The 66,122-nt window shown below is 58.7% G+C and overlaps 1 protein-coding gene and 2 long non-coding RNA genes across 5 annotated transcripts; 1 reads left to right on the forward strand and 2 right to left on the reverse strand.

Annotated features, from left to right (window-relative positions):
* Positions 1 to 8,586: 8,586 nt before the first annotated feature.
* On the reverse strand, positions 8,587 to 9,878 carry LOC129623696 (uncharacterized). The gene is made up of 3 exons (XR_008700626.1): positions 9,665 to 9,878; positions 8,886 to 9,098; positions 8,587 to 8,743 (listed from the first exon to the last, which is right to left on the reverse strand). It is a non-coding gene; the product is annotated as an uncharacterized LOC129623696 (long non-coding RNA).
* A 2,955-nt stretch (positions 9,879 to 12,833) lies between these two features.
* Positions 12,834 to 56,734, forward strand: KCNT1 (potassium sodium-activated channel subfamily T member 1). 3 transcript variants are annotated; one of them, XM_055541512.1, is made up of 32 exons: positions 12,834 to 13,148; positions 17,480 to 17,559; positions 18,120 to 18,219; positions 23,448 to 23,504; positions 24,846 to 24,894; positions 24,983 to 25,042; positions 25,257 to 25,331; positions 25,399 to 25,482; positions 26,060 to 26,154; positions 27,153 to 27,327; positions 36,841 to 37,011; positions 37,356 to 37,492; positions 38,417 to 38,480; positions 38,591 to 38,699; positions 39,107 to 39,215; positions 39,979 to 40,128; positions 40,404 to 40,642; positions 40,887 to 41,121; positions 42,339 to 42,444; positions 44,407 to 44,579; positions 44,950 to 45,021; positions 45,128 to 45,262; positions 45,367 to 45,478; positions 48,841 to 48,942; positions 49,309 to 49,392; positions 49,662 to 49,787; positions 50,024 to 50,044; positions 50,732 to 51,080; positions 52,443 to 52,505; positions 55,575 to 55,659; positions 55,793 to 55,944; positions 56,540 to 56,734. In XM_055541512.1, coding segments are annotated over exons 1-31 (3,540 nt in total). In that variant the 5' UTR covers positions 12,834 to 13,146; the 3' UTR covers positions 55,914 to 55,944; positions 56,540 to 56,734. The 3 variants fall into 3 exon arrangements, with proteins under 3 accessions (XP_055397487.1, XP_055397488.1, XP_055397489.1); XM_055541513.1 differs by having other exon boundaries at positions 50,756 to 51,080; positions 55,793 to 56,734; XM_055541514.1 differs by lacking the exon at positions 52,443 to 52,505 and having other exon boundaries at positions 50,756 to 51,080; positions 55,793 to 56,734.
* LOC129623695 (uncharacterized) lies at positions 33,364 to 35,212 on the reverse strand. Its single transcript, XR_008700625.1, has 2 exons — positions 35,000 to 35,212; positions 33,364 to 33,980 (listed from the first exon to the last, which is right to left on the reverse strand). It is a non-coding gene; the product is annotated as an uncharacterized LOC129623695 (long non-coding RNA).
* Positions 56,735 to 66,122: the final 9,388 nt, after the last annotated feature.

A 66,122-nucleotide genomic window follows, 5' to 3' on the forward strand; every position in this document is an offset into this window, starting at 1 on the left:
GGGAGGACACTGCCCTGGTGGCCCCAACCTGACCTTCACAGCTGGTTTGCTCCATCCAGGAATATTGTGTTGCATCTGGTTATTAGGGTTCGCTAACTCCTTTTAATCCAGAATGGCTCCTACCAGGTATGCCCGCCTAGGTCCCCACCGTAATCCCCAAGCCCATGAGGATGATGAGATGTCTCCTTATTTGGAAGTAGGATCTTTACAGATAATTAATGAGCAGGTCGTTAGGGTGGGCCCTAATCCAACCTGATCAGTGTCTATTTTAGTGTTTACTTTTGTTTATTTGGCTGTGCTGGGTCTTGGTTGTGGCACACAGGATCTTCTGTCTTCTTGCAGCATGTGGGGTATTTAGTTGCAGCATGTGGGGTCCAGTTCCCCGACCAGGGATTGAACTCAGGGCCCCTGCATTGGGAGTTCAGAGTCTTAGCCACTGGACCACCAGAGAAGGTCCAACTGATGTCCTTTTTAAAAAGGGAAATTTGGAGACAGACATGGAAAGATCCTGCCTCATGGCCTCGGAAGCAGGCCCTGCTAACACCTTGATTTCAGCCTCCAGAACTGGGAGAGAATGAATTTCTGCTGTTCACACCCTCCGGCCTGCACCACACAGCCCTGGGAAGCTCATGCTGTAGTCCAGTCGCTCACGGACTCTTTGTGACGCCATGGACTGCAGCACACCAGGCCTCCCTGTCCTTCACTATCTCCCAGAGTTTGCTCAAATTCATGTCCATTGAGTTGGTGATGCCATCCAACCTTCTCATCCTCTGCCACCCCCTTCTCTCCTTTTCCTTCAGTCTTTCCCAGCATCAGGATCTTTTCCAATGAGTCAGCTCTTCGCATCAGGTGGCCATAGTATGGGAGCTTCAGCTTCAGCGTCAGTCCTTCCAATGAATATTCAGGGTTGATTTCCTTTAGGATTGACTGGTTTGATCTCCTTGCTGTCCAAGGGACTCTCAAGGGTCTTCTCCAGCACCACAATTGGAAAGCATCAATTCTTTGGCCCTCAGCCTTCTGTGTGGTCCAACTCACACATCCATGCATGACTTCTGGAAAAACCATAGCTTTCACTAGACAGGCCTTTGTCAGGAAAGTGATGTCTCTGCTTTTTAGTACGCTGTCTAGGTTTGTCATAGCTTTCCTTCCAACGAGCAAGGGTCTTTTAATTTCATGGCTGCAGCCACCATCCATAGTGATTTGGGAGCCCCCCCAAAAAAATAAAATCTGTCTCTGCTTTTACTTTTTCCCCATCTGTTTGCCATGAAGTGATGGGACTGGATGCCATGACCTTAGTTTTTTGAATGCTGAGTTTTAAGCCAGCCTTTCACTCTCCTTTTTCACCCTCATCAAGAGGCTCTTTAGTTCCTCTTTGCCTTCTGCCATTAGAGTGGTATCATCTGCGTATCTGAGGTTGTTGATATTTCTCCTGGAAGCTCATACCCATGGCAATTTTGCATTGTAAGTAAGGTTACTGATCAGTTGGCTGAGGTAATGAACAGGAGGGTGGGCCCTTTCTAAGCACAGTGGGCCTTTGAGAGCAGGGTGTTTTCTCTGGCCAGAAGTGGAAGAAAAGATTTGAGGCCTAGGAGTATCTGAGCCACGATTGCCAGCTTTAAAGATGGAGGGGCCAAGGGATGCAGGAAGCCTTTAGGAGCTGAGCCACCAACAGACAACAGGAAAAGGGAAACTCAGTCCTACAACCACCAGGAAATCAGTCCCACCAACTGGATGAGCCTGAAGGTGGATTTCCCCCAGGGCTCCAGGTGGAAGGCCAGCCTTGCTGATGCTGGTTTCAGGCACATGGAACCCTAAGCAGGACACCAAGCTAAGCCATGCCCAGCCTTCCAATGGAAGGCTAAAGATAATAGATGTGTTGCTTTAAGCTGCGAAGTCGGTGGTAATTTGTTGCACAGCACAACTGGCTGATGCACCAGGCCTCCTGTCCTGCAGAAGGTCCTGCTGTCTGTGTGTCTGGCTGCCTCTCCTAGTATTTCTCATAAACTGGATGTTGGTTCTGAAGGCCTGGTGGATGGAACTCGGATGTTTCAGGCAAAGGTTTTAAGTGCCACTGTGGTCCCCACGTTGCCATGTCCTGGTTGTCCCTCCGTTAGAGAGGGCCAGATGGACACTCTGGCTAGTGGACAGCCCAGACCTTGCACTGAGCAGTTAGGCACAGTGATCCATCAACATGTGACGAGGCACTCCCCCTCTATGTTGCAGCTGAGGAGGGCAGCTCCCCGGGACAGCCTCCCTGAGCCCCACATTCCATGGAGGCTTGGCCAAGCTCCTTTCCTGTTCTGCTCCACCCTCCTTGAGTATAAGCCACATGCTTCTTTAACTGGTGGTTTCACTTTCACTTTTCACTTTCATGCATTGGAGAAGGAAATGGCAGCCCACTCCAGTGTTCTTGCCTGGAGAATCCCAGGGATGGGGGAGGCTGGTGGGCTGCTGTCTATGGGGTCGCACAGAGTCGGACATGACTGAAGTGACTTGGCATAGCATTTCCTGCATCAATGGGAGCCGGTTGTAAGCCCTGAAACATAATTCTTGCTGAAAAAAGCAGGAAAACATGCTCAATCCTTTCCCTTTAATTACTAGTTTTCAAAGTGTATTATAGCAGCTTCACAGCTGAGGGTGTTTTTTCTGGATTCTTCCTTCTGGGTGTGACCTTTGAGTTTCTTAAGTGACAAGAAGGGCTTTGAAAATATGCTGAAAGGCAATGGCACCCCACTCCAGTACTCTTGCCTGGAAAATCCCATGGACGGAGGAACCTGGTAGGCTGCAGTCCATGGGGTCGCTAAGAGTCGGACACGACTGAGCGACTTCACTTTCACTTTTCACTTTCATGCACTGGAGAAGGCAATGGCAACCCACTCCAGTGTTCTTGCCTGGAGAATCCCAGGGATGGTGGAGCCTGGTGGGCTGCCGTCTATGGGGTCGCACAGAGTCGGACACGACTGAAGCAGCAGCAGCAAGGATCTTAAAAAAAAAAAAAAGTACTTACCTTAAAAGAAAGAGATTAACATTTTAAAGTTATTACTGATTTGTTTTATTTACTTTTGGCTGTATTGGGTCTTGGTTGCTGCACATGGGCTTTCTCGAATTGCGGGGGGCGGGGGGGGCTCCTCTTCACTGCGGTGGCCTTTCTCGCTGCAGAGCACAGGCTCAGTAATTGCGGGGCACAGGCTTAGTTGCTCCACGGCGTGTGGAATCTCCCTGGACCAGGGATTGAACCCGTGTCCTCTGCATTGGCAGTTGGAATCCCAACCCGTGGACTCCAAACCCGTGAAGTCCAAAGTTAAGAATCTTGAGATGCGGCGGTAATCCTGGGTCACCTGGGGAACGCTGTGGGGTCACAGGGCTTTTCAGAAGAGGGAGGTGGAAGGCCAGAGTCAGAGAGGGAGACGGAAGGATGAGGCAGGGGCCAGAGCCACGTGAGGACGGGGCCCCAGAGAGGGGACGCCGGGGCCTCTGGAAGCTGGAAAAGACACAGAAGCATCTCCCCAAAGTCTCCAAAGGGAACCAGCCCCTGCCCGCGTGTAGACTTTAGGACCCAGGATTCCAGAGCTGTTGAAGACGACAAGGTTCAAGCCACTGCATTTGTAGTGCTTGTTACAGAAGCAAGAGGAGACCCACACACCGTGTGCTCATCTTCCTTCTGTTTTGATTTGGTTTTGGGTTTCTGGCTGTGAGGCGTGTGGGACCCTAGCTCCTCAACCAGGGATCGAACCCACACCCTCGGCACTGGAAAGCAAAGTCTTCACCACTGGACTGCCAGGGGAGCCCCATCTTCGTCCCGTCTAATATTCAGTTGTCCCTTCTTGGGCTAGTGGGAGCCCATCCAACTGGATTTTGTACTTCTTTTTTTCACAATTTTTAAAAAATTGTGTAAAACACATATGCTTCACAAGAGAAGCCATCGCAATGATAAGCCTGTGCATTCCAACTAGAGAGTGCAGAGAAAGCCCGTGCACATCGACAGACCCAGCAAGCCAAAAGTAAATAAATAAAAAACACACATGATTAAAATTCACCGCCTTAATCATTTTTGAGTGTACAGTCTGTGATAGAATAGTCTTTTTAGATTTTTTGAATCAAAGTATAGTTGCTTTAGGGATTCCCTGGTGGCTCAGTGGTAAAGAATCTACCTGCCAACAGAGAAGATGTGGGTTTGATCCCTGGGTGGGGAAGATCCCCCTAGAGGAGGGCATGGCAACCCACTCCAGTGTTCTTGCCTGGAGAATCCTGTGGACAGAGAAGCCTGGCGGGCTACAGACAATGGGGTCATGGACACGACTGATCCCGCACAGACGTTGGGTGCACATACATTTAAAATTGTTACACAGTCTTCTTGCAGGGATCCCTGGATCAGTGTGCATTATCCCTTCTTTGCCTCTCATTCCAGTCTTTGTTTTTAAATACACTAAACATATTCTTTTTTTTAATTTAATTTTATTTTATTTTTTAACTTTACAATATTTATTGGTTTTGCCATATATCAAAATGAATCCGCCACAGGTATACATGTGTTCCCCATCCTGAACCCTCCTCCCTCCTCCCTCCCCATACCATCCCTCTGGGTCGTCCCAGTGCACCAGCCCCAAGCATCCAGTATCGTGCATCAAACCTGGACTGGCGACTCGTTTCATATATGATCAGAATGGCTGCGATCCAAAAGTCTACAAGCAATAAATGCTGGAGAGGGTGTGGAGAAAAGGGAACCCTCTTAAACTGTTGGTGGGAATGCAAACTAAGCATATTCTTAATGGGCAGCTGACACCACCATCCACTGCTTTCATCTTCCCCGACTGAAACGCATCCCCATTAAACTCATTCCCCACCCCCTCCCCCAGCCCCTGGAGCCAGCGTGCTCTTCCCTTCCCCTGATTTGCTTTGTCTCTCTTATTGCCTGAAGAATTCTGTCTTCATCCTCTAAGCCCAGTAGATTGGTGGGATCGATGCTGGGTGCGGCGCATCTGTGCCTTATTGTCCTGGAACTCCATGAGGAGTCCTTTCACCATTCTGTTTCTATTTCCTAAATTTGTTTTAAATGCTTCAAATGGGCCGGGGCCCCTACTGGGGCATGAGCAGTTCTTCGGGTGTTTGCAGCTCCTGGACACTGCTCCGCGTCTGCCTCTGTGCCAGCAGGGCCATCCCTCTCAGTTATTCCATGGTCAGTCATTTCCCTTCTGATTTGGGCTCACCAGGTGGCGCTAGTGGTAAAGAACCCGCCTGCCAATGCAGGAGACGTTAAGAGACGGGTTAGATCCCTGGGTCAGGAAGATCCCCTGGAGAAGGAAATGGCAACCCACTCCAGTACTCTTGCCTGGAGGATCCCACGGACAGAGGACCCTAGCAGCCTGCAGTCCATGGGTTGCAAAGAGTCGGACATGACCAAAGCGACTTAGCACGCCTCGGGGATCGTGATATGGGCTGAGGGCAGGCGTGTGTCCAGGACATGCCGGAGGGGGTGGTTTAGATGGCCCCACCCCTTTTTGGTGGTGTTGAGTACAGAGGCATTGCTCCTGACACCCTGTTTTTGCTCCCGGCTCTTCAGATGTGGCCGTTGGGTTTTTGGTCTTTATCTTTTGTCCATAATTTGCCCCACCTGAGCATGCACGCGGTTGTTTTTAGTCTCGTTTAGTCTCTTTGTATTTTGTTGCTGAAGGAGAGGTGTGTCCAGGAGAAAGCCCTGCAGCAAAGGGCCCCAGGTCCCAGCCCGGCTCACATGGACACACAGGCAGAAAGGCTCAGCGGGGCCCCAGAGAGGGTGCTGCCCGTACCCGCGACCCTACTGGCCCTGTTTTACAGGCGCTGCGGTGTCTCGCTCACCAGCAGGCCGGAGGTGCTTCAAGCCCTCCCTCTTTGCAGCCACTCCCATGTCACCCCTTCCATGGGAGGGGCAAAGAGTGGCTGACACCAGTTTATCCCCTCCCGCCTCCTGTGTTGGAGGGGAAGTTTCGGGACAGGGGACTGGACAGGATGTGGAAAGTGGTCGGGGAAGCGCAAATATAAGTGTTGCTGAGACCACCCAATGGCTTCATCCTGACTCAGCACTGTCTGGTGGGAGGCCAGGCCAGGAGCTGGGTGCATGAGGCCCACCTTCCTCTCACAGACCTTCTGTCCGCACAGGGCCATGGTGGTTTGCTGGGCCACAAAACGGGTGAAGCAATTGAGGCAGGCCAGCTGGCCAAGTTGGAGCCTCCAGTCTGGCATCAGAGCTTGGACCAGACAGGAGGGCCTGGAGCCCCCCCGGGGGCAACCTGCACAGCTGTCCTCTGAGTGCCCTGCACCCAGCTGGGCTCCAGGGCAGCCAGCCCAAGCCTGGGTCCTCCCAGCACCAACACCTGGGCAAGTCACCTCTACCCCCCCGCCCCTCAGTCCCAGGCCTCCCTGGTCTGCAAAAATAGAAGAAATTGGGCAGAAAAGCCACATAATGTGGCAACAGGGAGAAGAGGCTCCGTCAGCTGGGAGGCCTCTCCCTGCCTTCCTGTCTGGTCTCCCATTGAAGCCACTTCCTCCCTCAGCGCCTCGGTTTCCCCTCTTTGCAAACGGACAGAAATCTGCACACTTCCTCAAGCTGTCTATTCCGTGAGATGGTCCGAGCTCACCAGGCAGGGAAGGGGTCGGGCGCAGACCGGGCTCCGGGACTGTTAGCTGCCTCCTCCGTGTCCGGGATCCCATGTCCCGCCCCGAATGGAGCCTCGAGTGCGGGTACAGGTAAAGGAGGACCTCGTGGACTCCCTGGACACTTTGGGGGAGGAGGTGGGGGGCAGGGAGTGCCTGCGGGAAGGGAGACAGACAGCGGCGTCCCCCCCAACCCCGACCGTGGGGCTGGGCCCACCCGACCTGGGCGGCAGGGGTGGGAGCTGGGAGGTGCACGTGGCGGGTCCCCAGGGCCCACAGGCCGTCTGGGGTCCCCGCCTGCGGAGGTGACCCGCCAAGAGCCACCAGCTGCCACCGCACTACTATTCCTCCCCTTCCCCTCCCCCCGCGCCGTGCGGGCCAGCGTGACTATTACTACTCCTTCCATGGGAAGGCAGACCTCTCGCAGCCCGGGGCGCCGAGACCCCCGCTCCCACGTGGGGCGCCCTCTGCGCTCCGGGAATGGGGAGGGGGCCGAGCCTGGGCGCTCCCCGGTCGCGGCGGGAGGGAGCCCGACTGTCCCCCAGCATCCCAGCCCCCCCTCGGCCGTTCCACTGCGGCGGCGGCGCGGGGAGCGCGGGGCGGCGCGCGGAGATGGTAGCGCCCGCTCCGCCCCCGCCTCCCGCCGCCGCCGCCGCCGCCGCCGTGCGCTCCGGCAGGATGGCGCGGGCCAAGCTGCCGCGCTCGCCGTCCGAGGGCAAGGCGGGCCCGGGGGGCACCCCAGCCGGCGCCTCGGCCCCCGAGGAGCCGCACGGGCTCAGCCCGCTGCTGCCGGCCCGCGGCGGGGGCTCCGTGGGCAGCGACGTGGGCCAGAGGTAGGGGCGGGGGCGCGGGGCGCCGCCGGGAGGGGCTTTGCTCTCTGCGCTCGCATCCCGCACGGGCTCCGCTCCGCTGCACCTGCCGCGTTGCCTGCAGCCCTGGGGAGGGGAGGGACGGCCGGGGTCTCCCCTGGGGACCCCCTCCCAAGCGCCCCGCCCGCTGTGTCTCCCGTCGCCTGTGGGACCCCTGCTCCCTCCTGCTCTGAGAGGCTGAGCACAGTGGGCCTGCAGCTGAAATCGGAGGAGAGAAAGGAGGTGGGGACCTGCTGACCCCTGCCCAAGCCCTGTCCCGCTGGAGGCTACACTCATGTTGGTCCCCAGAAGCCACTTGGGGTGAGGCAGGGCCAGCGTCTGTGTCCCGCTCCAGAGGTAAGCAGTGTGAGGCCCAGGGCGGCCGCAGAGCCGATGGGAGCTGGGGCGCAGGCTGGGGGCTCAGTCTCCCTGGAGCTGGTGCCTGGAGCCCATGGCAGTAGAGGTGCAGGAGGCTGGTTCTCCCTGCCCTGCAGGGTCCTGCCGACCCCCTCCGGCCCCTCCTTGAGCACGGGCACAGCATGACACCCCCATTTCACTGATGAGGACACTGAGGCTCAGTCTGCAGCACTAACTCTCAGCCAGCATCTTTCCTGTGCCGGGAGCCCTTCTAGTTGCTGCGGGGGAAACTGAGATGAATCAGACCCCCCTAATGTGGGCACACGTCGTGGGCACGAAAACCTGTGTGGGCTGGGCTGGGACAAGGAGAAGGGGGGCTTCCGGGGGCGCTGGCCCTGCAGGCAGAGCACCAGAAGATGGGCAGGGGCTTCCGGGCAGAGGAGACAGCCAAGGCCAAAGCCTGGGGAGCTGGGGTGTGGTGCCATGTCAGGGTTGGGGTGAGGCGTTGGCAGAGACTCAGCCAGGCAGATGGTAGACCATGGGTGCCTGGGGAGCCTCCCCGCCCCTCCCCACTGACCACAGGCCCTCTGGACCCTCCGCACTCTCGCACCCCATCTCCTGCTCCTTGACACGCCCCTAGGGGGCAGCTGCCCCGCGGTCATTCCCATTTGCTGGAGGAGACTGCTAAGGCAGGAGACTAAGTGCTCTAACGGGCACTCCTGGTGGACTCACACAGCTAATGGGCAGCCCCTGGGCAGGAGGGAGGCGAGTGCTGGCCAAGGCCCTGGAGACCAGATTCCTCTCTTCTCCATTCCCTTCCTGGAGGCTGTAGGGAGCAGTGAGTCCAGAGGCTTTGGTTACCGGCAGCCTGGCCCCTGCAAATGATTGGCTTCCTGCTGTCCCTGTTCCTGCAGGGACACAGGGATGGCAGGTCCTGTCCAAGCTGCATCTGAACCCGCAGTGCAGCACGGGAGCTGCGGTGGCAGGGACACCTCCTCCAGGAAGCCCTCCCCCCACTCCCACCCCTGCCGCCCCCAGTCCTGCACAGACCCTTTGTGTGAACAGCCTGGCTCGGTCCCCAAGCTGCCTCTGAGGGGCAGGGTCCTCAGAGCAGCTGCACAGCCAGCCCAGCAGCACTAGGGGCTGGTGCCTGCAGCTCATCTCTGGAAGCATTAGGTGCACGCTGTGGAGTTTGCTCCAGACAGGAGCAGTGGGGAGCCATGGCAGGTTCCGGAGCAGACGAGGACTTGCAGGGTTTCAATTCTGGAAAGACCAGAGCAGGCAGGTGGGTGCCCTCTGCTGGAGGAGTGCGTGGCTGTAGCTTCTGCCCCAACCTGCGTGCAGTGTCTGGAGCCAGCCAGGCCTCGGCCCAGCCTAGGGAGGCCCAGAGCCTCCTGGAGGCCTCACCACTGCTGGGGAGGTAGCACAGCAGAGGCAGGGGTCTCCACTGCCCCCAGGGGACTGAGCCACAGGGAGGGGCTGGCTCCCAACGCCCTACCTAGATCGCCCCCCACCGCCTGCCCCTACCACCCTGCCGTCCTTCTCCTGGACGCCGTGGAGAGGGGAACATGGACAAGGGGAGGAGTGGGCAGCGGAGGCCAGGATGAGCTCTGAGCTCCCACTGGAGGCTGCTCGCAGAGGTCAAGGGAGCCCCAGGGCAGAAAGAAGGCAAGAGGGTCCAGGGAGGGGAAGGCAGGGGAGGCACAGAAGGACCTGGGCAAGGAGTGAGGGGCCGCCAGCAGGGGAGGTCTGTGAGCGGGACCTTGGGGTTGTCTGCGCCTTCCCCAGGGTAGTTTCAGGGGCAGGGCTCGCCAACCCAGGACCCTTACCAGGAGGGGCAGCCAAGGAAGGCGCTCGCTCAGAGCTGGGCTGAAGGAAGGGTTGGAGACAAAGGCGAAACTCTAGCCCAGGGGCTCTTCGTGAAAGGCAGGGAGGAGGGGTGGGGTCTTGGGGCGTGGGGTGGAGTCAGGCAGAGCCCGAGCAGGTGGTGCAGGGCCTGGGCGGGATCAGAATCAGCTGGAGACCCCGGCGGGTGGCAGCTGCAGTGAGTGGCCTCTGGGGGCAACCGTACGCCCGGGCCCCCCAAGCCCCCGCCGCCCTGCGCCGAACTCAGGACGGCCCCTCTGAGCCTGGCTCCCACCAAGGACAGGCCTGGGGGCTCCGGGCCCACCTCTGCGTGCGGGGCCCTGAGGGCTTCTGTGGACGGTGGCAGCCGTGGCAGGCAGGGAGAGCGAGGGCTGCAGGAAACAGCGGCTTGGCCAGCCCAGGACCGGCGGTGCACTTTGCTCTGGGGGCTGAGCCTGTCTGCCCCCTGTGCTCTGAGATTGGTGCCACCCTGCTCTCCTGCTGTTCCTCCCGGATCCCTCGCCTGTGGCCGGCCTCCTGCTCGCCCGCCCAAGTCTCCCAACGCCCCCTGCCCCCGGATTTTTCCCAGGAGTCCTCACCCAGGGGCCTCCTCCTCCCCTGCAGATCCACATCTTCATGTGCCCCCCACCCCCTGGCCAGGAATCCAGCCTCTTTCCCGTCCCCTCTCCTCGACATGCTTCCAGCGAGTTCCTGGTCCGCCCTGACCTGACACTGGAACGGGCTGTGGCCCTGCCAGGCTCCCGCCCTGACCTGACGCTGGAACGGGCTGTGGCCCAACTCAGCACTCGGGCAGCGCCTGGGCCAGAGGGGATCTGAGCCGGATAAACACGCAGAACCTGCCAGAAGCTTCCAGAGACCCCAGACCCAGTGAAGCCCAGGCCCCCCTGCTCTCTGCAGGCCCAGCCAGCACCTGGCCCACCCGCGGGGCACCCGGAGCTGTAGGCTGGGGCCCCACCCAGAGGGCCCTACACAGGCTCCCTCCTCCCTGCCTGTGGCCTTGGGAAGGCAGCGGTCCTCTCTGAACCTTGGTTTCCTCTTCTAGAAGATGTTTGCTTTAAGGATTGAAGGAGAGGCCCCATGAAGCTGGAGACACTGGGCCAGACGGGAGGGACACCAGCAAAGAGCAGACCCTCTGTGCCCTGCCCCCCACCAGTCCCTGATGCTCCCACCAGCTTCTCCCTCCCTGTCTCCAGTTAGTGCAGGCCACACCCACCTTGGTGTTCTCTGGCTGCAGCCAGTCTGGAAGAACCCTAGGCCAAGGCAGCCTCAAGGGCAGCAGGTGTGTGTTGCTGGCCCAGGAGAGGGGGTGCCCCTGGGGGTCCCTAAGAAGCATCAAACTGTCTTGTCACCAGGAAGCCGAGGGGGCAGGGCAGTGGGGTGGCACCAGGGCCTGTAGAGGGCAGGGGCATCGAGGAGAGGTGGGCAGGCTTGACGACAAGGAGCCCAACTGTCATGTCCAGCTGGTGGCCCCTGTGTGTGGGGTGTCCCTCGCTGCCATCAGCTTCCTGGGTGTCGAGGGGGGCTCACCTGCTCCTTCCTGGACCCTGGGGTCACACGAGGCCTGGAGCAGTCTCAGTGCAGAGCAGAGCCGTGGGCGCTCCTGAACCTGCTGTCCAGCCACTTGCTTGGCTGCAGGCGGGGGCCCGTCCTGCATGCCGTCTGCTGGGAGGGTCACCCCGTCCTGCCAGGGTGGGCGCGGGGTGCATGTACCCACACTGCCACGGGTGCCATGCTGCTTCTGGGGCATCCGGGGGCCAGGCCCCACCACGGGGTGTGCGCATGGGTGTGCCCTGCTCCCCTCGGCCCCTGCCCGAGTCCTCCCTCTGTGTCCGGGAGCCCAGGCTCCCCCATCCGTCCATCCGTCCGCTGTCTGCGTTGATGTGTCCGCTCCATTCCACCCTCAGGCTTCATGTGGAAGAGTTCAGCCTGGACTCCTCTGTGTCTCAGTAAGTGCTTGGTTCACAGTGTCCTCCTGGCCCCGAGCAGACCCTGGGGGAAGGGGCTTGGGCCGTGACTGCCCAGGGGGAGGGTCCGTCGCGCCCAGCACCATCTGTCCTGCACCCAGGCCAGAGCAGAGCACGGCCGGGGCTGCTGGACCTTGAGTGGGGCTGAGGCTGGGGGCAGAACGGGGCGTGGCTCTCTGGGAAGGAGCCTGGGAGTGGGAAATGGGGTGTCCAGAGCCAGATACCCCACGGCCCCACAGTGGTGACGACAGCCCTTAGGAAGGGATGGGGACCCCGCTATGGTACTGGTGTGGGGTCAGGCAGGCAGGTGACCGCTGGGGATGCAGGCTTCAGCCCACTGCGGCCACCTGTGCAGATCCAAGACCCCAGGCGCCTGGCCCAGCTGCTCCACCATGAGCCCCTCCAGGCTTTTCCTGGCTTCAGTTAGGGCCGCGGAGGGCACTTTGAGGTCAGGGGACCCAAGCCCCTCAGCACCCCCGCCGGGCGTATTCCTGGGAAGGAGCCCCTCACCTGCTCACGCCCACGGAGTCCAGATTGGCCACCACGTGGGGCCTGATTATTCTTTCGTTAATTAACACCGTTGGCAGTGGCCACCAGCACTCACTCCGGGCTTCTCCACAGTGCCTCCTGCAGCCTGAGGCTCGGGCATCGTTACCCAGGCCAGCCCTGGGCCTCCGTCCCCCAGCTGCGGTGCAATGGGTAACCAGAGAGGGGGACGGTGCCTCTGCTGGCTCCCCGGGAGCGGGTCTCAGGCTGTTGGCAGGGTGAGGGGGGAATGGACAGTTGCAGCCGCCCGAGGGGCTGAGGCTGTGGTCCTTTGCCCCAGAGCTGCATGGTCATCAGCAGATCAAATGTCCCTGGGCCCTCGGAGGCCCAAGGAGGCTTGCTGGGGACCTGACCCAGCCAAGATGCCAGACCAATACTGGAGAGGCCCAGGACAACACTGTTGCTTTGAGAGGTCGCTGCCCACCCTGCCTGGCAGCTTGGAGCCTTTGCTTTCCTTAGCATCCCAGACCCCAGGAGGGGCAACTGGCGGAGAGGAGGCCTGTGGCCGCAGGCTGGCCTGTGCCCCAGCCTGTGCAGTGAGGGTCGGGGGGGCTACAGCAGAGGCCCGTGTCCCCCCTGACGCCCCCACAGGCGAATCGGCAACGGGGCTGGGTGTGGCGGAGGCAGAACGGTCCCAGCGCCACCGTCAGCTCAAGGGCCCCGCCCCCAAACCAGACTAGCTCAGCTCCTTGCCGATCCAGCCCAGGACCTGGAGCAGAGCAGGCCACGTGTCTGTCCTGCCTGGGCCCCTGGGCGGGTCACAGGTTCTGCTCAGTCTCAGAATAGCTGGCCTTGGAGTTGGTGCTTGGGCCTGGGCTCTGCTCTTCCGTCTTGCCCGCGGGCTCTCAGCCTCCCGCCTGGAGCTCCCAGGCACCTGCAGACAGCCACCAGCCCGCAGCAGGCCCCTAGGAAGGAGGCCACCGGACCTCGGCCCCATGTGAGTGCGCGGCTGTTACAGCCAGGCGGGTGGGCCTGCCCGCGGCCATGTGCCTGGTGTCTGGCCACCCTCCCACCAGGGCTGGCCGCCTGGCCCTGCGTTTGCAGCTTCCCGGCACAGGCCATCTGTGCCGGAACTGCCTGCCAGGAATCCCTGGAAGGCCACTCCCCAGCCTGCCAGTCAGCCCGCCAGTCAGCCCCCTGGTCAACTCAGGGGTGAGGGGGCTGCAGCGTCCTCCACCTGCCGCACGTGGCAGGACCCGTCCGGGTGTGGGGTGGGGTGGGTGGGGTTCGAGCCACTTTGCTGGCACAAGGGGGCCCCCTCCAGTCCATCCAGTGTGGACAAGACCCTGCACACCAGCCGTGGGCCTGGGCCTGGGCCACTAGAAGGCAAGCTGCGTGGGGATGGGCCAGAGCTGACTGCTGGACCCGAAACTCGAGAGCCCTGGGCTCCGGGGGGAGCCCAGAGGCCATGTCTTTCAACCCGCTGGGTGACGTGAGCCAGCACCCAGCCTGGGTGGGCTTCCGTTTCCATGCGTATGGGCACGAGGCTGGCAGGAGGCCCCTGAGAGGCCCGGTGAGGGGCTGGGGGCATGGCTCTTGAGCTGCCCAGCCTGAGTCCCTGTCCTCACAGTCAGAGAGCTGCTCACTCCGAGCAGGACAGACAGACCAGGGGTGAGGACTGTCCCGGACGGGTGTGGGTTTGGCCTGGGGCTCGTGGCCTAACCCTGGGGGTACCCCAGGGCCCTTCTGAGGCCAAGGTCCCAGAAGCCTCAGGGCCCCATGACTAGGCCTGCCCAGGGCTTGACACCTTCCTGCGCCCTGGGCTAAGCAGCAGTGGCCCCTCTGCTGTGCCCAGCCCTCCCCGCCGGCCGCCCACTGAAGGAATAAGTGGCTGAACAGGAGCAGGCGTGTAGGGGTGGACGCCTCGTCGGCCCCTCCCCAGGGCTCTTGAGCTTGTTAGCAGGGCCATCGCCATGTGAGCTCTTGGTGGTGTCCCAGCTCCTGGCCCCCGCCCAGCCCTCCCCTGCTCCTCAGAGCAGCGTCCCACGGGCTTGGCAGCCAGCTCCACCACGGGGCCACCAAGAAGCCTCGAGCCACAGCTGGTGGGCATCCACCATGTGCCACCTGCGGCCACACACGTGGGCTTACAGCACAGTGCCATCTTCTCTGGGTGACATAAGTGATGGGTATCGGCCAGAGTCGGACTCAGTAAAACCAGCCCTGATCGCTGGCACCACTGAGAGAGGGTGGCAGGGCAGGGCCAAGGGCGGAGGTCCTCTCTCACTTAATCCTCCTCTGAAAACCAACAATTAGCTGGATTTTGGGGCTTCCCTGGTGGCTCAGATGGTAAAGAATCTGCCTGCAATGCAGGAGACCTAGGTTCAGTCCTTGGGTGGGGAAGATCCTCTGGAGGAGGGCATGGCAACCCACTCCAGTATTCTTGCCTAGAGAATCCCATGGACAGAGGAGCCTGGCGGGCTACAGTCCATGGAGTCACAAAGAGTGGGACATGACTGAGTGACTAAGCACAGCACAGCACAGCCTGACTTTTCAAGGGAGAACCCGAGGTACAGAGGAGATTGTTTTGATTTCTTCACAGTTTCAGCAGCGCTGCCAGGCACCCTCAGGATGCCCAGGGCAGGCGGTTCCTGTCACTGCCTGTTTCCTAGGTGAGGCAGCTGAGGCTCAGACAGCTGGGACCAGGCAGGTGAGGAGCAGGGCTCTGTCAGGCCAGATGGTCCATGCCCCCCGGGTGGCCATTTCCTTCAGGAGCCTTGCTGAGCCAAGGGCACGCCCTCAGCTGAACTACACCCACCGCCTTAAACTTCAGGTTAAAGGGAAAGCTTGCAACTTGCATTCTGTGGTGGGAGAAGTGGGCAGCCACAGCTCATGGAGGCAACATACTTCCCTGGCAGTCCAGTGGTTAAGATGCATGCTTCTAGTGTAGAGGGCACAGGTTTGATCCCTGCTCAGGGAAGATCCCCCATGCCACACGGTGTAGCAAAAAAAAAAAAAAAAAAAAACGAAAAAAAAAAGTGGAGGCGGCCCTTTGGATTTCCCCAGCACCCAGGCTCAACTTCCCAGGCCAGACCTGTCTGGGTGTCCATAGCTGCCTGGGCATGGGGACTGACAGGTGATGTGGGTTTCTTGTCCACATCAGTTACTAGGAGCAGTTCCTAGGCCACTAATTGCTAGGAGTAACTGGTCCTAGGTCAGCCATCCTGACCCCTGGGTCTGGGCAGGGACTTTCAGGGGAGGGGTGCCCAAGTGGAGGGCACGAGGGGTGGGGACCCCTCCTTGAGGCTTCGCTGTGCAGGCAGGAGAGTGAGGGGGCATGTGATCCCTCGGAACATGTGGGCACCACTCAGGGGTGGCTGCCCCTGACCTGACCCCCGCCCAGCTCGGGTTGTCTGAGCCCCTCCTTCACAGAGAAGGCTTTTGACCAGCTCCCCCCAGGGACCCTTGGGAGCTCCACTGACCTGGCCCCAGCAGCACCTACAGAGGGGGCTGGGGTTCAGGTCTAGTGGGGTACACTGGGGTGCAGTGGGGTGTGCAGAGATGTACTGGAGTACAGTGTACAGCAAGGCGTGCAGAGATACAGTGTACAGCGAGGCGTGCAGAGGTGCAGTGTGCTGGGGCGCACTGGGCATACTAGGGGGCCATGTACAGTGGGTTGTGCTGGGGTGTAGTCTACACTGGGGTACACAGGGTACAGTCGTGTGCTCAGGGATATACTAGGACCCATGCGGGCTTCCCCGGTGGCTCAGATGGTAAAGAATCTGCCGGCAATGCAGGAGACCCAGGTTCGATCCCTGGGTCAGGACGATCCCCTGGAGGAGGGCATGGCAACCCACTCCAGTATTCTTGCCTGGAGAATCCCTTGGACAGAGGAGCCTGGTGGGCTATGGTCCATGGGGTTGGAAAGAGTCGGATACAACTGAGTGACTCACATTCATGAGGAATACTCTGGGCTGTGATGTACAGTGAGAGTGCTTGGGTACAGCAGACAGTGGGGAACACAGAGGTGTGCTGGGGTGCAGTGGAGTGGGCCAGGGTGGGGTGTATCATCGGGCGCACTGGCGGTATGGGCCCATCCCCTCTCACAGAGGGCTAACAGAGATGTGCCGGGGTGCACAGTGTGCAGCGGGTGCTCTGGGCTTGGACCCTGCTCTGCAGGAGGCCTGTCCTGCTGCCCCGCTGACCACATTGCATCCGGACCTGAGGGTGGGGAGGCCCACACCACCGTCACTCTCGCTGGGTCCTGAGCCCTGTGACCAGGGGCGGCCGCTGTGGTCAGGCCGGGGGCCCCCCCACTCTGCACAACTCTGCCTCCAGGGTGCTGGATGTCCCTGCCTCCTCTCTCTGTGTGTGTCATGACCATCACACAGAGCTGTGGGTGAGCCGCTGCCTCACCTGAACGGCCTTGTCCCACCTCCACAACATCTCTGGGGGTGGCTTGGCTCGCCTGGGTAACTTGGACCAGGCCTTTCCGGCCCAAAGCCTCACCCCAAATCCCAGGCTACCAGTGCCTCTGTCTGGTCAGGAGTCGGGGAACGGCGATGATGCCCGCGGGCCACTCTGGGGTCCTGAGACCAGCCTCCATTGCGGCTGAGGCAGCCTGCAATGGAGGCCATGTGGGGGCCAGCAGGTGCCAGCCCAGGGCAAGGCAGTCCCAGGCCCAGACCCACTTCCGGGAGGAAGGCAATGCTAGACCCTTCCTGTGCAAGAACCTGGCGGCAGGGCCGTGGCCGTCCTGCCTGCTGTCAACACCGGAGTTCTCACTATGGTGGAACATGACACCCCAGCCGGCCACAGCGGGCCTGCACCTAAGGTGTGGGCAGTGGCCCGTCCTCCCAGGCTCCACCTGCCTCCTCATTCAACAGGCTGTTCCTGCCAGTCTGTGCGGTCTGTTCCCCGGAGGCTGGGCGCCCACCCAGGGGCTCAGGTGTCTGAGGATTGTCCGGGGCAACAGCCGTGGCTGGAGGGGCCCCACTGCCAGCCCTGCCCATCCCACAGGCTACAGCAGGCTTCGAGGCACAAGCCACCAGGGGCCCCCAGAAAAGCACCTGGCCATCAGCTTCTGGAACATTCTGTGCAAAGCATATGGTGTGTTTTGAGCCAAGGGCCGGCCACTCAGGCCACCTGTAGTCCTGGCAGCCGCCATGATGGCCCAGGCTGGGAGCCATGAGTGTGCACATCTGCGGGGCCTGGAGGGCCCCAGGCGCTGGGAGGGAGGCAGCCAGCCAGCAGATCTGCTGGGGGCATGTGGGGATGTGGGGCTTTGGGCTGGAGCCCCCAGCCCCAAGCCCATGCCTTCCTGCCCCCCAGGGTCCAGGTGGAGTTCTACGTCAACGAGAACACCTTCAAGGAGAGGCTTAAGCTATTCTTCATCAAAAACCAAAGATCCAGTGAGTGGGGTCTGTGGGGGGGCAGGCAGAGGGGCTCTGTTGGAGCGGGCGGGGCGATGGAAATGCTCCTTGTCTCAGCTCCTTGCCACCTTCCAGGGTGGGAGATGCTGGGACCCTTGGAGGGGTGCGCCCCTCCTGGAGGCAGGGCTAGCCACGGCCACCAAGGGCACCAGCTCAGCCCCCCGCTCCCTGGCACCACCGTGTGGCCCTCCCCTTTGCCCTGTGGGCTCCCTCCACCTGCCTTCCCAGCAGGAGCCTGGCCACCTGGGATGCAGGATGGGGTGCAGAGGTGGTGCCTGTGGGTTCTGGTCCATCGATCTGTAGGTTCCTCCCCCAAGCCCCAGGCCCGCCCCCAGGGCCGGCAGCTCAGGAACACTCTGCACCTCGTCCATGAGGTGGGAGGGCATGGAGCCTCTCGGAGGCCGGCCTGGCAGAGCCCCCCAACGCAGAGCCACCTGGTCAGTGTTGGTCAGGACAGCCGGGTACAGCGGCCCAGGTGCAGTGTCCCAGCCGCTCCAGGAGCCCTGACCACTGCCTCCCCCACCCACCCCCACCCACAGGCCTGAGGATCCGGCTGTTCAACTTCTCCCTGAAGCTGCTGACCTGCCTGCTGTACATTGTCCGCGTCCTGCTGGACGACCCAGCCCTGGGGATTGGATGGTGGGTGACCTGTGGGCCAGGGGCTGGGCCTTCCTGGTGCCGTGACAGAGGCTGATGGGGTTTGCACAGGGGTCTGTGTGTGGGACCCCCCCCCCCCCAGAGCCGTGGCTGGGACACAGCCCTCAGGCTGGCGCTGACACTGGGTGTCCTTGCTGTGGACGGCGGCTGCACTTGCAGATGCACCCGGACGGAACTCTCCCAGAGGGTCTGGGATGCCCCCCCCACCCCCGCCTGCCCAGTGGCGCCCGGGGGTCTCGGTGAGGGGCTCTGGCTCCCCCAGCTCCTCCTGGGTGGGTGGGGGTAGCAGGCCTCAGTGGGGAGAGGAGGTGAGCCTCTTTCTCTGGAATCCCCTGGTTCCCCTGCCCCTCCCAGCCCTGGGGCCTGTCCCTTATTTACATGGAACACCTGCTGCGGGGCTTCCCAGAAAGGCCATGGGCACAGTGCCCGCGCCTTCTGAGCCGATGCCCAAGAGCCCACAGCTGGACGAGGTACTTCCTGCCTCGTGTTGTCCAGAGGGCCCCGCGCTCCTGCTCGCGCTGCTGGTGGGAAGCAGTTTTCTGCCCTGGAAGCTGGTGGGGCTGGCTCTCTGTGCCCATGTCTGTCACATCTCAGGGACGCCTGGCGTGATGCCTTCTCAGCGCCACGTTGGTCCTGGTGGACACTGAGCTGGGGGCACGCAGGGCTGGGCTCATCTGCAACTGGGTCCCCATCTGCCCTGGGAGCCTCTCTTGACTCCCTCATACCCAGATTGGGGTTCCAGAAGGTTCTGGAGTGGTCCTCTCTCCTGTTTCTCCTCTTTCTGGGAGTTTCCTCGGCTTCCTCTCCAGCCCTCTAGCTGAGGTTTTCACTTCTGCTCCCGTATTTTGTGATTTCCAAGAACTCTTCATTTTCAGGCGTCAGCCCCACTGCAGGTGTCCTGCCGTCGGCATCTCTGGGGTTTGTCCAAAACCCTTTCCTTTCTTATATGTTCCTCTTCTGCTCGGTCTCTGGGCTTGTGGACAGGTAACTTCCTCAAATGTCCCGCTACTCACACTAAGGGTGGGCGTCCAGAGGCCAAGGGCCCTGCAGTCAGGATGTGGTCCGTCACTTGTCTCCCTAGCTCCTCAAAGCAGATCCTTCCCCTCCTCACTGGAGGATAGGGCCTGGCCACTGGGCTCCTGCTGGCTGAGTTGGGAAGGAGGCAGGGGTGAAAGGTCGCTGTGCAAGCTTGCATCTTCCCCACCCTCACGTGCAGTGGGGCGGGTTGCCAGGCCAGACTGCTTCACCTGCTCCTGAGAACAGACCTCGTCTTCATCCTGAGTGTGGGAGGGCAGGTCGCACTGTGGTGGTTTGAGAAGGGCTCTAACTGACTTTGAGAGCACTCTTCTGTGTTCATCTCACCTTCTCCCACCTCCAGAGACATCGAGGCACCTGGCTTTACATCCCCAGGGAGACCAGGTCTGTTGTATTCATTGCACAGCACCTGGCACGTGGTGGGTGGGTGGGAGAGCAAATGGACGGAATGGGGGCTGGGAGAGGCACGGGTAGAGTGGATGGATGGGGAGAGGGTGGACGGATGATGGTGGATGGATGGGTGGTGGAGGGTGGATGGATGGAAGATGGACGGGCGGATGGATGGGAGGGGGTGGACGGATGATGGTGGATGGATGGAGGCTGGATGGATGAGTGGATAGAAGGATGGATGGTGGGTGATGTAAGGACACTGGATGTGGATGGATGGGTCAGATGGAGAGGATAGATGGGTGGGTGGGTGGGTGGGTGTTGGATGGATGGCAAGGTGGCTCGTGACTCCTATAGGTATTGAGTTTGCAACAACAGGCTCAGGTGCAGGAGGAAGTGGGCCAATTGAGAAAAAAAGGGGAGGGAGCCACCTGCCACCATGGGACTCTCTGAGAGTCAGGTCCCGCAGCCTGGCGACCCTGGCTTCGGCTGTAATCTGGGGTGGAACTAGCATGGCGGCCAGGCCCCTGCCCCCTTCCGCGGTGGCTTGGGGGAAGCTCCTTCTCAGGAGTGACTTGGGGAACCTGCTTTTTAGAGTCAGCACACTGGGCAGGAGAGTGCTTTTCTCTCCGTGTGGCACACACACTGTCCAGCCTCGTTTCGGCAGCTCTGGCCTCCGGGAGGCCCTGAGGGCTCCAGGTCCATCTCTGGCCGTGCACAGCCCTTCCTCTGCCGGCAGCCCAGGTGGAGCCCCCAGCCCCCTCCCCGGCTCCCCGCTGGTGTTCGCCTACCCGGCTGGTCCCTCCCCCTGCCCCTCCCCTCCTCCTCGGAGACCCGCCCCGTCAGAAGCCCTCCCCCTCAGAGACCCGCCCCGTCAGAAGCCCTCCCCCTCAGAGACCCGCCCCCTCAGAAGCCCTCCCCTTCAGAGACCCGCCTCCTCAGAGACCCGCCCCCTCAGAAGCCCTCCCCTTCAGAGACCCGCCTCCTCAGAGACCCTCCCCCTCAGAGACCCGCCCCCTCAGAAGCCCTCCCCCTCAGAGACCCGCCTCCTCAGAGACCCGCCCCCTCAGAAGCCCTCCCCCTCAGAGACACGCCCCCTCAGAGACCCGCCCCCTCAGAAGCCCTCCCCCTCAGAGACCCGCCTCCTCAGAGACCCGCCCCCTCAGAAGCCTTCCCCCTCAGAAGCCCTCCCCCTCAGAGACCTCCTCAGAGACCCTCCCCTTCAGAGACCTCCTCAGAGACCTCCCCCTCAGAGACCCTCCTCCTCAGTTCAGTTCAGTTCAGCCTCTCAGACTGACTCTTCAGGACAACCCCATATACTGCAGCACGCCAGGCCTCCCTGTCCATCGCCAACTCCCGGAGTTTACTCACACTTATGTTCATTGAGTCGGTGATGCCATCCAACCACCTCATCCTTTGTCGTCCCCTTCTCCTCCTGCCTTCAATCTTTCCCAGCATCAGGGTCTTTTCTAATTAGCTCATCGAATGAGGTGGCTGAAGTATTAGAATTTCAGCTTCAGCATCAGTCCTTCCAATGAATATTCAGGACTGATTTCCTTTAGGATGGACTGGTTGGATCTCCTTGCAGTCCAAGGGACTCGCAAGAGTCTTCTCCAACACCACAGTTCAAAAGCATCAACGCTTTGGCCCTCAGCCTTCTTTATAGTTCAACTCTCACATCCATACATGACTACTGGAAAAACCATAGCTTTGACCAGATGGACTTTTGTTGGCACAGTAATGTCTCTGCTTTTTAATATGCTGTCTAGGTTGATCATAACTTTTCTTCCAAGGAGCAAGCGTCTTTTAATTTCATGGCTGCAGTCACCATCTGCAGTGATTTTGGAGCCCCCAAAATTAAAGTCTGTCACTGTTTCCACTGTTTCCCCATCTATTGCCATGAGTGATGGGACCGGATGCCATGATCTTAGGTTTCTGAATGTTGAGTTTTAAACCAACTTTTTTGCTCTCCTCTTTCACTTTCATTAATAGACTCCAGTTCGCTTTCTGCCGTAAGGATGGTGTCATCTGCATATCTGAAGTTATTGATGTTTCTCCCCGCAATCTTGATTCCAGCATGTGCTTCCTCCAGCCCAGCGTTTCTCATGATGTACTCTGCATATAAGTTAAATAAGCAGGGTGACAATATACAGCCTTGAAGTACTCCTTTCCCTATTTGGAACCAGTCTGTTGTTCCATGTCCAGTTCTAACTGTTGCTTCCTGACCTGCACACAGGTTTCTCAAGAGGCAGGTCAATTGGCCAGGTATTCCCATCTCTTTCAGAATTTTCCAGAGTTTGTTGGGGTCCACATAGTCAAAGGATTTGGCATAGCCAATAAAGCAGAAGTAGATGTTTTCCTGGAATTCTCTCGCTTTTTCAACGATCCAGTGGATGTTGGCAATTTGATCTCTGGTTCTTCTGCCTTTTCTAAATCCAGCTTGAACATCTGGAAGTTCACAGTTCACATACTGTTGAAGCCTGGCTTGGAGAATTTTGAGCATTACTTTGCTAGCATGTGAGATGAGTGCAACTGTGCGGTAGTTTGAACGTCCTTTGGCATTGCCTTTCTTTGGGATTGGAATGAAAACTGACCTTTTCCAGTCCTGTGGCCACTGCTGTTTTCCAAATTTGCTGACGTATTGGGTGCAACACTTTCACAGCATCATCTTTCAGGATTTGAAATAGCTCAGCTAGAACTCCATCATCTCCACTAGCTTTGTTTGTAGTGATGTTCCTAAGGCCCACTTGACTTCTCATTCTGATGTCTGGCTCTAGGTGAGTGATCACACCATCGTGATTATCTGGGTCATGAAGATCTTTTTTGTACAGTTATTCTGTATATTCTTGCCACCTCTTCTTAATATCTTCTGCTTCTGTTAAGTCCATACCATTTCTGTCCTTTATTGAGCCCATCTTTGCATGAAATGTTCCCTTGCTGCTGCTGCTGCTGCTAAGTCGCTTCAGTTGTGTCCAACTCTGTGCGACCCCATAGATGGCAGCCCACCAGGCTCCCCCATCCCTGGGATTTTCCAGGCAAGAGTACTGGAGTGGGGTGCCATTGCCTTCTCCGAAATGTTCCCTTGGTATCTCCAATTTTCTTGAAGAGATCTCTAGTCTTTCCCATTCTATTGTTTTCTTCTATTTATTTGCATTGATCGCTGAGAAAGGCTTTCTTACCTCTCCTTTTTGTTTTTGGAACTCTGCATTCAAATGGGTATATCTTTCCTTTTCTCCTTTGCCTTTCATGTCTCTTCTTAGCTATTTGTAAGGTCTCTTCAGACAACCATTTTGCCTTTTTGCATTTCTTTCCCTTGGGGATGGTCTTGATCCCTGCCCTCCTCCTCAGAGAGCCTCCTCCTCAGATACCCTCCCCCTTCCCCTCCCCCTGCTCCTCCTCCTCAGAGACCCTCCCCCGCCCCCCATGCCCCTCCTCCTCGAAGACCCTCCTCCCCAGAGACTCTCCCCCTCAGAGACCCTCCTCCCCAGAGACCCTCCCCCTGCCCCTCCTCAGAGACCCCTCCCCTGCCCCTTCTCCTCAGAGTCCCTCCTCCTCAGAGACCCCCCTCCTCAGAGACCCTCCATACAGCCTCTGCGGGGTGGGAACAGGCTTCCTCATCCCTGAGTGTTAGAATTCAGATGCCCATCTGAGATGTGGGGCCTGGCCCTAGGTTGGAGAAAGTGCCCCCCCCCCCACATTCCCTGAGCCCGTGGCAGTCCTGGAAGGGTCCGGTCCCTTCAGGGGCAGTGCTGGGAGGGGCTGTGGCGGCCAGCTCTGTCTCTCCACAGCTGGGGCTGCCCGAAGCAGAATTACACCTTCAATGAGTCGTCCTCTGAGATCAACTGGTGAGTGTGCCTCCCAGCTCCTGCTCAGAGGTCCTGGGCAGGGTTGGGTGGCCAGAGAGTGACACTGCCTGGGCCCGCGGGACAGATGCCCAGTCACAGCCAGAGAGCCTCCTGGGATCCGCAGGACCTGGCTGAGCAGGAACAACTCTGGGGTGGCCCCGCGGGGTACAGCCCCTGAAACCCTGGGAGCAACCTAAGGGTGGCAGCAGGTGTCACCAGGAGCCGGCTTGGCCCAGCACCCTTGTGTGATGCCCTCCAGCCCCAGGGGCCCTGGGTGAGAGGAGACAGACAGGGGGGACCTGCCAGAGGGCCGGCCGCTGCCTCTGCAATTAATGAGCCTTTGATCAAAGAGAGCAGGTGCTGCGGTCAGGCAGTGAGAAGTGACCCCAGAGCAGCAGGGGCACTTGGGCCAGAGGCTAGGATAAGCTCCAGGGCCTTGGCCGCCTCCCTGATGGAGGCTTCTCCCTTCCAGCCTCCCTAAACCCACAGCCCTGCTCTCAGCCTTACTTCCCTCACCCACACCCCTCCCCTGGCACCCCAGCCCAGCCTTGCAGGTCAGTCCTGGCCCTCCACAGCAGCAGGATGCATCTGCCAGGCCCTGGCCACTGTTCCCAGCCCGGTCACCTGTCCCTGGGAGGCAAGAGGGTTAGGATCACAGGGACACGTAGGGACACACCAGCCCCTCCCTTCACACCTGGCCCTGGAAGCCCTTCCTTTCTGGCCCAGTGGGGGCAGGACAGCTTCTGAGCCCAGCCCAACTCCCGCTCAAAGGAAGGCCTGGGGATTTTAGTCTCTGTCCCCCGGTGGAGAAAGTGACTACCCGATACCCCGGCTGCAGCAGGGGCCCCTGAGGATCAGGCCTTGGCCATCTGGGCCTGGGGAGGTTGGGCAGGGTCAGCGCGGAGCTCGGCCATCTGGCCCCTCCTGCTGGTCTCACCCCAATCTTTGTCCAGAGGCTGTGTCTGGGCAGGGATGCCCCCTCCCCCGTGTCACTCTCCTCAAGGGAGCCACGTGGGTTATAGTCAAGCAAGGATCTGAGGTCAGGAAACCAGAGAGCACGGATGACTAGCAGAGCCCCCGTGCAGGGGCACAGGGACCTGATGAGAAACAGTAGCCACCTGGGGCCGCCAGGCTGTCCCCAGAGCAGCCTTGCTCAGCCCCTGGTCTCACAGGCCCCTCCCCAAGGCCTCCTTTCTGGAGGAAGCCCACCTCCCCTCCTGCTCTCAGCCCCTCGAGGGCAAGGCTGCCACCCACTGTCCAGCTCAAGGAACAGCCTGGGATCAGCAGAGGCCCATATGGCTGGGGACCCCCAGCCTGGGGCTCACCTCCCTCTCTCCCCAGGGCCCCCATCCTGTGGGTGGAGAGGAAGGTGGCTCTGTGGGCCATTCAGGTGAGTGGGGCGCGGAGGGGCACGGCTCTGGGTGGGCCCCGCTGCCCCCCTGGCCCTGCTCAGAGGCTCCGTTCCCACCCCACCCCAGGTCATCGTGGCCATCATCAGCTTCCTGGAGACCATGCTTCTCATTTACCTCAGCTACAAAGTGAGTGCCCCCAGGCCTGGCCCTGCCCCGGAGGGCCCCGCCACTGACACCCTCTGCCAGCCCCCTCCCTCAGCCCCTTGCACCCCTTCCCTCAGCCCTCAGTCTCACCCCCTGACCTCCCACTGGCTCAGTTTGTCTGTCTCCTCAGCCCCCACCCCACCCCGGTGCCCCCTCCCCTCCATCCGCTCTGAAGCCCACCCCCTTGGCTCCCCAGGGCAACATCTGGGAGCAGATCTTCCGTGTGTCCTTCATCCTGGAGATGATCAACACGCTGCCCTTCATCATCACGGTGGGTGAGCCGCTGGCCGAGGCAGGGGCTGCCGAGACCCCTGCCCCCTGACCCGTCTCCTCCGCAGATATTCTGGCCGCCGCTGCGGAACCTGTTCATCCCCGTGTTTCTGAACTGCTGGCTGGCCAAGCACGCCCTGGAGAACATGATCGTAAGCCCCCCCCTGCCCCCCACCCCCACCACTGCTTCACCTCTGTGAGGTTCCCCAGGACCCCAGGGCACCACTTGCCATGCCCTGGTCCTGGCCCAGGGGAGCTGGCCCACGCCCCTGGTGCCCAGGACAGTGACCGGCGGATACGTGTGCCTGTCACCACGAGATGCCCTCACGCCTCCTTCCTGGCCAGCTGGAGCCTCATCCCTGATGCCCCGGGGACAGTCACCCAGGCCTGTCCCTGACCCTGGAATCATGGCTGGGGGAGGAAGAGGGTGAACATGCACGTGAGAGGGTGTGGGCCCCAAGACCCAGGGTCACAGGCAGCCCTGTGCTGAGCAAGGACCGTTTCCTCCCGGGGCACCCCCCGCCACACACCCCCATCCCAGCTGCAAAGGGAGGGGTCGGGGCTGAGGTCACGGCCTCTGGCCTATACATGGCGGGGAGCGAGAGAGCTGAGGTCAGGTGGAGTCCTTCCCCTGCTCGCTCACCTGTGTGTGTCCGGGGTGGCGGGAAGGGCCCTGGGCTCCGTCCCATCCAGGCTGAGCCGCTGATGGCACTGTGTCCCGTCCTGCAGAACGACTTCCACCGCGCCATCCTGCGCTCGCAGTCGGCCATGTTCAATCAGGTCCTCATCCTCTTCTGCACCCTGCTGTGCCTGGTCTTCACGGGGTGAGTCCCTGCCGGCGGCCGCCCGCCCATCCCAGGTAGAGCCGGGCCCTCGCATCCAACAGGCCGGGCGGGCCTCAGGGTGGCGGGAGGCAGCCCGACTGGGACAGAGGGCCAGGAGGCAGCTCAGGGCCCACGTTCCAAACCAGAGCTGCCCAAGTCCAGCTCCTCCAGGGTCCAGGACACAGCGTGGGGAGGGGCACTGGCTCTCGGCCGGGTGGGGACCCTGGGCGCAAGGCCCAGCTGAGAATAAGGTCTGGGAGCCACCAGAGTGAGAGGTGGGGGGCCTGAAGGGGAGACCCCGTCCCCCTGCATGCCTGCCCCAGGCCAGGACAGGGGAGGCCCCAAGGCCATGTGCCTCCTACCCTCCCTCCCCGCCACCAAAAAAAACACAGACTTGAGTGGAGCAGGCTGGGGTGTCTTCAGGGTGGGAAACTCCAGGGTGATTCAGCCCGCCCCCTCCCCGCAGCCAGAGCGTCTACTCTGGGGAGGGTCCCTGCATGCTGCTCCATGTGTGCACTGTGGGCCCCCCAGGCCCTGCCAGCAGCACCTCCCAGCCTGGGGACAGGACGTGGGGCCACAGGAGTAGCAAGGAGGACTCTCCAGCTCTGTGCTGGGTAGGGGCTGTGTGTGCCCCATGCCGTCTGACCCCTGGGTGAGGATGAGCCTGAGGTGGGTGGTGGGTGGGGCTCACAGCCTGGGTGGCCACATCCACACTCTCGGACCTCAAGCTCACACTGAGCCTACGCAGTGCTATGTCCACGCTCGTGGCCAGTTTTCCAAGGGCCTCAAAGGAGCCTCGGGGCCAGAAAGGAAGGTCAGGTAGGAGGGACGTGTTGGGTGTGCCAGCTCTGTAGGCCAGGGTCGGGAAGTGCCCGGCTGGACTCAGGCCCAGGCTGGGGGCCATGTGGGTGACGAATGACAAGGAGCCGCGGGCAGGCAGAGCCTCACTCTGGGAGCCGGGTGGCCGAGGCCCCACCGCCGCCCCTCCCCGGCTCTAGGACCTGCGGCATCCAGCACCTGGAGCGCGCGGGCGACAACCTGTCCCTCCTGACGTCCTTCTACTTCTGCATCGTCACCTTCTCCACCGTGGGCTATGGGGACGTGACACCCAAGATCTGGCCGTCCCAGCTGCTGGTGGTCATCATGATCTGCGTGGCCCTGGTGGTGCTCCCGCTGCAGGTGAGCCCTGCCCGGGAGCAGAGCCGACGAGGGCAGGGGACATGGCTTCCTGGTGGGGTCTGTAATCAGTGAGGCTGCTGCATCAGGACAGGGCGGGGACTGGCGCTCTCAGACGGCTCCCCAGGACCTTTGCCGAGTGTGGAGCGGGAGGGGCTTCCAGGGTCTCCGCAGGCTGGGAATCGGGAGTCCTCAGCCGGTGCAGCGGCAGCTGCTTCCTGTCAGCTGTCACCAAGGCCGATCTGCCAGCTGAGCACAATGGGGACAGTGCGGGACTCCACCTGTGTTTAGATAAAAGGTAGAGGCCCAGAGTGGGGCCAGGCAGCTGTAGGCACTGCCCCCTGCAGCCCTTAAGAGGGCAGGAGAAGGTCCAGGCAAGGATCAGGACAGGCTGTAGGGAGCCAGACCTCGTGGTGGACACTTGGGGTTTGGGGGGATGAGGGCAGGGGAGACACCTAACTGGGGCTATAACAGGGCCCAGTCCACCCAGGGGGCCCTCTGCTGACCTTGAGCTCAACTCCTCACCCCCATTCCGACCCCCACCCAATAGCTCAGAACCCCAGCCCCAGCTGACACCCTCCCTTCCCCACTCGCCCCAATCCAGAGCACAGTGTACCTGCCAGGAAAGCCAGTGTCGCCCTCTATCAGTGATGAAAAAGGATGGTCCCGGTTACCATCCGGCATTCTTCTTTTAATTTACTATTTCTTTCTTTGGCTGCACCGGCTTAGTTGCAGCACGTGGGCTCTTCAGTCTTCATTGTGACATGCAGGATCTTTAGTTGTGGCATGCGGGACCTAGTTCCCTGACCAGGGATCAAACCCAGGCCCCCTGCACTGGGAGCTTGGAGTCTTAGCCACTGGATCATCAGGGAAGCCCCTGTCCTTCATTCTTCCTTATACCACGTTCACAGTTAGTGTCCTTAGAGATGAAGACAGTGAAAACGCCCACCAGTAAATGTCCCTCCCAGAGTAACAGTGACAACAGCTGACAACATCCTCCCCACTCGGGGCTGACTTGTCACGTGGTACTTCCTGCAGCTGTTAGAACAAAGCACCCCACAAATGAAGTGTGGGGGCTTGAACCAGAGGAATCTAATCTGTTATGGGCTTCTCCAGTGGCTCAGTGGTCAAGAATCCCCCTGCAATGCAGGAGACCCCAGTTCAATTCCTGGGTTGGGAGAAGGGAAAAGCTACCCACTCCAGTATTCTGGCCTGGAGAATCCCATGGATTTATAGTCCATGGGATCGCAGAGAGTTGGACACGACTGAGTAACTTCACTTCACTAATTCTGTCTGATCTCATGTTAATGCATTACTTCTGCAAAGACCCTATTTCCACATAAGATCACATTCGGAGGTTCTGGGTGGACAGGATTTCAGGGGTCATTGTTGGATCCTCTACAACTAGGCCATTTGCCCCTCGCTGCAGCCCTGGGAGGCAGGCACTGTCGGGCTATTTTGCAGATGAGCTGCGCACCTGTGCCTCGTGGGGCTGAAAGGTTGTTGTTGAATCACGGAAGATACCGGGATTCTTGGCCCCCGGAGGAGAAGAATTCAATCCGGGGCCAGAGACGAGGCTTGCTCGCTCAGAGCTTTTGTGTAATAAAGTTTTATTAAAGTATAAAGGAGATAGAGAAAGCTTCTGACATAGGCATCAGAAGGGGGCAGAAAGAGTACCCGCTTGCTAGTGTTAACAATGAAGTTATATAATCCAAAGAATGTCTGGAGGTTGTAAAGACCTCATCAGACCTACTCCCATAATTTACATTTTAAGATAACACTGTCCTCAGGCAGGATACATCCTTGTAAAGACCAGGTCTACTCCCATAATTTACATTTTAAGATAACAGAAGGTTTAATCCAAAGACTGTCCTTAGGCAGGATACATTATTGTTATATAATCCTAAGGAATGTGGAGAAAGAAAAAAGTTTTTCCTTTCTTCCTCCTTGAGAATTCCAGACCCCTCTCTCCCTGGGGACCCCTAGACTCCCTATCAACCTGCCTAGGAAATGACTCTCTCATTCCCCCCTTTTCTTTTAGGAGAATTATGTTGCCTAGGGAAAAGGGGCGTCGTTCTCATTCCATAACTGCTTCCGAGCTGACAAGGGGCGTTGTCCCTAAATTGGTGAGGCAACATATTCTCCTAATCCTCATATTGAGGATATCTGATCCAGGGACCCCAAATAGTAGCTGGAGGAAGCTACAGCAGTAGCAGGAGTTTGAGCAACCGTTTGTAACTTAAAAGCTTTCATGCGGCTAGAAACAAATCCAGTTATACAATTACAGATGCAGGGAGCAAACAGCAAGAACAAAACAACCAGAATTATTGTAATTAAGATAGTTGCCCACCATGGGGAACCAGTTAACGTTTCCTAAAGTGAGGCAATTGAGGCATCAGGAGTATCCATGGCCCTAATCATCTTGTTCATGTGGTTAGTAAAATGAGTAACGTTCATGCTTATATCAGGTATATATGTACAGCATTGGGAATGAATAATGGCACAGGTTCCTCCTTGTGCAGCTGTCAGAATATCTAGAGCCAATCTGTTTTGTAAAACCACCTTTCTAATTTGTGCTTGTTCAGCATTAAGAGCTGAAATAGCCTTTTGAGAATCTTGTAATGCCTGTTGAGTAAAATTATTCAAAGCATCCACTCGTAACATAACATCTGTAGTTCCCAAAGAGGGAACAAATGCTGCAGCCAAATAATCATACCAATGAAATACAGACCTTGCCCACCGAGTTTTAAGGTGGGGTAAATTAGCAGGCTTTTCTGGAAGCTCTGAAAATATAAAGCTGTGAGTAAAGGCTAGACCCAGGATGCATCTCCCTATCCAACCAGGGGGAACATGCCCATAGGTAAGAGCCACATATCCAATAAGTCCCGTTTGGAGCAAGCCAGCTCGACTGAGATATCCAGTCCCAATTCATGCCTGGCCAGACAAAGGGAGAACCTGAACTGGGATTGGAAAACGCGGGAATGATTACATTGCATGTTTCCTGAGACAAATTTCCCAATTGTTTCCAATCATTGTAATTAAGTTGTTGGCTAACTTTTGGGGACGGCTCTGTTTGTTCCCAGCATATAGAGGCAGTACATATTAAACGTCCTTTTTCAGGAGTTAGCCATATAACCTCATCCCATATTTGATAAACGTCAGGTAAAAAACCATTAGATCTAGACCTATTTGCCTTATATGTAGCAAAATAGTCATTGAACCGAGACAATGTATAATCAAAATTAAAAGTCACATTATGTCCATAGTTAAAAGTACAAAGTGTTGCACCAGTCCATTTTAGGGTTGGTAAATGTCATCAGATGAAGAAGAGGCATCACATGTGATTGTTGTCGAAGGTATTCACAGACTTGGAGAAAGTCTTTTCCTTGAAGTGGGGATGTCCACCAGAGGAAGCCTTCCACTGATGAAGAGGGGAGCGCTCCGCAGACCCAGCAGTTAGACCGATTGTGGAATGCAGCATAGGAGTGAGCCCAGGACAGGAAGACATTGTCTTGAGGATCCAACGGCAGACTCAGGATTTTTGGAGTCAGCAGAAGTAGACTCACATAGATTATCAGGCCCATCCGCTGCCCTTTGCTTAACTCTAGAGCTCGGGTCAGAGCCACAAGCTCCGCTAACTGAGCACTGGTTCCCTGGGGGAGAGATTTTGCTTCCAAAACCTGTTCAGCAGTCACCACAGCGTAACCTGCTTTACGCTTTCCATCCCAAACAAAAGAACTGCCATCTGTAAATATTTCCATGTCAGGATTGTCTAATGGGGTATCCTTTAGATCCTCCAGAGCTGCATAGTTTAAAGTTAGGAATTGAGAACAATCATGATCAGGTGTTTCATTTTCCTTCTCAGGAAGGAAAGTGGCAGGATTTAGATTTCCACAAACTTTAAGCTTAGTTTCTGGTCCTTCTAACAACAATGACTGATACTTAAGAAGCCTACTGTCTGTCATCCAAATACTAACCTTCGAATTTAAGATTCCACTCACATCATGAGAAGTCAGGACAGTAAGGTTTCGTCCATTAATTATTTTTAAAGCTTCAGGTGCTAATAAAGCCGCTGCCCCAATTACTCTTAGGCAGTGGGGCCACCCACGTGAAACTACATCTAATTCTCTGCTTGGATAAGCAATAGGTTGCTGGTGAGGCCCTCGGGGTTGTGTCAAAACTCCCAATGCCACACCTTTTCTTTCAGTGACAAACAAATTAAATTCTGACCCTGTGGGCAAGCTCAGAGCTGGAGCTTGCAGGAGAGCAGTCTGAAGAACCTTAAAAGCCTTTTGAGTTTCTGGAGACCAAACCAGTTTGTCGGTTTGGGCCTGCTGAGTTTCAGCTATAAGTTTATATAAAGACCAGGCAAATTCCCCATAACCCGGAATCCAAATGCGACAGTAACCTGTGATTCCCAAAAACCCTCTCAATTGTCTTAAAGTCATAGGTAGGGGGTGATTTAGTATAGGTTTAATTCTCTCAGGGCCTATGGGCCTAGTCCCTTCTGATATAATTAGGCCCAGATATCTAACTGACTGTTGACAAAGCTGAGCCTTTTCTCTTGATGCCTTGTAACCATAGCCTGCCAGAAAGTTTAAGAAATCTGAGGCTCGTGAACAAGCTTCCTCTGTCTCAGCATAGAGCAAACTATCATCTACATATAAAACCACCACTTCAGAGCTATTAAAGTTTTGTAGATCCCGTGACAAACTTTGTCCAAATAAGTGAGGACTGTCACGAAATCCCTGGGGCAAAACTGTCCAGGTTAACTGAGAAGCTGGTTGTGTAGGGTCTTCAAAGGCAAATAGAAATTGACTTTCTTCCGCCAAAGGCACTGAATAGAAGGCATCCTTTAAATCAATTACTGAGAAATATTTGGCCCGTTCAGGAATTTCAGACAATAGAGTATAAGGATTAGGCACCACGGGGTGTAAAGGAACTACAGCCTCATTTATTATTTGTAAATCTTGAACTAGTCTCCATTTACCATTCGATTTCTTTATACCCAAAATAGGAGTGTTGCAAGGACTGTTACAGGGAATTAATAATAGTCCCTGCTCCTTTAAATTTTCAATGATGGGTTTTAACCCTTCCTTAACTTCAGGTTTCAGTGGATACTGCTTATTATGTGGAAATACGTGTGGGTCTTTGAGCTTAACAACTACAGGAATAGCATTTTGTGCTCGACCCACAGATTTTCCATCAGCCCATACTCTAGGATTTACATTTTGTTCAACTAAAGGGAGAGAAAGGGAGGGCTCCATATTTATGAAAACAGAGGCATGGACCTTGCTCAGTATGCTGCTAAGCTGCTAAGTCACTTCAGTTGTGTCCAACTCTGTGCGACCCCATAGATGGCAGCCCACCAGGCTCCCCCATCCCTGGGATTCTCCAGGCAAGAACACTGGAGTGGGCTGCCATTGCTCAGTATATCCCTTCCCAAAAGGGGTGAGGGAGATTCTGGCACAATCAGAAACTCGTGTGAAAACAGCACAGAATCCCAGTTGCAAGATAAAGAAGAACTGAAATAATATCTTTTGGCTCGTCCAGACAGTCCCATTATGGAAGCGGATCGGGAAGAAAGTGGGCCAGGGGCTTCAGTAAGCACAGAATAAGTTGCCCCAGTATCTAAAAGAGACCCTCCAACTGGCCACGTTTGCTGTCCTCCAATGGAATACTGTGGCCATGCAGTATCACATAGGAAGACCAGGTGTGTCTTCTTTAAGCCCTGGGGATCAAATCTATCCCAGTTTTTCAGGATACAGATCAAAGGAGTGAGGCTGGAATTATGAGAAATGCTGGACTGGAAGAAACACAAGCTGGAATCAAGATTGCCAGGAGAAATATCAATAACCTCAGTTATGCAGATGACACCACCCTTATGGCAGAAAGTGAAGAGGAACTCAAAAGCTTCTTGATGAAAGTGAAAGTGGAGAGTGAAAAAGTTGGCTTAAAGCTCAACTTTCAGAAAACAAAGATCATGGCATCCGGTCCCACCACTTCGTGGGAAATAGATGGAGAAACAGTGGAAACAGTGTCAGACTTTATTTTTGGGGGCTCCAAAATCACTGCAGATGGTGACTGCAGCCATGAAATTAAAAGACGCTTACTCCTTGGAAGGAAAGTTATGACCAACCTAGATAGCATATTGAAAAGCAGAGACATTACTTTGCCAACAAAGGTTCGTCTAGTCAAGGCTATGGTTTTTCCTGTGGTCATGGATGGATGTGAGAGTTGGACTGTGAAGAAGGCTGAGTGCCGAAGAATTGATGCTTTTGAACTGTGGTGTTGGAGAAGACTCTTGAGAGTCCCTTGGACTGCAAGGAGATCCAACCAGTCCACTCTGAAGGAGATCAGCCCTGGGATTTCTTTGGAGGGAATGATGCTGAAGCTGAAACTCCAGTACTTTGGCCACCTCATGTGAAGAGTTGACTCCTTGGAAAAGACTCTGATGCTGGGAGGGATTGGGGGCAGGAGGAGAAGGGGACAACAGGGGATGAGATGGCTGGATGGCATCACTGACTCCATGGACGTGAGTCTGAGTGAACTCTGGGAGTTGGTGATGGACAGGGAGGCCTGGCGTGCTGCGATTCATGGGGTCGCAAAGAGTCGGACATGACTGAGTAACTGATCTGATCTGATCTGATCTGTAAGAGAGAAAAAAATCGACCAGCACCATTTTTTAACGGGAGGCGTCCCTCCCTGCTCTAGATGGGGGTGTAGACAGACGTTACACCAAAAGCTTTTCCTTCCTGGTCAGACTTAATCTGTCCCTTACCGACGCAGGCGCCGTACTCATCCCTCCCTGTTCTACCACCGAGATGGGGTGGGGATGTACCAGGGGTAGACTTGATAGCATCCCTACTTGACGTCCAGCTCTTCACCTTTAACCTTGCTTGCCTCTGATGTCACCCAGGGTGAATCAGAGTAACCTTCCATAATGCCTCCCAAGCTAAGACTACTAGGGGAAACATTCGTCACCTGAGTGCCTGTGCACAACCCTGAGTATTTCCTGACTACAATAAGACCGACGCAAACATAAAACTGAGATGTTCTTTCCAAGCATCACCACACCAGTATAACAGCCTCCTCTGATCCACTAAGAGCTGGCGTTATCAAAGAAAAAAAAAACCCATTGCAGTCCCAATCTGAGTAACCTTTAACCTCAGAGATGTTCTGGGAGCTAGAGCTCCATCTAGCTTCCGAACTCCCAATTCCTAGCGAGGCTAGGCGCTTTCCGACTACCAATCCCAGTATGGGACCTAAGCCGCAGTACACAATAACAGTATAGATCACAAGTCCCTTGAAAGTCTATGATCCGATAGATTAAGTTAGTACTTCTAATTCCCAAGGAGTTATGAAATAGTTAAAGAGACCGAAAAGTTTGACCGAGAAAGGAGGGTTCGGTCCACACACTTTGCCCATTTCTGGTCAGTTCCCAAAGGAGACATTGGGTGCCTCTTGGCATTGGCAGGTTGGTATAATGCCCCGACAGGTTTCTGCCATAAGCCATATGAGATCACCGTGGAACCGCAGAGCAGGGCTCCTTACTTGCTTCACGCAGGGCATGCCATTCATTCACACAAGCACACCGTAGAGTTAGTAAAGCACAGCAGAAAATGTGTTCGCTAAGAGAACAAAGAACTAAAGCTCCAAGCATCCTTACCTTGTCCTGAAGGATCCCGGACGAGCCCCCAAGATGAAAGGTTGTTGTTGAATCACGCGAAGACACCGGGATTCTTGGCCCCCGGAGGAGAAGAATTCAATCCGGGGCCAGAGACGAGGCTAGCTCGCTCAGAGCTTTTGTGTAATAAAGTTTTATTAAAGTATAAAGGAGATAGAGAAAGCTTCTGACATAGGCATCAGAAGGGGGCAGAAAGAGTACCCGCTTGCTAGTGTTAACAATGAAGTTATATAATCCAAAGAATGTCTGGAGGTTGTAAAGACCTCATCAGACCTACTCCCATAATTTACATTTTAAGATAACACTGTCCTCAGGCAGGATACATCCTTGTAAAGACCAGGTCTACTCCCATAATTTACATTTTAAGATAACAGAAGGTTTAATCCAAAGACTGTCCTTAGGCAGGATACATTATTGTTATATAATCCTAAGGAGTGGAGAAAGAAAAAAAAGTTTTTCCTTTCTTCCTCCTTGAGAATTCCAGACCCCTCTCTCCTTGGGGACCCCTAGACTCCCTATCAACCTGCCTAGGAAATGATTCTCTCAGGGCTGGAACCCAACTGTCTGCCATCAGAGCCCCGACTCTGCACAGGTCTCAGGGATCACCCTGGGGTCTCTGGCCCCTCCCAGCAGGACCCAGTTCTGTGCTTCAAGGCCACGGGGTCTTGTTACTAGAACCTGCTGCTGCTGAGTCACTTCAGTCGTGTCTGACTCTGTGCGACCCCATAGATGGCAGCCCACCAGGCTCCACCATCCTTGGGATTCTCTAGGCAAGAAGACTGGAGTGGGTTGCCATTTCCTTCTCCAACGCATGAAAGTAAAAAGTGAAAGTGAAGTCGCTCAGTAGTGTCTGACTCTTTGCGACCCCATGGACTGCAGCCCACCAAGCTCCTCTGTCCATGGGATTTTCCAGGCAAGAGTACTGGAGTGAGTGGCCATTGCCTTCTACAATAGATACTCAATAAATTCAATGAGATGATCTTAACCTAGATATAGTACATCAACCAGAGCAGGTGAGCATGAGTGGAGGTGGCTGCTGGCACTGATTTTAAATCATGTGAGAAAAATGAACAACCTCAGTGCTTGGGATGAAAATAGTCAGAGACTTTCATGGGACCTGGCTGTCACCTACAGACATGGAATCAGACTGTAGAGGGAGGTCCTGGGCGGGTCAGCACCACGACAGCTCCGCAGGGCCCTGGCATTCCCCCTCACCCCGCCCACCTTTATGTCTCTGTCATTGTCCTATTTTTAAAAAGGGTTCCCAACACCCAAAGCTCATAGTCAGGAGGTGTGGGCCAGGGTAGATGTAGGCTGCTGCCTCGAATCACCCACAAACTTGACTTGGGCTCAGGACCACGGTACTCAAAGTGTTCCTTCCACATGGGAAGTCTGGGTCCCTAATTCTGTGGCTGAGAATTCTCTAAGACCCATCCAGGTTTCTCCAAATGTGTTTCAGGTGTGGACAGAGACCCAGAGGTCATGTAGTTACCTGGATGTCCAGAGTACGTGCTTTAGCATCCACTAACAGTCAGTTGGCCATCTGGGGCCGGGAGCTGGACTTGCCGCATATCTGCTACCCCACACATGGGCCAGACCATCCACTGTGCCCCCACCTGTCCCCCTTGGGTTACCTGTGCCACAAATATCCAAGGCCTTCCGAGACATGGTCAGGACAGGGCTCCATTCTCGCCCTGCCTCCTCTGGCTTGCTCTGGTCTCCAACCTTCATGCCCAGCATGGGCTGGCTATCAGCCTTCTTGCCCTGCCCTGTGCTGTCGCAGTTCCTGGAGCCCCAGGCCACCTGGCGCTCACACGCTTTACCTGCAGTTTGAGGAACTCGTCTACCTGTGGATGGAGCGGCAGAAGTCGGGGGGCAACTACAGCCGCCACCGGGCCCAGACGGAGAAGCATGTGATCCTGTGCGTGAGCTCCCTCAAGATCGACCTGCTCATGGACTTTCTGAACGAGTTCTACGCGCATCCACGGTTGCAGGTGAGGCCCCGCCCCTGGTCCCACCCTGCTGCAGGTGAGGCCCCACCCCACTGCATGTGAGGCCCCGCCCACGGTCCCACCCACAGCTGCGGTGAGGCCCCGCCCACAGCCCCATCGGGACCCAGAACCCCCTGAGCTCTCTGGGCCTCTGTTTCCCTGCTTGTGGGGTGGAGTCTGGATGGTCTCCCTCATTGTAGGGAGTGGGTCTGTGGCGTCCTGCCTTCCTACCGTCACAGAGAAGGCTGGGGGTTCCAAGAGGCCATACAGAGGTGAAAACAGTAGGAAGGCAGGGTGGGCAGGGCGCCGGCGAGCTTGCCAGGGGGCTGACGGTGCCCTACCTGCAGGACTACTACGTCGTCATCCTGTGCCCCACGGAGATGGACATCCAGGTTCGCAGGGTCCTGCAGATCCCACTGTGGTCCCAGCGGGTCATCTACCTCCAGGGCTCCGCGCTCAAGGATCAGGACCTCATGCGGGCCAAGTGAGCGCCGGGTTGCGGGGAGGGTGCGGTCCTGCGCCGGCCAGCCTAAGCGGCGGCCCTGAGCACTACACCAGCCGGAAGGGGCCATCAGCCGGGCGGCAGCTCCAGCTTTGTGCCTGCTGCCCGCCCAGGCCAGCCGGGCCCCTCACTGACCCCCGCATAGCCTCCTGGGCAAGCCCACCAGCTCCTCTCCCACCTGCCTGGCTGTGTTTGGGGGTGAGGCGGGGGCTGCTACTGCTGCACCTTGGGTGGGAAGCTGAGGCTGTGGGTGGATATTCTTCTAAAGATGAGGTGACAGGGTGACTTGAGGTAAGGAGACTGAGTTGTGAACAGAACTTTCCAGAATCTGCTGCAGCACATTCTGAGACACCCGGGAGGGGGCCCCCGACCCACCCCCGGAAGGGCCCTCCCATCCCCCGCCACTCGTCACCATTTTATTACAGAGCCTGATGTAACCTTCGTGGTGAAACGGTAAACATGTGGGTTGTATGGAGGCCAAGGCGGCAGGATCCCGGGTAGCCAGGGCCCCCATCCACGCATCTCCTGAGCCCAGGAATCAAGGGCCCGACAGGGACAAGTAGGGGGTGCAGGGTGATGAGGAGCGAGGCGCCAGGCCTCCCTGCCCTGGGGCAAGTGGACCCTCTCTCAGGCGGCCTTTCTGCAGCCAGGGGCTGGGGGCGGGGCATGAGGGGAGCAGACCTGGCCATCCCCAGACCTCTGGCAGCCTGTCCCAGAAGGGGACAGGACAGCAGGCGGGGTCCAGCATCTCTGCCACAAAGTGCACCCCCTTCCATGCCTCAGCCCCACCCTGAGTGTGTAGGGGCCCATCCTCAGCCCGTCCAGGGCTGGTCAGAGCGAGGCGGGGTCCTGATGGCCCAGACAGGGACTGCTGGTCCTGTGGTGCTCAGACCTGGTGCTTTGCAGGATGGACAACGGGGAGGCCTGCTTTATTCTCAGCAGCCGGAACGAGGTGGACCGCACCGCGGCGGTGAGTGCCCCCTGGCCACCGGCCCCGCGCCTGCCCGCCAGCCAAAGGGGCAGAGCCCCTCTCCCAGCCTGCTGGCTGCCCTCAGCAGTGACCGTGGCCTCCCTGCTCAGGACCACCAGACCATACTGCGTGCCTGGGCCGTGAAGGACTTTGCCCCGAACTGCCCCCTCTACGTCCAGATCCTCAAGCCTGAGAACAAGTTTCATGTCAAGTTTGCAGGTACGTTTGGCCAGGAGAGGGGGCACCCGTGTGGTCCAAGGGGAGCATGCTGGGGGCAGGGGTGGGGTTGAGGCAGAGCCCATGCAGGTGCTGCACCTGGGAGCCTGGGGGTCAGTGAGGGCAGGGGCCAAGGGCAGGGGAGGGGCAGGAACACCATCTGATGAGCACCTCTAGGGTGAACAGATCTATGCTGGACACCTGGGGGGCAAAAGGTGTTGCCAGCTCCCTCCCCCCACGCCCAGCCCTGGAGCTCTCCGCCAAGCCTGGGAAACCACCACAGAAGAGCAAGGAGAATTAACAGGCTCGGGAAAGTGGGGCGCTGGAGGGAGCCTTCTAGGGAGACAAGGGGGCGCCTACTGTGGGGGACAGTGAGAAGCACTCAGTGACCCTGACCTTCCTGCCCGCAGAGCACGTGGTGTGCGAGGAGGAGTGCAAGTATGCCATGCTGGCCCTCAACTGCATCTGCCCAGCCACGTCCACCCTCATCACCCTGCTGGTGCACACGTCCCGCGGCCAGTGAGTTCTGCCCTGGGACCACCACGTGGCATGCAGCGTGCTGCCCGGGAGAGGAGCAGACACTGGAGGCAGGGGACGTGTTGAGGAGCCTGTGATGGGAGGGGGTGAGGAGCCCGAGATGGGAGGGGGTGGCGACCTGGGAGGACCCAGCTGGGAAGCAGTAGGTGCCTTGCCAGGAGTGGGAGCTGGGGGCGGCCTTGGGGCTGCAGGGAATCACAGGCAGGGCCCTCCATGAAGCAGAGGCCCTAGTGGGGGTGGGGGGCTCAGGAGAGCCAGCGAGTCTAGAAACAGCGATAGGGGCAGGGGCAGGGGGGTGGTTGGGGGACGCGCTTGGCCTGTGGGAGAAGGCGCGTTGGTGTTCAGCACCTGAGCTGGGGTCCCAGGTAGAGCGGGAGGTGAGGGGCTGTCCTGGGACAGAGGAGGAGTGCCATCTTTTCTCTAGCAAGACACCCCAACGGGTGGCCTTGGCTCCTTGTGGGGCCTGGGAGGCCCTCGGGGAGGAACCAAGATGTCGGAGGACCCACAGGCCACAGAAGCCGGTCTTGACTCTGAAACCTTTTGACACCCCCTGAAAGCTGGACCATTATGTTCACAGCTCTTTAAAACTGGCGGAGGGACCCATCAGGCCACACCCGGGTCTAGTCTCCCACAGACGGGGAGGGGCGGGGTCAGGGGTCACGTTGGCTTCCACCCACCCTGGAAGCCTGGAAGCGGCCAGGCCAGGCGGGGCAACGGTGGGGGTGACTTCCTGCCCGCGCCCCAGGGAAGGCCAGGACTCGCCAGAGCAGTGGCAGCGCATGTACGGACGCTGCTCGGGCAACGAGGTCTACCACGTGCGGATGGGGGACAGCAAGTTCTTCCGCGAGTACGAGGGCAAGAGCTTCACCTACGCAGCCTTCCACGCGCACAAGAAGTACGGCCCCTTGCACCCTGTCCTTGCCCGGGAGGGAGGGAGCGCTGAGCTGGACTCGGAGGCGGAAGTGGGCGGGGCCTCGCCCACCGTCGGGTGGGTGGGCGGGGCCTTGGGGTCGGACGCCACGCCCACTCAGCGTGAGACCTGCGCCCAGCGCCTCTCTCTGAGGCAACCCTCGGTGGGTCTTCGGGGTCAAGCGGGAAGAGGTCCTGACCCCCACGAGGAGCCCGAGAGGGGCAGCTCTGGGCTCCACCCCCGTCCGTCCGTCCGCCCAGGTACGGCGTGTGCCTCATCGGCCTGAAGCGCGAGGACAACAAGAGCATCCTGCTGAACCCGGGCCCACGGCACATCCTGGCGGCCTCCGACACCTGCTTCTACATCAACATCACCAAGGAGGAGAACTCGGCCTTCATCTTCAAGCAGGAGGAAAAGCAGAAGAGGAAGGGCTTCGCGGGGCAGGGGCTGTACGAGGGCTCATCCCGCCTGCCCGTGCACAGCATCATCGCCTCCATGGGTGAGACCGGGCACCCGCTCCCGCCTGGGCAAGCGGGCAGGGGCCCCGCCCGGAGACCCCAGTCCTCAGGCCTGCACGTAACCCTGGGCAAGCCCCCTCTCTCTGGGCCTCAGTTTGCACATCGGTCCGGTGGGGTCATCCCTGCCTTCCTATGGGGACATCACTGCCAGCACTGGGAGGGAGCCTCCACCCCCAGGACAGTCCCGGGAGGGGCTGCCAGCCAAGTCCAGCCACTCTGTTCCAGGGACAGTGGCCATGGACCTCCAGAACACGGAGTGCCGGCCCACACAGAGTGGCGGGGGCAGCGGGGGCAGCAAGCTGGCGCTCCCCACAGAGAACGGCTCGGGCAGCCGGCGGCCCAGCATCGCGCCCGTGCTGGAGGTGGCTGACAGCTCGGCCCTGCTGCCCTGCGACCTGCTGAGTGACCAGTCAGAGGACGAGATGACGCCGTCGGAGGACGAGGGGCTGTCCATGGTGGAGTGAGTGTCTCAGGGCGGGGGGAAGACAGGCGCGCTCCAAGGGTGAGGGGAGGCACAGCATGTGCGTGCCTGGTGCCCAGGAAGAGGGGCCGCCAGCACTGGGCCTGAACCCATGCTCTGAACCAGGCTTCCAAACAGCCTCTGCGGAGACCTTGCTTGGCAAGTGGAATCTGGGGACCCAGCTCCTGGGCAGGAAGGCTGTGCTGTACCCCCTCACCCCTCGTCCTCCTCAGCCTCGCACTCTGGGCCGGCAGCCAGACCTGAGTACCACAGCCTACTTGATCAAGGCGGCTGCACTCTGAGCACGGTCTGCGGAGCCCTGGGTGAAGTGCCGTCCATGTCTGGAGACTGCTGGCCCACGCTGAGCTGTCATGCTGCTCTGGGTTTGAGTCCAGATCTTCCTCTGAGATCATGAGACGGAAAAGACCCCAGTGTGTCCTGGAGTCTCAGCCACTTGGCCTCGTCCCGAACAGATAGGCAGCACCTGACCCCAGGGCCATGGCCAGTCACAGGCCTGCACGGCCTGTCCCTCTCAGCTGGGCTGTCAGCGTGCTGTGGCCACTCTCTGCTCCTGCCTCTGTCCCTGGGGTGGAGTCAACGCACTTTAAAGATGGGTTGCTGGCACTGGGTCCAAGATCAAGGGGGCTCTGCAGGGCTCCTGCACACTCGGAGCAGGTGGCAGACTGGCCTCTAACGCTACCTCCCTTAAGCCAACTGGAGGCCGAGCAGAAGGCCAGCCCCTCTCCAGGTGGCCTGGTGGCCTACCACCCCACATGTCTGCACTGGGCACTGAGGGGCCAGCGGGAAGGTGGGGGGCAGCCTGTGGGGCACTCAGCCCAGCCTGGCCGCCAGTAGAACAGGGGCCAAGGGCCAGCATCTGCCCCAGCGTTGGGGCACTGGGAACACCAGGGTAGGGGAACCCCTTAAGGCTCTTCCGTGGCTCTCAGGCCTGTGTGAGCTCATGTGTGTGTTTGTGTGTGTGTGTGCATTGCATGGAATCTCCTTCGATCTCGAGGGAACAGACACAGGTCCTGGTCACAGCCCTCCTTCCTGCCTAGGGGTTGAACATAGGGGTCCTGGGGCTTCCTGGGCTGGAGGGGCGGTGGTGAGGCTCTGAGTGCCCCAGCCCAGTCTGGTCTGCGAGGCCTGGCGCCCCCGTGTGGCCACCCAGGGTGCGGGGCACATGTCTGAGGTTCCTGTCTCTCCCACTCCTCCAGGTATGTGAAGGGCTACCCTCCTAACTCACCCTACATCGGCAGCTCCCCCACCCTGTGCCACCTCCTGCCCGTGAAAGCCCCCTTCTGCTGCCTGCGGCTGGACAAGGTGGGTCACAGCAAAGATGGGGAGGCAGCAGGGACCCTGAGGACATCCTGACTCAAGTCCACCTCCCCAGTGTCTAGTCCTCTGAGGGGGGCAGGTTCCCTCCCTCCTGCATCCACATGCGTGTCTGAGGCGAGGGTGTGCCTCTCCTGACCACAGTCCACTTACCAGCACCAGGATGTGTGTGTCAGACCCTCAGCCCACAGTCCAGCTGCCCTTCTTGCCAGAGCCAGTCCTGACCCACTTCTGCGTGCCCGTCATGCCTGCCTCCCTCCATCTCAAGGCTCCTCGCCCCCACCTTCCCTGGGTTTCTCCCATATTTGGGGAGTGCAGTCATCGATTCGGTGGAGCGTCCCTGAAGGGGGGCAACTCAGCCTTTGCACGGGGGCAAGGGCTGGTCCCCCCAGAGGTGCCACATCCTCTGGGAGGCCTCCCTGCAATGCTGCCTTAGAGCACGTGGTTCGGGTCCACACCTGGTCTCCCTGGAGGAAATATAGCTTCACCTTTGCAGTCAGGACGTCACTGTGGGGAGACACGTGGGGACCGGGTACAAAAACTGCTCATCACAGACCCCCTGATGCGTTTCCTCTGTAGTTGATGGATGCAGGTTCCAGTTCCTTCCATGTTTGTGTCCACTTTTCCCCGTGAAGAGATTCTTCACCTTTCTTAGCCATTTGGGTACATCAGTGTGGACTCACTGTTTCACTCAGTAAACCTGCTGTGCATTACTGCAACGTCGGCTTTCTGTGCGGATCCTGCTGGTTTTGACACTCAGACTTTCCTGGTTTTGCTGATGGGGCCTCCAGGTCTTTCCGTCGTGTCTCCTGGTCTGTGAAGATGTCTGTGCTTCCGAACTAATGGTGCCTGCCCCCCCTTTTTGTTCCTACTCCAGTCCTGGGACTGGCTGCTGCTCCAAGAAACCTGATTCCTGTTAGTGGAAACCACATTTAGAAACAAGATGGGGTGCTCACTGCTGCCCTGCATCTGAGCCTCTCTGCAAAGAGCTAGAAAGTGGGCACACACACAACAGAACATGTACACACATGACAAAATGTGCACACACATAAAAAAAGTGTACATACCACTTGACAGAATGTATACACATATGACAAAACATGCACACATAAAACATGCACCCACAACAGAATGTACACACATGACAAAACATGTACACACAAACATGTATACATATGCACGTGCTACAGAACATTTACACACATGGCAGGACATGTGCACACAAAATGTGTACACACACGCACACACTATGGAATGTGTATACACATGACAAAATGTATGTATACACACATGTATACACATGCACACACTACAGAATGTGTACACACAGGACAAAACATGCACACACAAAATGTGTATACACGCGAGAGAATGTGTATACACATAATATGTGTGTACACACGAGAGAATGTTATACACATAAGAAATGCACACACACATACAAAACATGTACACACATGTACACACTATGGAATGTGTATATACATGACAAAATGTGTGTGTACACACACAAAACATATACACATGCACACACTACAGAATGTGTACACACATGACAACATGCACACTCAAAAACGTGTATATGCACATGAGAGAATGTGTATATACATAAGACGTGTGCACACACGAAAGAATGTTATACACATAAGAAACGTACACACACATACAAAACGTGTACACACATGCACACACTGCAGAATGTGTACACACAAGACAAAATGTGCACAAATACAAATGTGTCCATGCAGACACATCTGTGTCTGCATCTGCTAAGGCCACAAGCTCACAGACACCTCCCTTCCCACCCCCGCAGGGCCCCAGCTCGCTCTGGGGGGTATGGTGGATGGCTGGCGTGTAGCCCCGGAGATACCAGGTGCCATTTGGCCTCAGGCTTCCCTGGAGCACCCTCCCTCCCCCTCCATGGTTGATTCCAGCGTTCTCCCCTTCCAGGGCTGCAAGCACAACAGCTACGAAGATGCCAAGGCCTACGGCTTCAAGAACAAGCTGATCATTGTCTCGGCGGAGACCGCGGGCAATGGGCTGTACAACTTCATCGTGCCGCTGCGCGCCTACTACCGGCCTCGCCGGGAGCTCAACCCCATTGTGCTGCTGCTGGACAACAAGTGAGGGGCAGAGGGCAGGGCATGGGTGCCCTCACCTTTGGTGGGGAGTGGGGGGAGCGGCCCCACCCCACCTGCCCCTTCCCACACCCTGGTGCTGCTCCATCATCCTCCCCATGACCATGAACCTCCCCCAGGGTGCACCCCAGCACCTGTACCCCCAGAGGCCTGCCAGCCCAGAGCTCAGGGTCCAGTCTCAGCTGTCCTGGGGCCTTGGTTTCCCCTTGGGGACAATAAAGAGCAGCCCCGTTGGCCTCTAAAGACCCCCCGGTCCAAGCCATCGTGGTCCTGGGGCCCCTGCTCCGCCCAGGTCAGAACTGGTGTGGGGGTGGAGGAGCCGGGTGGATGCCTGCAGGCCCTGCTGTGCCCACAGGCCCGACCACCACTTCCTGGAGGCCATCTGCTGCTTTCCCATGGTCTACTACATGGAGGGCTCCGTGGACAAGTAAGGCGCCTCCCGGCAGGAGGACCCCCACCCTGCTCTCCTCCCCCTGGGCAGGGCGCCCAAGACCAAGTAGGGGGCGGCCGCACCCACGGGCATGTCCCCACAGCCTGGACAGCCTGCTGCGGTGCGGCGTCATCTATGCGGACAATCTGGTGGTGGCAGACAAGGAGAGCACCATGAGTGCCGAGGAGGACTACATGGCCGATGCAAAGACCATCGTCAACGTGCAGACCATGTTCCGGTGAGGCGCCGGGGTCACCCTGAGCTTCCCCTCGTCGGCGGCCAGGGGCCCCACCCTGAGCCCCTCCCCATGTCCATGACCAGGACCGCCCCCCCGCCCCCCAGGCTCTTCCCCAGTCTCAGCATCACCACCGAGCTCACCCACCCGTCCAACATGCGGTTCATGCAGTTTCGCGCCAAGGACAGCTACTCTCTGGCTCTCTCTAAACTGGAGAAGGTGAGTAGCCCCTTGCAAACCACCGCTTCCCCTCCCACCCCCATATGAAGTGCCCCTTCTGACTCTGCCCAGCTGAGGGCCTGCACCAGGCCTGGAGGGTGTGGGTGCCTGCCCTCCTCCTGCAGGGTTCTAGTCCCATTGTGAGGCTCTCGAACGTGCAGCCCAGAGACTTTAGGGTCCTCGGCCAGGAGGGGACATCGTCCCCTTAAGGCAAGGTCCATCCCGGCCTTGTGCTTGGCCAAGGCTGCTGGTTACACCAGAAATTACTAACCCAGTGACACCAGCCCTGACACCACACCCACGTCTGAGCCGTGTCTGTTCTGTCAAATGCCGGCGGGGGCGTGTTCATCCTGGTACCGACGAGGGCGCTGGGACCAGAGCGGGGAGTGGTTGCCTCAGGTCACGCAGTGGGTCAGAGGCCAGGACAGCAGGGGCCTGGGGGGCACGGGGACCCGCCAGGGACCAGTGGTGCCGCCCTGGCATGTTTGTGGGCCCCAGGCCCTCCCGAGCCCCCTGTCTGGGTCAGTGTAGCACTGCCCTCCACGGAGAGGCAGGGCCCCGCTCAGGTGGCCCCAGGTGAGACCAGGAAACAGGTGGGCTGCTACCGAGCAGACCCGGCTAATGAAGTCGGGGGCAGTGACCATTCCCTGCGAGCCCAGATGGGGGTCCTTGTCGGGGGGCAGCTTGCATTTGCATGGCTGACCCCACACCAGGCCAGGCCTGGCCCCAAAAGCAGACAGAGGGGCAGCGCAGGAGCTCCACCTGCCCAGAACCCAGGTGGACGACGGAAGTGCGTTTTGCCAGGAGGCCCATGGTGGCCCCGGAGCCCCTTGGTCGGTAGCCGGAGGCCTCAGTCAGCTGCCGAGGAGCTCGGGCTGTCCTGCCCCTGGAGGAGGCTTGGCCTGCACCCCACACGACAGCCCATTGGAGCCCACTCAGAGCCACTTCCTACCAGCCCGTGAGCTGATCCTCCGTCTGCTCAAACTGAGACTGTGGGCATCGGAAGCGGCCCCAGCCAGGACTGTGTCCAGGTGCTTGGGCCAGTCTGACCCAGTTCAGGCAGGATGACCAGCACAGAACTGGGGTCAGGGCTGACATCCTGGTGCTGGTCCTCACTTGCCGCCAGTTCCCTATGGGCCTTGCACCGTCACCTGTTCAGCCAGTGGGCTTGAAATAGATCCATCAGCAGACACTGCCCTTCCACAGCAGACACCACAAGTCAACCCCTACTTTGCCCTCTGTGGCAGGCATCACCAGTTGACCACACCTTCCACCTTCCCCTGCAGCATCACCTCCAGGGAGGGGCAGGGGCAGGGGCGGCCCACTCCCCACCTCGTCCTCTGGTTTTATGATGGGGAGAGAAGTTAGCAAGTGAGCACGTGTGACCTGGGGAGGCTGCAGCCCAGGGTTGAAGGCCATGCCGATGGATACGCTGGGCAGGGCCAGGCGTGTGCAGTGCCTGGGGGCTGAGGACAGAGGGGCACAGAGCCACGTGATCCACCCCCTCTGGAGAGATGGTCAGAGCCGGTGCCTCCCCCGATCTATGCACACAGAAGATTCCACAGAGGATGGAGTGGGAATGTGGCATCACGCTGTACATACCATCTGGATGAGGGGAGTCCTGTTTCATGAGCGGAAACTGCAGGAACATCGGAAACGCTTCTGGCATTCAGATCAACATGCTTCCCCGAGATCAAAGTGGCACTAGGGCGGGGGTGGGGGTAGGGGATTCAGGAAGGCGTGGAGGGCAGTGGCTGCATCTCCCTGGAGGTTCTCAGGAAGGTCTCCCAGAGGCTGGGCCACTGCCCACCCCACTCCCCACCCCGTCCCCAGACTCAGGTTCCTGGTGGCATCATCGTTTAAATATCCTCGGCACCCGTGACAGTGACGTCGACCAGGGCCCAGCCTGCCCGTTCAGTCCTGCTCCTTCCAGACACGTGGTTCTCAGAAGGGCTCGTCCACGTGGGTTCCCATGTCTCGCTGTGACCTGTGACCTCAGAGCTTGGGCTACAGCCTCCAGTTCCTCCGTGGCCACTACAGAACAGGCAGCATGAAGCCACTGAAACATCAAGCCTTCCTTCGTCCACAGTCTCCCTGGACCCGCCCTCAGTCTTTGCTTCTCAAACCATTCACTGTTCTTAGTGAAGGGAAACTGACAGCTTTAATGATCTTGGGAGTCTCCCCGCTTGTCCTCATAGCATGCGACGGGAGCGTGCAGCCTGGGGTCAGCAGGCCACGTGGGTTGGATTCCGGGGCTTGTCCATGATTTGTTCTTTCGGGACAGCAAAACGCCGCTCAGGACTGACACACTGTTTCCCTCTTGGACACCCACGTGCCAGCACGCCCTCAGGCTCCCTGCTGCTGGGGAGGGACAGAGGTGAGGCCCCTGCCCCAGTGTTTGTCTGCCCTGCCGGCCGCCAGCCGAGCTTGCAGGAGGAAGCTGCCACAGCAGGGAGCAGCCCCAGGAGAAGGCCCCGGGAGGGCTCCTGCGTCCCACCTTCTGTCTGTGTGGAGCATGTTCTGGTCCCGAGGGAAGGATGACTTCCTGGGCTCAGAGGCACCCCTCAGTTGTAAGCCAACCTCATGCGGTGGAGACACGCGCCGAAAAAGTTAGCGTCCCAGAACCAGCACGGAGTGGGAAACACGACTCGGTGAAGGACGCTGAGATGGAGGAGGCCCTGGTTCGCCCCGGGGCCCCACGCCATCACCAGGGCGCTTGCAAGAGGGAGGCCAGAGGTCAGCCTGCCAACCCTGGAGGTGGAGGAAGGGCCCAGGGCCATGGTTGGCTTCTAGAAAATGGGAAAGGTGCAGGAAAGGAGTCTCCTGGCCAGGCAGGGGTGGGGGAGTTGGTCACCGGCGGGAGCCCTGTGACACCTGACTCCAGCCCCACATATGCGAACGGACTCACAAAGTCTGATACCATGAGAGAAGAACCGTGTGATTCTGAGCTGCGGGTCTAAGGAATCCACGTGGGGTCTTGCGACGCTGTGCTCACAGGGGAGGCGGGAGCTGTGACACGTGTCGCTGCTCACGCGCACGCCTTGCTGTCCTCGCCACCTCACTCACAGGACATGAGCTCCAGGACTAGTTGCTATGAGAGTCAAGGGCCCAGGGCGGCAGCGGCTGGGCATTAACCCCAGCACGGGCCCCTGGCTCTCGCCAGCAGAGCCATGAGTCCTTACCCCTGGTTCCGGCCCCCTGTGTCTGGGGGACACGAGCCGGGTGCTTGGCCTCTGTGTGGGGGCATCTGCTGGCCCGTGTTCATACACTCACCCCACACGTGTGCACGCACGCCCTGGGCTGCCTGCCCCGTGCAGCTGTGGCTGTGGGCACCAGCCCGTCTGAGCCGCCCTGTCTTGCAGAGGGAGCGTGAGAACGGCTCCAACCTGGCCTTCATGTTCCGCCTGCCCTTCGCCGCCGGCCGCGTCTTCAGCATCAGCATGCTGGACACACTGCTGTATCAGGTCAGCCGGGGCCTGGCTGACGTCCGGTCCTGAGCCACATCCATCCTGGGTCCCCAGGGGCCAGTGGGACTGAGTGGCTCTGGGCCCCGTCCCTGACCGGGAGCCACAGGGGTTCACCCCTGAGCATCACCATCCTTTCCTCCCAGGAGGGTGCTGGCCTAGGGTCACTCCTGGCAGCCTTTGGGTTTCTGATCCCTTCTAGCCTAGGGCGCATGACCAGGCGAGCTACCAAGGCCAGGAAAGGCCGCCCAGCTCCGTCTTCTGGCACGCTGTGCAGGGGACACTGTGGGTGCCCGGCGGGCATGTCCCGCCAGGGGGTGTGAAACTGCCCACAACGCCGGCCTCACTGCGGCCCCTCTCCTCCAGTCCTTCGTGAAGGACTACATGATCCCCATCACCAGGCTGTTGCTGGGCTTGGACACCACGCCGGGCTCTGGCTACCTCTGTGCGGTAAGTGCCTGGGCCGGAGCGGGGAGACGGGGCGGGGCGACGGGGCGGGGCCAGAGGGGCGGGGGCGGGGTGGGTGGGGTCGGGGGGACTGGGTGGGGTGGGTCGGGGGACTGGGTCGGGTGGGGCCGGGCCGGGGCGGGGTGGGTGGGGCCGGGGCGGGTGGTGGGGCGGGGCTTGTGGCAGGCTGGGCTGGGCAGGCGCGCCCTGCCAGGGAGGCGAGCACCGCCTCTGCGGCCCGAGGCCGGCCCAGCCCAGGCTCTGCGTTGCAGATGAAGATCTCGGAGGACGACCTGTGGATCCGCACCTACGGCCGCCTCTTCCAGAAGCTGTGCTCCTCCAGCGCCGAGATCCCTATCGGCATCTACAGGACCCAATGCCACGTCTTCTCTACCGAGGTGCGGGGCAGAGGCTTGGAGATACGGGCCCTTTTGGGGTCAGGTTCACAGGCGCCCACGTGGTTCCTTGGGGCGCTTTGGGGGAGGGGAGAGCACCGAGGGGCGCCCGTGCGCCGCCGGACCGTGCAAGACGGCCTGCCCGCGAGTTATGAGCCCACGGGGGTGCTCAGACAGCCTTGGCGGTCAGGGTAGGAGGAGCCCCACAGGTACTCAGGTGGCTCTGGTTTCCTTTGCAGCCCCCCGACCTCAGGGCCCAGGTGAGTGGTCCCTTCAAGCCCACGGGAGTGCCTAAGCTCAGCCCCACCCAGGCCTGGCGGGGGCAAGGGTGGTCGGGAAGCAAGTCTCCAGGTGGCACCAGCTAAGGTGCAGCTCAGAGAGGACTCCTAGCATCACTCTCCTCCCCCGTGCAGATCGGGAAACTGAGGCCAGGGTGGGAAGCCCAGGCTCCCCCTGCCCCCAGGCTGTCTGCCCCTCAGGGCACAGCCCCCATCCTGGCAGGTACCCCTTCCTCCCCCTATCTGTCCCCACTTCCACACCCCCCAGGCCCCATGTCACCTACCAAGCCTTGCAAGGCTCTGCACATCCAAGCCCACCATCGGGCTGCCCCTGTTCTCTCCTGCCCCCGAGGTGAGGAAACTGAGTCTCCTAGAGGGGGTGTTCCCTCCCCTACCCCACCGTGGTAAAGTCAGAACATGCAGCCCGAGAGGTGGAGGGAGGCCCAGCTCTCACCAGCAAGTCAGGGACGGGCCTGAGCCAGGGTCTGGGGAGAGGAAGGGACTTCCACCTGAGAGAAGAAGGGCCTGGGGTTCCCCCGGAACTGTGACTGTCCTCCCCATCACCCCAGCTGCTCCATGGTTCCCCCCAGTCCTCTGCCCAGCTCCTGTTCCCCTTCCCTGTACCTGCCCCTGCCCCGCTCCTATCCCCGGACACCCTTCCCCTCCCAGGCCTCACCCCTCCTCCCCGGCCAGTCCCAGGTCTCAGTGAGCGTGGAGGACTGTGAGGACACTCGGGAGGCAAAGGGGCCCTGGGGTGCACGGGTGGGCACGAGCGGCGGCAGCACCCACGGCCGGCACACGGTGGGCAGCGACCCAGCCGAGCACCCGCTCCTGCGGCGCAAGAGCCTCCCGTGGGCGCGGAGGCTGAGCCGCAAGGGCTCCCGGCACACGGGGAAAGCGGCAGCCGAGTGGATCAGCCAACAGCGGCTCAGCCTGTACCGGCGCTCGGAGCGGCAGGAGCTCTCAGAGCTGGTCAAGAACCGCATGAAGCACCTGGGGCTGCCCACCACTGGCTACGGTAAGGGGCAGGGCGTCTGTCTGCTCTCCTGGCCTGTGTTGGGAGGGGGGCTCCCCTAGATTAAGTGCCAAGCCCGGCAAGGAAGGGTTCATTCACCCTCTGCTCTGGGGCCTCAGTTTCCACATCTGTAGACAAAAAGATGCCTATTGCCTGAGCCAGTAGGCAGCCGTCCTGGAGGAGGCGGCTGTGGGTGGGGACAGCCTTGCCAGGCTCCCTGAAAGCCAAAGGCACCAGCCTCAGCCAGGGGGCAGATTGGCCACCTCCGGCCGGTCCTGCCGGGATCAGGAATGCAGGACCCCATCATGTTCCCCTGAGGATAGGAACAGGGGCGTGGCGAGGACACCCCAGAGCCCTGGCCACCCCTCCCTGAACCCTCCCTGCAGCTGGAACTTGTGTGGGATAGGGGCGGGGCAGGGCAGGGGGCCCAGCACCAGGACACTCCACCACCGCTCCTGGGGCAAGGCCACCCCATTCCCGCGACTTCAGGGTGCTGCTGCCAGGGCGTGTGTTGTCGGCGGCAGATTTTCTCTGTCACTTGATTCGGGAAAAAGTTTGTGACTCTGACCGTGAATGGGGCTGGGGTCCCCAGCCAGGCCCGAGGAAACTGGCCCGCCCCTCCCTCGCTCCAGAGATGCTGTTTCTGTTGATGGGGCTGAAAGGGGCCCAAGCCCCCTGCCCCTCCACTGCAGCCTGGCCTCATCCACACCCCAGGCTGGGTGGAGGCTCTGACCTCCGCTAGGCCCCGTCTCTGGGGGACTCTGCCCCACACCCCACCTTGGGCCTGGCTATATTTTTCTGGGCACCCACTCCCCTACCCTGCCACCTGCTGCTCACCTCCTGGGCCAGGGGCCCTCAAGCCCCTCCAAGTGGGGCCAAGCGGCTTTGGGCTTCACCCAGAGCTGCCCAAGGGTCTCTCGGGTCTGGCTATATGCCGGCCCCAAGGAGATCGCGCCCCCCCGGGAGAGCCGCCCAGCCCCTCCCGGCCACACCCCTGCCGCACGGCGTAAGTTGTCCACTTTGTGCCCTTTCCCCTGGCGGGTGCTGTCACCCCCGTCCCGGGTGGCATGCTGGCTGCTCAGGCTCCCAGTGGGGGTCCCATTTCACAGCCCCGTGTCACACCCTGGCAGACAGGTGCTCCAGCTCAGCTGAGCCCCAGAGCGGGCCCCTGCCCCTCGGGGCTCCCCTGGGCCTCCCCGCCAGAGCTTGGCAGACAAAGAGCCGACTTCGCTTCTGGGACAGACGGCCGCCTGCGGCCCGCGTGCACCTCCCGCCCCTGCTCTGCCAGCCGCCTCCTCCGCGCTGCTTGCTGACCTCAATCTCTCTCTCTGTTTCTGTCTGTCCCTCTTCCTGTGTGTTCCGTAGAGGATGTAGCAAATTTAACAGCCAGTGATGTCATGAATCGGGTAAACCTGGGATATTTGCAAGGTAATTCTGCTCCGGGGGCCGGAGTCTGGCATAGGGGGCGTGCCAACCCTTCCTGATGGTCCACCCGGTGGCCGCCCACCCCGGCCAGGCAGGCAGACAGGGCGAGACACGAGAGAGGGTCCCTCCAGGCAGGGCCCCACGAGCTCCCGGGCCACCCCACTGCAGGGACCCTAACTTTCTCCCCACCGACTGCTGACTTCAGCACGGCCCCCTGCACCCCAGCCCTTCTGCCTACTTTGTTGTCTGAGATAAGCCCTGCTCTGGACACGCAGGCAGCCACTGGCCGGCCCCTGGGAGCCCACCCAGCTCTCGAGAAGCACTGGCATGGAGCACCCCAGGCCAGGGTACCCGCACCCCCGGCGTGGTGGAGCACAGTGAGACCTGAGCTGGCGCCTGGGGCCTTGAGGTCTGCAGCACCCTGAGCCTTCAAGGGCCACCCAAGCCAGGTGGACGGTTGACCTCCACCCCCCAGCTGGGGCTTCACGAGATGGGGACCACTTCAGTTGAGACAAAGCCTGATGTACCACATTTTCATCCAGGTGCTCAGGTGCTGCTTGGGCCCCTGTATCTTCCAAGATGACACCCTGCAGCCCCCAGACCCGCCCCAAGACCCCAACAGGGGTCAAAGCAGAGTCCAGGCCCCAGACCTCACTGCTGGAACCCCTTCCTTACCTGGGGGCTCCCCAGGCTCAGAGCTGTGCAGGCCTCCTGAGCCCAGGTGGGTGTTAGCTCAGGTGGGCCAGTTTCTGAGGACGGCCGGGGCAAACAAGACTCAGGATTGAGAAGCTCTGGGGTGCACCGTGGAGGAGCTGTGGGGTGGCCCAGGGGGCAGAGCCCTGACCACACCCCACCCCCCGCCCCGGGTTCCTGCGTTTTTCCTCAGTTGCACCCACGACCGTGTTCACAGCAGACTCCCCACTAGGCCAGCGCGAGTCCGAGCCTGGGGCTGCCCTGAGCGGGAGGGCTGGGTCGCCACCTCCCTGTGGCCGGCTGCACCCCTACTTCTTGCCAAGGCTCGCAGGCGGGGTGGCCGCACCCACAGGGTCACTGCATGGTGTTTACTGAGCCCCTGCCCCTGGGGTGTGGACGTTGAGAGGTGCCTGGGCCAGGACCTAAAACCAGAGGAGAGGCTGGTCCCAGGGGGCTGCAGGGTGGTCCTCCAGGGGGACACCACCACAAAGCCCCCTCCCCGAGCTGGGTGCAGATGAGGGAGGAGATGCCCCCAGCCGTGACATGTAGACACAGCCCCTTCTACACAGTCACCCCTGGGGGGAGTGGTCCAGCTGTCCCTTGTTCACAGTTCTGGGGCAGGGCCTCCAGAGGAGTGGTGGCTGGCAAGAGACTGGTCTGCGGGTCCAGGGAGGAGCCCCCATGGAGGCTGAAATGTCCAGTGCGGAGGCAGGGGGGCTCTGCCCTTGGTCATGGGCCAGCCCCCGGCCCCACAGCAGGCGCGATGAGGCTGCCCCTTCTGGGAAATCTGGGTCAGGGCCTCGTGGGTCACCCAGTCCCCGGGCATTACAGCCAGACCCCACGTGCCTCCCCCCACCACCTCTCAGCCCAGCACCCCCAGAAACACAAAGCTGGGCCCAGCTTGGGCTGGGACAGCCCATAGCCCGCCCGCCCCAGGCAGAGGCAGGGCCCAGGCCAGGTGGGGAGGGTCCAGTGAGGCAGGGGCCATGCCCACCCTCTGCAGCCCCGCCCCTGAGTAAGATGGACAGGTGATCCTGTCCCTCGTCAGCCTCTCCATTTTCCTTGTTCTTGGCTGTGCTCAGGGGTACAGGGTCCACCAAAGCCTCCCGCTCCTGCCCACACCTCCGCTGCCCCAGCCCTGCTCTTTGCTGCCCTCCCTGGACATGTGCCGCCTCCATGAGCCAAGCTCACCAGTGACCCTGTGCGGTGGGAGGGGTGGGGGTCAGGCCATCCTCCTGCTGGGTGGGGACACAAGCCTGGAGCAGGTGATATCTGTAAGCCCCGATCCCCGTTTGGTCTGCACCCCCACCCCCAGCTGTCCCCTGAAGCATGCCGGACTCCACCTACTGCCATGGGGGGGTCCCGAATCCAGAGTCAGATTCGGCCCTGAGCTCACCAGTTCAGGGAAGTGAGCCGCAGCACCCCTTGCTGGCCCGCTAGCAGCTGTCCCACCTTCCCTGAGTCCCTGACCCCCATGGCCAGGGAGCCCTCCTGGGACGGGAGGGGCTGGAGCAGAGAGAAGGAGGTGGGAAGAGCTGGGGCAGAGGTCACCCAGGGCCCTACCCAGCCCCCCACCAGGGCCGTCCCCCCCAATGCCCGGTCCTGGGTCAGGAGGTGCCTCTAGGCATCCCCAGATGTGTAAACTGAGGCCACGAGCCATCCACCTCCTGCCACTCACTGAGCGCAGGGTCACTGCTGGACAGTGGCCAGCCCGACCCCATAGTTGGCCAAAGAGACATCTATGTGGCGACCAGGGTTTCTCTAGAACCAGTTCACACCCCTGCGGGTCGCATCCTGGGGCCACCCCGAGAGCCGGACGCTGGGCTGGCTGTACCCGTGGTGGGCAGTGGCCTGGCCCTGTGCATGCCAGAGGGGACCTCCGGCAGGGTGAGCCAGTCGGACTCTGGGCTGATGCTGCCGGATAGGTTTTGGGAAACAGAGGGCAAGTCCAAGGTTGACAGCTGAGGAGGGGATTGGGGGTGGCCTGTATGGGGCAGGGGTGCTGGGAGGGGGGTGAATGAGCCTGGGTTGGATGTGTGTGCAGGTATGTCATTGTGTGCTGGTGTGTGCACACGTGGAGGTGTGCACAAGTGTGCTCCACATTCAGGGTCACCACCTCCTAAGATGCTGGTGACTCAGCAAGCTACGGGGATGGGCAGGGGTGGTGTGCTCCCTGCCCGTGCAGTGCTGGGCTGAGGCCCACGTGGATCAGGGAGGACCGGCCAGGCTGGGTTCCCTAGGACAGGGCTCGGGCGGGACAGCCCCACAGCCAGGAGGATTCTGCAGCTGACTGGAGCTGCCAACTCCTCGGGGCCCGGCGGAGCAGAGGTGAGCAGGGGCTGAGGGGTGACCGCCCGCCGGGCCCTGTCTCCTCCGCAGACGAGATGAATGACCACCAGAACACCCTCTCCTATGTGCTCATCAACCCCCCGCCCGACACGCGGCTGGAGCCCAATGACATTGTGTAAGTACTGCATCCCCAGGCAAGTGTAGACACCTGCTGTTCACCACGTGGACTGGCACTGCACACCCACATGGGCGTCCAGCCTGGCCTCCGGGGCAAAGCGTGATGCCAGCGCCCTCCGCCCTTCCCACAGATATCTCATCCGCTCCGACCCCTTGGCCCATGTGGCCAGCAGCTCCCAGAGCAGGAAGAGCAGCTGCAGCAACAAGCTGGCTTCCTGCAACCCCGAGACGCGGGACGAGACACAGCTCTGATCACCTTGCGGGGTCCGCAAGCCCATGATGCGTGAGCGCGGGGCCCTGCCCAGTGCCCAACCCCCAGATGCTCCTGGGACTGTCAAGAGGGAGCGGACCTTAGCTGGGTGAAGGCTCGGGCTGCCCTGGGCACCGCCAGACGCTGGTGGGAAGCCTTTTTAACCTGTTTTTATGAATCTGTACAACCCTGATCCTTTGCACAAACGCACCGCAACTCGTGACCGAATCTGGCCACGGCAGAGGGAGAGCCGGGCTGGACCACGGGGTGAGGCTGGGGTGGATCAGACAGGTGCTCGGGCCGGGGGCTCACACCACAATAGGAGAGGGATGCTGCAGCCCAAACTCGCCGTGTTTCCTCAGCCATGGACCAGTCTAGCCTGTGGCTCTTGGCCAAGCCACGGGGGGGGGGCCGCCCTTCTCGCCCGGGTCCCCTGTGCGCTCATTTGAGAATGAAATGGAAAGCAGGAGGGTTTTCAGCTGGCCAAGCCCCTGCCTTCAGCAGGACAGGCTCTGGAGAAGCGTCAGCGTGGGGCCCGGCCGCGCACTGGGGATTCCACGGCCCGTGACTTTGTGGAAGAGACTCGGACAACTGCCTTTTCCTGTATTTTTACGCTGAACTTTTGCAGCCGCACCATCTGACGCCCTTTTAAAGGAGAAATCTGGAGCACAACACAGCCGCTGGGCTGCTGCCGGCCCACGTCTCCAGGACAGGGACTTCTTATCACGGAGGGACTCCGGGCATTACCTCAGTTCCTTTGTGACTTGCTGACAGGTTTGCACGGTCAGTGCTGGAAACTCCCATTAAATGGATGCACTCTGCAGACAGGAGGTCCCCTCGTGAGGCATTCTCTCCGTGGTTGCATGCTCTGGGCCTGGGTCTGCCCCAGCTGCCCAAGGGTTAGGAACAACCCCTGGGACCCCACAGGAAAGCCCCCAACCCAAGGAAATGCGGCTGGCCCGGGTCCTCCCCAAAAGCAGGAAGCAAGTCAGCTGGAGGCAGGGGTTCCAGGAACAGGGGTCCCCTGTACGCTCCCCCAGGCAGGGGTTCCGGGCCGAGCCCCGGGACAGGTCTGTGCACTTCCCCAGCACAAAGACACCCCTGTTGGTTCTCAGCTGGGGGCTCTTGCTCTTACAGAGTACCCCCAAGAGTCTGGCAGGGGAAGGACCAACCTAGCCCCCAGGTCGGGTGTGGCTCCAGGCCAGACAGGTGCTGGAGTGGCCTGCCCCCAGGGAGCGACATGACCCAGGGCCGCCCTCCCCTTCCCCAGTCAAGGCCGCATGTCCAGCTCACCCCCCACTGGCTGCCCGGGACCCTCCCACCTAGAGAGGGTCTCCACGCCCCGGGGTAGGGGGAGCTGCTGGGACAGTGCCGGCTGTGGGGGGTCAGGAAGGGTGTCTGATCGAGGAGGGGAAACTCAGGGGCCCTCGATGGGGTGACAGGCTGTTGATGTGGGCTCGGGTGGCCTCTGGGGTCAGGGCCTGTCCCAGCGGGGTGTCAGTGGCTCCCAGGGTCCTGCCAGTGACTGTTCCCTTCCACACCCGCCACCTCTCCTGGCACCCACGTGCTAGCTCCCCGAGAGGAGAAGGCCCCTGCAGGAGTGGAGAATGAGGGGACCTTCTTGGCTTCTGGAGCGGGGTCTCCATCCAGGTGGGGTTGCAGCCCCTCAGTCCCCCACTGGGAAGACAGTACCCGACTGGGATCCCTGGAGCTGTCTGCTTGAGTGTGGGTGCAAGGATGGGCGGTGAGGAATGGGGTCTCCTCTGGGCCAGACACGCTCCTACCCAGACGCACTCTCACACCCATTGCCACATGCAGAGGCTTCAGCAAAGGCCTGAGACTGGATCCAGGCATCCTGACCCGGCAAGCAGAAGACATTTCTCAATGTTTTGACAGGTTTTCAGACATATAAAATGAGAGAGACACCTCTGATTTTTTTAATTCCTGTAGAAAGCTGGTCACGACCATGGCACCAGCGACAAGCGGGCTGTTGTGGCTCGTGATGTGACGTGGCCTGGGAACGCCGGTCCTGAGGTGCCCGTCCGCCTCCCCCCAGAGCCGAGCATCTGGGGATGGACGTGACGCAGGTGTGAGCTGACTCAGGGCAGCCACCCAGAATCCCAGGGAGAAGTGCGTTCGGTAGCTGGGAGATGAAAGGAGACGGAATCGTATCAAGCGCTTATTAGAAGCAGAGCGGGCAGAAAAAGGGACAGCTGTGCATAGCACAGTCGGGAGCAGGGCAGAGACCACCCCACCCCCAGCCCCTCGGAGGCCCAGCCTCGGGAGGACACTGGCCCACTGCCGTGGACACGGGCTCGGCTGCCGGGCGAGAGTCCACACGACCACAAAGCGGGCACCCCCATGACGTTCGCACCTCGTCTTCACCCCGGGCCAGACCAACGGTCTCAAAGGTGCCTCTCCCTCTGGGGGCTCAAGGTCGGGTCAGGACCCTTGGCAGCTGAGCCCCCTGTCAGGTGGGCGTCTCAGGAATCGCAGCATTTTCTTGTGAGATTGGTGAGCTATGGCTTCCCATGGCTCGGGCAGGGCTGTGTCCCCGGTGCCAGACAGGCGTGCTGGCTGGGCTGGAGGCACACAGGCATGCCGTCTGGGACTTCAGCCCACTGCCCTACTGCCAGCCTCGCCCCCCTGGGGCTTGAGAGGCTTGGTTGGGGCCTCCAGGGGAGGAGTTCTCCAGGGCAGCCAGCTGACCAGGGCCACGTTCAGGCCCGGTGAAGTCTGTGGAAGCCTGAGTGCCAAGCAGGGTGGTCTCAGAGGACTCAGGGACGCCCAGAGAAAGAAAGTAAAAATCTTTACCCAGGACTGCTCCAACTCCAGCCTCCCAAGTTCTAGATGACCACATGGGTTCACAGTGGACCTCCATTCCAGCCCTGGGCACCTCCAGGAGACCACCCAGCCCCCACAGACCCCTTCTCTGGCTGGGACCCCCATTATCTCCAGGGTCTCTCCAGGGCTCTGCAGGGGAGAACAGCTCACCCAGAGAGCCTTCCTGCTGCCCCAACTGTCCCAGGGACCCAGGCCACAGCCCCCGGGATGCCAGGCAGGGACTGCAGACTCGCTCTCAGTATCCATAGCCCCTCTCCAGCCCAGCTCAGGGCCTGGGGCTTCAGCCCAGCAGCTCCAGGAGTCTGGACGGAGGGGCCACGGGGAGCCCATCGGCCCCCTTGGTGCTGAGGCAACCCCTGTGGCTGGTTCCCAGCTATCCTGCTGCACAGGGTGGGTTGGGGGTCTTCCCAGGGGAACCCTCCCCCAGGGCCTCCCCAAAGAGCTGGTGCTGAGCCTGGGTCCTCAGCAAGAGGGGCTGCGGTGGACAGGGAGCCAAAGAAGTCTAGAACCTCTGCTCATCACAGCTCCATCAAGAGAGTGCAGAAGCTCTAGAGGCATAAGATAACTAATATACAGAATATATCTTTTAAGGGGAAAGAAGCAGAACACTTGAAGAGACATTTCACAAAAGAAAAACAAGATGACCAACAAGGACATGGAAATGTGCTGCATTCATCTCTAACCAGGAAAACAGCAATTAAAAACACCAAGAGAAGGGGTTATATTCCAAATACCAAGAGTAACAGTCAAAAATACAAAAAGCCAGGGAGTTCCCTGGGGGCCCAGGGGTTAGGGTTCCGGCTTTCATTGCCACGCTGTTGTTCCGTTTGCGACCCCATGGACTGCAGCACACCAGGCCTCCCTGTCCTTCACTGTCTCCAGGAGCTCGCTCAAACTCAGGTCCATCTCATCCTCTGCCACCCCCTTCTCTTGCTCCCTTTCCCTGCATCAGGGTCTTTTCCAGTGAGTATGCTCTTTGCATCAGGTGGCCAAAGTATTGGAGCTTCAGCATCAGTCCTTCCAATGAATATTCAGAGTTGATTTCCTTTAGGATGGACTGGTTGGATCTCCTTGTAGTCCAAGGGACTCTCAAGAGTCTTCTCCAGCACAACAACTCAAAAGCATTAATTCTTCAGCACTCAGCCTTCTTTATGGTCCAACTCTCACATCCATACATGACTACAGGAAAAACCATAGCTTTGACTAGATGGACCTTTGTCAGGAAAAGTGATGTCTCTGCTTTTTGATATGCTGTCTAGGTTTGTCCCTGATAGCTCAGTTGGTAAAGAATCTTGGAGAAGGCAGTGGCACCACTCCAGTACTCTTGCCTGGAAAGTCCCATGGACGGAGGAGCCTGGCAGGCTGCAGTCCATGGGGTTGCTAAGAGTCGGGAATGACTGAGCAACTTCACTTTCACTTTTCACTTTCAAGCATTGGAGAAGGAAATGGCAACCCACTCCAGTGTTCTTGCCTGGAGAATCCCAGGGACGGGGGAGCCTGGTGGGCTGCCATCTATGGGGTCGCACAGAGTCGGACACGACTGAAGCGACTTAGCAGCCACCTGCAATGCAGGAGACCCCAGTTCGATTCCTGGGTTGGGAAGATCCCCTGGAGAAGAGAACGGCTACCCACTCCAGTGTTCTGGCCTGGAGAATCCCATGGACAGTCCCTGGGGTCACAAAGAGTCGGACACGACTCAGCAACTTTCACTTTTATTTTCAGGAAGCTTGTCACAGCTCTCCTTCCAAGGAACAATCGTGCTTTAATTTCATACCTGCAGCCACTGTCCGGTGATTTTGGAGCCCAACAAAATAAAATCTGTCACTGCTTCCACTTTTTCCCCTTCAGTTTGCCATGAAATGATGGGACTGGATGCCATGATTAAGATCAACATTTTTCAAATGTTGAGTTTGAAGCCAGCTTTTTCACTCTCCTCTTTAACCTCATCAAGAGGCTCTAGTTCCTCTTCACTTTCGTCATTGCCATGGCCCAAGTTCAGTTCCTGGTTGGGGAACTGAGATCCCACAAGCCATGTGGCATGGCAAAAAGCAAAAAAAAAAAGAGCCACGACTTGGCATATATGCTCTGCATATAAAGAAATAATCCTGTCTGTGCTTAGTCACTCAGTCATGTGTCTCTTTGTGACCCCATGGACTGTAGCCCGACAGGCTCCTCTGTCCATGGGATTCTCCAGGCTAGAATACTGCAGTGGGTAGCCATTCGCTTCTCCAGGGGATCTTCTCAACCCAGGGTTCAAACCCAGGTCTCCTGCATTGCAGGCAGACTCTTTACCGTCTGAGCCACCAGGAAAGCCCTGTCTAGATTATTTTAAAAGTTTCTATGCATCAGTAAGAAAGAGAGCCACCCAAAGCAGCCCAATTGAAAGTGGGCAAAGGAAACCCCAGAAATTTCCCAGAAAGGAAGCCTAAGCGCAGTCGACCTCTAAGATGCTCACCCTCCTCTACGTCAGGGGACGCCCAGTGACACAGCCACGGGGTTCTGGGTGAGCCCACCGTGCGCCCACCGAGGGCCCTCTGAGGACTGGAGGTGCCGACATGAGCTGGAGGCAGGAGCAGACCAGCCCCCCAACCTTGATCTGCTCTGAGACCCCAGGACTCATGGGCTCAGTCCCATAGGAAGGGCTTCCTGCCACACCCCTGGCAGGCCTCCAACCCCTGCGGAAGGGACTGCAGTCCACATGGGGGGCCCGTGGGCCTGCTCACCTGCTGGGGCCTTGAAGTCCGTCCGAGCCCAGGAGAGAGGGTGACAGCAGGCGCCGTGTTCAGGGCTCCTTGTCTTGGGTCCCCAGCGCCCAGCCCTGAATCAGCAGCTGAGACCCCCTAGAAAGGCCCCTGGGGACTTTGCATGTGGTGGCGGTCCATCTGCACAGCTGGAGACTGAACCTCTGGCTGTCGCACCTCTGGGGACACTCTAAGTGACCAACTGCCTGTGACCGCCTTTGCCTGACGCACCTGCTGGTATGGCAACGCTCTGGCTTGCATGCTGGTGGTGCCAACGCTCGCCACCTGTTCTCCGCTCTTCTAGGAGGGCCTTCACCTCTCAGCTAATAAAGACCTTTGGGGCATTTCTTGTCCTGTCTTTAATCCCGATGCCTTATTATGACAACTCAGATATCCAGAACCTTGGCTACGGACTCTGGCCTCCAGCGACCTGGGCTCCACCCTGACCTAACGGGGGACACTTCCCGAGCTTCGCTGTTAAGGAGGGGTCTGCTGGAAATCTCTGCCGTGTGTTATCAGTATGAGAATTCTAACTGCAGCACTTTCATCCTGAATAATTCATGCTGAGTGCGATCAACTTGTTTCTACCCCTGGTTTTCCTCCTCGGCTCTCCACGTAAATTACGCTGATACGCTCTCTCATGATGAATGTTTATTCCTGTTTAGGTGCTGTTGAGCATGATGTCTTCGTCTGGGTTCCCTTGACTTTATCCCAGTGTTTGTACACATTATGCTCGGCAGCAGGAACTGGACCGTAATCTTATGCTCCCAGGCCTCTGGCCAGGTTTTGATGCAGAGAAATCTAGTTTTATTCATCAGTCTACAGGTGTCCTTGCATGGACCCCAGCCCGAGCCTCCTCCCCTGGACACATCTGAGCCTGAGACCAGGGTGTCTCCCAGACGATGACGTGACAGTCTACACGGCAGGGCTTCTCTTGGCGGCACAGGTGTGTCTTAGACTTCCGGACGCCTTAGACCAGCGAGTGTGGGTCCTTCTAGTCAGCGGTCTAGAGGCTCCAGGACAGGGCGCCCAGGGGACGCCTGGCACACACTCTCCCTCACCAGCTGAGCTGCCCTAAGCTCTGAGGCCAGTGACGCCTAATGCTGGAAACTTGTGGAACCTGCCCCAGGGAATGCCCCACCGGTGCACCGAGCACCCCCTGGAAGAGGCATCTCAGCACCCACAAGCTGAACAGCAGTGTGTGAAGAAAGACACGGAAATAAGGACGTACTTTCCACCCCGCAAACAGCCGCTCTGCCCTTCCATCGTCTCATGCTTCAGCTGACCAACTCCTACTAATAAAACTGGACCAGACACCAATGTAATGGAGAAGCAAAACCTTTAGGGATGACTTTAGTGGCAAGTGCTGAGGACCACTCATTTTAAAATAAGAATAAACACTCAAACTTTATATCAAGTTCTGTGCATGCAATTCGTTACTTTTCTGTAGGTATGTTCTACTTCAATTCAAAAAAAAAAGAACAAGGACTGTACTGCACACAATGAAAATTTAACACCAGGAATAAAAAAAAGGCAAAAAAAAATCATTTCTTACAAAATAAGAGACTAGAGAGATTTATCAGTTCAACTGGAGACAAATGGTTGAAAAAAAACACTTTAAATTCAAGTGCTGGGACTTCGCTGGTGGTCTAGTGGTTAGGACTCCACTCTTCCCTTGCAGGGGAGTTTGATCCCTGGCCGGGGAGCTGGGATCCCACACGCCACACAGCCAGAGCAAAATAAAATAAAAAGGGATGTATGAAAAAACCAAAAAGGAAGGTATGGCTGGTTCATGTTGATGTCTGGCAGAAATCATCACGACATTGTAAAATAATTATCCTGTAATTAAAAATTTAAAAAATAGATTAAAAAAGAAATGAATTGTCAGCTGAAAGGAAAAATGCACAATATAAGGAAAAAAGTTGAGAATTGGGGGAAAAAAAGCCCTGATGCTTCAGCCTGCCTGGCACTGCTGCTGACGCCTCCCGATGCTCACAAGCTTCCACCACAGGCCCCCGACCGGGATGAGCAAAGAACAGGCGTCGTCTGGGGCATGTGAGTCCCCATTTCAAAGCTCGGTCCCTGCAGCGGCATGCTTGTCAATTTAACCAGTCACATCACAGAGCATTTCAAGCTGTAGATGCGGAACGTGTGTACAGATAAGTGCCCGACAGTACGTCTCAGCAGCCCCAACCCCAGGCAGCATGCAGCCTGGCTGAATGCAGCTGAGACCCATGGTAAAGGTACTTGGAGTTCCCACTCACCAGATGAAAACACAGACCCAGACGTGAGCTTCCAAGTGTGTGAGCTTCCGAGCTTCGTGACACCCAGTCTCGACTTCACTTTCAGGGGAGAGTCGGGTTCTATGCTGCTGCTACTTCCCTGTACAAGGAGCAACCCCAAGCTCTCACGGCCAAGAAGGGCTCCCCTGAAACCACCCCTCACAAGTTACATCTGGGAGTGAGGACGTGGAGATCAGACTGCATGGTATACTACACTTTATCATTCATTCCTGCCAAAGTGGCTTTTCCTCACTATTTAGGAAGTAACTTGGAAAACGGTAACTTGCTCTTTCTCAAGAAGAGAGAACACACAGATCCTTCTGCTGGCTGAGCACAGGAAGAGGGGAGGGAGCCAGGAGCCAAGCTTCTTCCCAGGGCAAGTTCCACCCCTGAGACCTCACACCCCAAGACCTCAATGGGATCCACAGCTCGGGCCTTGCCACGGAGACCCCGAAAGAGAGACAGAGCCACACAACTCTGCTGGCAACGCCAGCAGCCTGGGACAGCCTGGGACAGCCCCGACCTGAGACCCGGCCTGGCGAGATGCCACCATGAGGCGCTCTGCCCCCCACCCATGCTGATGGACTTGGCCGCAACCCTGACGCAGCAGCCCAGCCCATCCGCCCCTCCGCCAGAAACTAAGGCCACGAACTGGGAGAAGAGCTGCTTCGAGGCCGCCCACGCCCGCTTCTCAGAAGCCAAACTGCCTTTCACCAAGTAGGTCGGCATCAATTACGAAAGGTTATCCGAGTTCATCTTAACTGGAGATTTTATTTCAGGTAACTTTTTCCCCACCAAGTAACACCTACAATTTTAAGGAACAGACGTACAACCTAGGGACTTCCCTGGCAGTCCAGGGGTTGGGACTCTGTGCTTCCCCTGCCAGGGGCGCGGATTCAATCCCTGGTCGGGGAACTAGGATCCCTCAAGCTGTGAAGCCAAAAATAACACATAAAAGACACCACCAAAAAAAGAAAACGTGTAACGCAGATGTAAATTTGGAATTATGCTACTTTTCCATGTGCCAGAGCAGAGAACAGAGTTTGGACCCAAACAGCCCAATCAGACATGGATCTGCGGTGACATGCCAAGTCAGAGGACACACGGGAAGACAGCCTTCATCTGGCGTGTGCAAGCGTGTGTATAGATACATTAATGCCCCTGCACATTTATTTGTAAAGTAAGCAGCTCACCCATTTCACCTGGGCTGTGGGATCCCAGGTCACAGCCAAGGACTCACGCGAACTTCCTCACCCAGGTGGACAGGTGGTGGGCTGGAATTCTGCAGGGCAAAAAAGGGATGCCCGGCCCTCCACGGTGAAAGCGAGACAAACATGCAGCTGCCCGGAGGGCAGAAGGTCTGCAGGGCGTGGCCCAGTCCCAGGACAGAGGCGGCGACTTCACCGCCACAGCTGAGACACGTAAATCCCCGCTGCGGGAACACGCCCGAGCCTCGCTGCGACGCGCAGGGGGCCCAAGGGGCACGTCCGGCCCCACATCCTGAGCGCTGGCCCAGCTGAGCACCCAGGGGCCGTGGTGCCGCGGGTCCTTGCTGAGCTTGGCAGAGGGCGCCCAGCATGGGAACAACCCCCACGATGCCCCACAGCCGACTGACCATGTCGGAAGACCCAGAGTTTGCCCAGAGGTTCAACAGGCCTGGGACATCTTGCCCGGGGGCCGGAAGCACCTCTCGGTCTTCCCTGAAAACCTTCCACCTCCTCTGACTCCAGCAGGACCGTTGTGAATGTGCTCAGAACGTCACGGGTTCTGGCCTCATCAAGGAAGAGGCTGGAAGGGCGTCTTCTCTTGATAAGAGGGCAGTTAGCCAGAAACCACTGGAAGCTTCTCCGCAGTGTGGAGTGGGGACCGTGACCCACAGAACCAGCCACGACAACCTCACACAAACGTGGCCATAAAAAGCAAATTAGTTAATTACTTTATTACATTTTAGTGCTTTCTTAAAATAAATATAATAATATAATTATCAAACATACAGTGAGAAGTAAAGCACACGTGTGAACGGCATGTCACAGGAGTTCACTCAGGACTGTTTCAACACTCAGCACTGGAGAAACCGCACAGGTCTACCTATGTACAGACGACCAACCGGCAGGGTGAGGCCGCCGCGTCCCCTCCGTCCTCGTGGACATGGTCACTCCCCTTTGCATCGGAAATGACCAGTTTGCGTGTTTTAACTTTTTCTCTCTGTTGAGCTTCAGTTTTTTTCTTTTCTTTCTGCAGTTTTGAGATAAATTCAAGTAACACTCCCAAGAAAAAAAAAAATGTGCAAAACTAAATAAGTGACTCCAGAATGTCCCAGCGGTCGGGTCAGCGGGTCAGTCGC

Source organism: Bubalus kerabau, chromosome 11 (assembly GCF_029407905.1).
Source record: "Bubalus kerabau isolate K-KA32 ecotype Philippines breed swamp buffalo chromosome 11, PCC_UOA_SB_1v2, whole genome shotgun sequence".
Classification (NCBI taxonomy): domain Eukaryota; kingdom Metazoa; phylum Chordata; class Mammalia; order Artiodactyla; family Bovidae; genus Bubalus; species Bubalus kerabau.

Excerpts from the sequence above, each read along its gene's own strand:
- KCNT1 (XM_055541512.1), top strand. Across the intron at positions 23,505-24,845 it reads TCGTCCTCTGAGATCAACTG|GGCCCCCATCCTGTGGGTGG; the intron begins GTGAGTGTGCCT and ends CTCTCTCCCCAG. Across the intron at positions 27,328-36,840 it reads TGGCCCTGGTGGTGCTCCCG|CTGCAGTTTGAGGAACTCGT; the intron begins CTGCAGGTGAGC and ends CACACGCTTTAC.